We start from the raw sequence: 71,761 nt of genomic DNA on the forward strand, positions 1-71,761 counted from the left end.
GTGACATAAGGGCGGACCTCGTCCCAATTTCCTTATGCAATGGCCCAATGGGCTTGTTCGGCTGCTTTATTAGACTGTCCGTTTGGGAGTGCTACACCCCGGTGCTTCGGACTCTATGCTTGAGCTCTGCAGTGAAGCTTGTACTGCGGTCAGTGACTATATGACTTCAGGGGGGTGCATGCATGTCACAGCACAACTTGGTGGATGAAGAATTTGGCGACTTCAGTGTGCAGCCCGCTTGAGAAGAGTGGCAGTCTCTGCGCAGTGCGTCATTTAATCTGTGGCTACGAAAATCCTCTTATTTTAAGTTTGTGACGTAATCTGTTGGAATAGTCTCAATGTTGCAGTGAAGGGCTTCTCGGAGTCCGGCGGGTCTTATCAGCGGCGTTTTGCGTCGCTATCGAATGTAAGGCGGGGCCAGTACCGATTTTTCTAACTGTGCAGCCGGTGAAACGCTTGTCTGCAACACAGCTTTCGTAATTCAGGCCTTATCCTGCCGCTCGACCCCGAGCGAAACTCGAAGAAAATGACTGCGGCGTTCTGAAATCGCTGTCATGGACGAGCATTGCATGTGCTTACTGTACGTGCTTCGCCGAGGTCAACGTTTATAGATGTGTCCAGAGGGCGAGTCGTATACGCTTCTAAAAAATTCTTCACGAATGCGTGCGGGAATTGCAGGATATATTTTTTTTTTTTTTGCGTTCCGGGGTTGAAAGTTTTGTTTACGACGGCGATGTTTTGGAGAATGAATGAAGACAATTTTCGCTTGAAGGCCCTTCTCTTGTCGACGTTACCACTTTCGCGGTAGTTGATCGTTACGCGCTATACGGGGTCGGTGTGCTGCTGGGCGGCTAGGTCGCCCTCGGTCACGATAACGAAAAACTTGCTGTCTTCACTGGGAGAGGTTTTTCGCACTTGATCTCACCCCCAGTGCTCCCTGCGCATGCGCCTCGTTGCTATATCAACGGAGGCACGTCGCTAAACGGGAAGGGGCGGCACTCCGCTCGAAGCCGAATATCCAATCGCGATTTTAAAAATTCCAAAGTGGAGCGCCATGGCGCATTTTTCTCAGCCAAGCGAGGAACAGCTGATCTTACGATTCGTCTCGTATTTCGATACCCGCAGGCTGTATAGATAGGCTAATCGGCGCTAGCATGGGCTTTCATCGCGATGGTCGCTTGGTAGCGCTGACGCCCTTGGTATACCATTGGTATACCATCTACTCAGGGGCTGAGTAGATCTTCTCTTCTTCCTACAGGACACGACTGGCTTACGCGATTATTTTCTCGCGGCCGTTTTGGTTTTGGTGGAATACGCCACCCAAGCCCAGCGTTTCATCAAAATGAGCAAACACGGGAGGGTTTCGCAGGCGTTCTTGAAGCTGACGTATTACATCCTGTTGAGTGCCTTTCCAGCAGAAAAGGGTGCTGCGTTTCGTCAAGTGCTCAAGTGGCTCTGCTATGTGGGCGAAGTTTCTGACGAAGCGCCTGTAGTACGCGCAGAGATCGAGGCGACTCTTACAACGCCTTTCTTTGGGCGTCGGGAAGTTCGCAATAGCTTAAGTTTTGCCGGGTCAGGCGGGAGTACCTCGTCGGCGTTAAGACTTGGTTTAAGAACTTCTTGCGTGAAGCGGCACTTTTAAAGCCTCAACGTTAACCCTGGGGTTCGGATGGCCTCCAGTAGCGAATCTAATCCGGCAAGGCGATCGTTGAAGCTTTGTGCGAAGATGACAGCGTCGTCGAGGTAGACAAAGCAGGAGTGCCACTTTAAGCAGCTTAGTGCAGTGTCCATAACTCTTTGAACCGTTGCTGGTGCCGTGAACTGCCCAAACGACACCTCCTCACTGTCTCTCTCGTTCACGTCAGTTTGCCAGTATCCGGTTTTAAGATCCATAGACGAGAAGTTCTTTGCATGGCAATGGTAATCGTGAGTGCCGTCGATTCCTGAAGGTAGATACATCTTTTCTAGTTTTTTTGTTCAGCCGTCTTAGCCAACGCAGAAGCTTAATGTGCCGTTTCCTTTCATTACGAGTACATAGAGGACAGAGAGACCTCTCGATGGCTTCTCGACCATATCTTCAATCTTGGGTCCGGATGGCTTCCGGATCGTGAAGCAACGCCATCTTCGGCGTTGCTTCACAATACCATTACACCTTACATTCCACCCCGCCATATATCCATTTGCGCGCTGGGTAACATTAAAAACGTAGTTTACATCACGCACGCAGTATTACATAAATCCAAAAAAATTAAACCTTCGCCTTGTATTACATATTTACAGCGCTTGCACAGTAATTGTTATTCACGCAAGCTGTTAACTGATTTCGTTCAAATGCTGAGGGAAAATAGAAAGACACGGAGTCGTCAACCGGGCCGCCTCTACGTCAGCTTCAACGTAAACCCCAATTTCAGCTAAGAGTGCACTACATCACAGTGCAATTTTTTGAACCACCTTTCGCGGTTTGTCTGATGTTTACGTTACTAAAGGTTGCGTCTGTGCATGTTGCACCTGCACGTGTTTTGCAGAGAAGCCACGGATAGAACGGGACCTGTACATGGAAACCATGCAAGCCGTCAGACCTGCTGCGCTGCCTTCACTGCGAAGACTACCTGTAAAGCCGATGCTACTGAGCTGCGAGCACACCCTCTGCTACGGCTGCCTCCAGCAGATGCTCTGGGAGAACCGCGGCTGCCCCCATTGTGATGGCGCGTTGGAGGGAGCAGCACCGATGCCCGCATTGTTCACGCAGCTGGTCGAGGAGCTCCCGGTACTAGTGTGCTGCTGTCTGTCCATTCGCTGGCATGTGTATGAGTGCGGATTGTTCACTGCGTCGAAACGATTCACAAGCCCTACGGCACCTTCCGCCGCACCATGTCGCCTCCAGGAGCTGAGTGGCCTCTGCATTGTGCCGTAGGGTTCAACGTTGCTGGGTCATGAAACATTCAGTTCAATGTTGTTGCACTGAAAGTTTCATGACCCAAGGACAGAAGGATATTGCGTTTTCCATTGAGTGCAGCACGGGAACATTTCGGTGGTATGTGGAGCTGTTATATTAAACGTGGCCTGTGGCTCCTTTCCGCACCAAAACCGACCTAAAAAGCGCTAGACCGTGCTTGTTAATGAGCAGCATTCTTTAACCAGAAACCCAACATCCAGGACGGTGCAACCCCTTTATACACATTTAACACATTTATTTGTACTAATAGCGTAAGCGGTGATCATCCGTGGAACGAAATAATGAAAAACCAGGAAACGAGGGTGCACAAAATATTTCACAAAAGTGATCTGACGTATTTAAATATGCATCGTGCGCATCTCCTCCAAAAACGAAGACTAAAACAAGAAAGCCCGAAAAGAACGTTGCTAATACGAATAAAAAGATATGCAGAAATTCAGAGAATTGTGTTATAATAAGTAGCATTGTTATGTCGCTTGTGTAGAGTGGGAGTTCTTTATAGCCACATTTTTTTTGTTTTTTTTTCCTAAATTTTGTCCCACCAGTTAATGTCAATTTAAGCTATTACAACGATGAAAGGTGGAAAGGTGGAACTTCCGCGAAATCTGCATTTTTGTGGAAATTCACGGCGTTACACGGTCCTGGCTGTAACGGTACTCGGCGAAGAATGCTTGTCATTAAAATAGCGGAAACGAGCAAACCGTGTAACGCCCTGCACAAACCTGAAACGTAGGGAGGAGCGAAGCATGCAGTGTATAAGTGTATTCTTGGCGCCTTAGCGTTTTTGCCCACGGAGATGGCACCATTGGGAGGTAGAGGTATACAGCTTTGCCGTAAAAGTCTCGTTCCTTTGAAGCACGCAGCATTCTAGCGCGATGTGTTGGAAACCGAGTGTCCCGGGTTTTAGTACCGTGACTACATGACACGATGACAGGGGACGCCCACAGCGCGAGCCCCTAAGGGCTTCGCCCCTAAAACGAAGGCTGAACTAGAAATGCTCGGAAATAAACTTGGGAACGCGAATAAAACAGCGAAAAGAGAAAAACCATGTATAACGCCTTGCATCTGCGGAACAAATACTTGACGAAACAAGGGCACCTGATTGACAAGTTTACATCATTGGCGCATCGGTGGCCCAATAAAACAAAAAAGGGGCCAAGAGAAACGCCAAAAAAGTGGGCGTTGTTGGACATTTTTGACATGTGAAATTTGGCAGCTAAAAGGTGTTTTATAGGCGCAGGATAGAAGCTTTTGGGAGGTCAAAAGGGGACGCTGTCCTGTTTGAAAATGTTCATGACGATAATGTATGACGGCTGACTTCTTAGGGTCACCAAGAATCAACCTCACGCTGTTTTATGCACAGTGCTTCACGGCCAATAGCGGTTCTGCAATGTGTATTCCGCTTACTTCAAATGTCACTGCTTCCGTGACTCACTCGGTTCACTGGGCTTGCATGATGCACATTCCCAATGATGCATTTTAAAGCGAAGCTTCTTTCTATGCTCGGTGATTGCGCGCTCGATGTCGGACCAAAAAGCATATATAGCAGGAAAGCCAATTTTACACAATGGGTTTCATCAAAGCGATGATGATGATAAGCGAAGTCGCATCGAGCAACTCAAGGAAAAATAATAGAGCGGTTCCACTATACGGGGGCAGCAGTCCAGTGTGGAGCAGTGGTTCAGCGAATTGAGGCTGCGGCACACTCACGACTAGCTTCAGTACGAGCCTGGCGTTGATAACGAAAGTAGTCGAGAGGGCGTCGTAGCCCCTCAAACGGCCTATACATAAATTAAACAGGGCATCATTACATCCTTTGCTTGTGACCGACTTCCAGCCTTTTTACTACTCCCAAAGAGCATCAGCTAAGTGCGCAGCCTTAGGCCACTACGCGGACGTCAGTGCAAGCCGTTTATAAAGGGGCACTATAGACTGAGTTTTCATTAACTCTGGATAATTGGTGTGCTAATTCGTGTTTTTTTTCTTCATTATTTCATATTATTTTGTACTTATTTGCGGCCTAGCGACGGCAGCCCCCGTGGCAACGGCGCAGCGGAAAGGTCTGATAAACGTGCGCCTGATAAACGCGATAAGGTCTGATAAACGCGAGAGCAACAGGTTCGATCGTGGCCAGGGGAAGCGGTGATCTTTTCGAAGCCTTGGTTTTAGCGGCGTGACGACGACAAGCCAGGCCCCTAAAGTGCTCCGCACTTAAAATCCGCTTCTCGTGGTTTGTAAACGAGCCTGGGTCCCTCGCGTTGTGCAGCCGACGTCTATCCGATTGGCCTTTCCGACACGCGTTCGAAACGGTTCGTATTTTGGAGCTTGACTTCGACTCATGTTACGTGGGAGAAAGCCTCGCGTTTTGCCCATCGTTATCGGTGGACGAAAGTAGCTTTGAATTTTATTTATTACTCCTTGACCACCTGACGGCCTGCCTTGCAATATGCAAAATGTGTCCGTAGGTGTGCAAGCATCACCTGAGCACCACCTACATATCAAGCGCGAACTTGACTTACAAAAAGTTCCGTAAAAAACTCCCACCTCCCCTCGTGGGAACCCCTGTGTAGATGCGACGCATAGGGGGTTCACGTTGCAGCGTTGGACAGCGGAGGAACGGCGCCGGAACGATGGAGCGGAGCGGCGCAGGCACCGCATAACGGTGAGAGGACGCGCCGGCGCCAGTGCGCCTGCCGCGGCTATGACGCAACACAATCCAACACAATCCACTTTAATCCAATCTATGCCATACCAAGCCAATCCAATCGAATCCAATCCAATGCCCCTCGCGAGAGAGCGTTCGCTATCGGAGAGGAGAGGGGGTGAGCGGCGGAGAGCGCAGCTCGCGCGGCGAGGAGAATGGGGGAGGGGCGGACGCCAACGACGACGACGCCGGATGCAGGGACAAGGCGGGTGAATGAGATGCCTTCGCATCTAAAATGTACTCTCCGTTAATATGACGACGCGCTTGTTTAGTGCTCTACCATATATTGCACGCGTCCTTTTAGGTGCGGAGTACCTTAGGACCGCACAATGTCCGTCCGCGTCCGTGCGCATAGCATTCACAATCGCAAAAAAATCACACAGGCATCGGCAGGATTCGAGCCTGCGTCTGGTAGACCAAACAGAGTTAGTGTCAGTCGTCTTACCCATTGGGCTACGCCCGAGAGACAAACGGCTGACTCCCTCGCCTGTAACGGTGCGGAGTACCTTAGGACCTCCCAATGTCCATCCGCGTCCATCCGTGCGCACACCACCATCAAGCGAAAATCAAGCGAAATTCGATTTGAGCCCTGAGTTGCAGTTTCATTTAGGGAATGCTCAAGGTGGAACTTACGGCTCAAATCGAATGACGGTCGGGGCGCAACTTGGATGTCATTTCGAGTCCCCGTACTCCGCACCCTTACATCTCAGATGCTGCCATTTTTTTGGAGTGTAATTACCTCATAGTCAATGACTACGTCTCGTGCGTCTAACTTAAACATGTTTTTTCCTTGGTATGCATGCTCATGGAGGGGTCCTGGCAAAGTATATTGAGCGTTCTCAGACCGGTAATTTTCCGTGGCGCGGTTTTTTCTTGCGTTCCTGTCTCGCCAAATGTCGCCTTGAAACATATGCGAATATTTCAGAAGTGAAATAGTAACGAACCTTTCCTGCGCTTTCTTGGGTTTTCCAGGTCAGGTGTCCTAATTACGAGAGCGGGTGCAGCGACGTGCTGAACCGGTGCACGTTCAAAGCTCACATGTGAGGTGCGCATACCGCGAGGTCGAGTGCGACCACCAGGGCTGCCCGGAGTGCATGCTCCAAAAGGAAGCAGCGCGCCACAAGCTCAAGTGCCGCTACCGCCCCGTGCAGTGCCAACGAGGGTGCGCGCAGATGATGCCGGCCTGTGAGCGCAAGAAGCACAAGTGCGTGGAGGCCCTTAAGGGACTCGTCAAGGGTAAGGGCCACATGTCATTAGTACATGTTTGAACCAAGACGTGTAGCTATTGCCGTTTCACGTTGTAGAATGCAATAAGTCAGTTTGGCTTGGTAAGGGCTAGCAATAAGCACGAAAGTCGATGTGCCCGCAACTCACCAAACCGGTGAAGTTCTTCTAAACTGTACTCATGCGTTGTTCGGAAGAGCAGTTTTGAGATCCTTTGTAAACAAGAAAGCTGTGCAATCGACCGTTGGCCTTCTCCGGATATGTCTTCGCACTTTCGGGAACTACCTGACCTTACGTCACACATCAGCGATGAGAACAGAGCGAGCATAAAATTGAATATGAAGAGCAAACAGTCACAGTATACGTAGCGACAGGGGGATGGGGTCACTACGTGCGCAATTCCAGGATCCCTTTACTTAAATACACCGGATTCTTTAAAACATATTTAAACCGACATCCGGCGATTGCAGAACATGAACACATCCCCGGCTGCCTACATATATGGGTGACAAATGAAGCTTGACAAATTCTCTCTTTATTACTCTTACATCTACCTTAGCTGGCCAAATGCCGGAAAAGGCAATCGTTGAAATCCTCTCTGCCCCCTTGCCTTGTCTAAATCCTAAGCCATCAGCATTTTTCCATAAGCCATTTCACTACGGACACCACCAAAACCACTACTCTCATTTGACCACTGCTATGACACAAATACTACCACAACTTCCCATTCTGCTATCACTTCTACTACTCCTAATACTAATTATACTAGAGCTACTTAAGATTCCTTACTGTGTTAGATAAAAAGTTCAAGGACCGGTTCCAGGCGCTGTTGCCCTCTACTACTGCATTTGCAGAAATTGAGTTTTAATAATGGTTGAAATTTCATGCAGAAGAGCTGTCCTGGCGCGAGAGGCTGTTACGGACCAAACAGCAGGAATTGAATTAAAGTCGCTACGGGCCAAGCATCCGAATTTATCGTACTTATAAGTGCGATAAATTCGGATGCTTCGGATACACATAGCAGATCCCACCGGTGCACTGTGCACGGGCAAAGTTTTCAGTAGGGACTTTGCGCTAGCGGAATAATTTAGTTTGGTGCGTGAGTGTCCGCTCGCACTTCCCTGTGGTTGGCTTCGCCCTTATACGCAGGCCTACATTTTATTTTAGAGTCTTGTTTAGAGAGTCATGTTTCACGACATATCGTTTTACATTTTCAAGCGATAGGCCCATTGAGCGTATACTTCTACAGGCTGGCACCTCCGTGTTTCGCCTGGTGGCCTCGTGCTATGGTCATGACATGTTACCATGCTTGTTCTAAAGGAGATTTGGGTTACTTTACTACGAGTTTATAAAAGGATTTGCCCAAGCATTACCCTTCCGGCCTTCCGGCACGCTCCTCCTCAAAAAGCGCTCGTCGGATGCCAAGCATGTTGTTTCACAGCACCTAAACCGAAACTGGTTTGAATTCTAATCTTGGACATCGTTCAATCATGTAGCACTTCGTATGACGTCACAGCTCTAGTTAGCACTACCGCCGCGCATGGTAGGTTTAAAGACGATAGTCTTTTTTGGGCTACTTAAACCCAGAAATTTCTCGAGAGCAGAAGCTCCGCCCCTCCGGCCCTCCAATTAGAGCGGCGAGCCGGCGGAAAACGCCGGCAGTGCGGAAGCGGCAAACACAAACTCGTGACGTGTTTGGATGTTGTTTATTTACAAAATCACCAGGGGGTGTCGATTGCGCGAGGTCCTCTGCTGGCTGCTCGGTTGCGTTTCGCACAATTTAAAATTGATTTTAAATGTTCTAGGCTGTTTTCGCCGCTGATATTTTGCAGATGATGTATGTGTGTTCACACCAATCTATCTCCGAAGTTATCTCGCCTTCGAAATTTTGTTTCAGTACCCCTTTAAATTTTTACTCTGGCATACGTCGGACGAAACTTCAATTTCATTTGCAGGCTGCTACGCGGGAGGTAACTCAAAACACTGGCATAAAATTCTGTCGCACAGAATTTTAATTTTCTATTTTGGGTTCGTAGGACATAACTGAACACATTGGCTGAAAGTTTTGTCGGTTGTAAATTTAATTTCAAATTTTTTGGCCCGTAGGACGTAACTCTACATAATATCCTAAAGTTCCGTAGCACATAACTTTAGTTTTCAATTTTACTTTCCGTCGGACGTAACTCTACACACTGCGGTTTTTCTAACCTTGCGGACACCTAGTGTATTTTACGATGCATGGATGCGCTTAGGGAACAATCAATCAAGTAATCGCTCATTCGCTTGCCCAAAACATTCAAATGGCCGTTATCGCATGCAGATAATAATAATAATAACAATCGCAATCATTATCATCTAGTGAGGCGCTAAAATATATTTGCCATGGGCGCCGTCCTATCTAGTTACGCCACTGGAAGCAGCGGGCATGTTGTTGCAAATCGGGTTTGAACCTCCCGCGCCACTGTCACGTGGTTTGGATTAGCGGCGAACGAAACAGCGTTTGGGGATGGTGGGGAGGGGGCTTCTTGTGCGGCCATGGAGGTGTGCAGCGATGCGTGAAACCAGAGTGAGAGGGAAGCAGTGGGAGAGATGACGTCATAGCCGCGTGTGACACGCCTCCTCCTCACCCGGCGCGCTCACCTCTGTTTTCTTTCTGCAATTTGCGTAGCAATTTGTGCAAATGCAAATTGTGTAGCGTAATCGAGAAACAGCGAAGATGGAATTTTGGGGTAGGAACTTCCGTGCGATTTCTTATTTGCAGACCTCAGCGACCAGTTCGAGCAGTACAAGCGCCGCAAGAACTAGAACTAGTGGTGGAGGCCTGGGGTTCGAAATTTCCGTACGAAATTTTTGCTCGGACAAAGGGCGAAGACTGTTTTTGAAGGTATTTCCAGTAAAAATTTCTGTGGAGACGAGTCTGATATTACATATCTTCAATTCTGATGCGAGTCTGACGATGCACTGTGTGCACAGATTGTTTTCAGTCTGGTACCTCTTCAAAATCAGTCGTTACTTCTTGACACACTCGACAATAAAAGTGGCGTCCCCAGATCCACGTAACTTGGTACTGTCAGTAGAGTACCTATTTGCTGAAAAACCGGTAGAAAAATTAGCATCAGCTGCCGATCTTAAAAGCCAAATTCCCGATTGGCTGCACGTAGCACGAAACTAAATTCTTACTGAAATTTCCAAATTATGGCAACAGCCTAACAGTATACCCAGCGATGATGACACCAGCAATAAAAAGTTAATTGCCGATTCACGCATTCCCGCGTGACCACAAATGGCGGCTTCAAAAACCCCCCTAAGGCGTTTTCCCTGTAAAAACTCGGCCACCTTCGCAATCCAGATGCGACGACTGAAGAAACAGCGAAGCTGGTGGTCTTCACTAGCTTTAACTTGGTTTTTCTTACACCCGCCTATATTATCGGTAGACCGGGCACTGATGCCGCCGTGCACTGGCCGTTTATCTCTCGACTAGGAGAACACCGGTACGTCAGAGCTTACGTCACCACTAGGCGCAACCAATTCCCGACGCGCGCCTCCCCACCGGAACATCTGCATTGCGACACGCACTCCCCACACCGGCTCGTCGGCTCCTTACCTCCTCGCCACTTCTTGGCCTAGCTTTCTCCCCTGCCGAGTTTTGGGTGCGCCGAGTTTTGGGCGACGCCTGGCACGGATGTTGATCGATGTTGAGTTGTGCGTGACTGCCGCGGCTGGTGCTGTGTTTGCGCGGCAAAATCCAGCTTATTAAGGTTCATTTCCTGTGTGTGTGTGTTTGAGATACGGTAGGTCTCTCACTTTATGCAATCCGCAGCTCAAATTCAGGCACCGGTTACATAGACAACGAACTGACTAAAAAATTGCAACGCTGGCCTTGGCTTGATACTGCGTTAATGCATTTCTAGCACTTGAGAAAGTAGCAAGGCTACTTAGAGTGCTGTGCTTCCGAATAAAAGGGTTGCAACGTCACGTCTTCATACAATCCGTCTGCAACTCGTCTGCCTGGTGAAGCCTGGTCTATTACGTCTGCACCAACTCACTAAATAAAGAAAAAGCTTTTCACTTTGCTATCACACTGTAGTGCTAAAAGATAAGGTGCGTCATTTTAAAGGAGAATAGGGCACGGCTCCAATGGATTGATTCACAGATCTGATGGCACTTGTATTGCATGAAATGGTTCTTGCATTTGAAATGGCAGTGAGGCTAACCACCGAAAGGGAGAACGTGATCACCATTTGCTTCAAGAAAAGAGCGAAACGCATGTGTGGATTAGTAAAGAGAGCCACAACAGTTCAGCAGGGAATTTCCTCGTAGGTTATCATAATTGGGCAAACTAAAGGGGCCATGCAAACAACTTTGTTGTATTCGAAGGATTTCCTGTTTTATAGTGCCCCCAGCGCTTGTCCGGGAGCAAATGATGAGAAATTCAATGATAAATTATCAATTTCGGTTAAAATATCGATTACCCCACCAAATCGTGTTTTCATGATGTCTGCAATGACATGATAAGAACAGGTCTTCGACTTAAACTTGATGTGCTGCGGAGCCTCATTTACTGTTAGTCAACCTAGACGGCGCCACCATACCGCAGCGGGCCGTTTCCTGCCTTTGCTTTGTTTTTGACAGTAATTTGTACCCGGCTTGTTTTCGTCCAGGTAGAAAATAATCGTTTCGTGAAACATGGTGTTCGCTCGACAAATATGGTTATGCAAGACACCGTCGCAAGCCAATCGGCCGGTGTCGTCAGAGACAACCCCAAAGCCCCGCAGTGCTGTGCATCTAAACAAAGCATAGTGTGCACAGTACCAACAGCAGTATGCATTGGTACTTCTATGTTTACGTTGCTTTCACAACTTCCACTCTTTGTCCCTCCCACCATTCTTACTGGTAAAAAAGAATGTGCTCTAAATTTAAGCGTGAATAGCTCATTAGGAAAGCTTACAAGTTCTGCCTAATTTGCGTTTGCTTTTTCCGGCCTCCGCCAATCACAGAGATAACTGGTGTGACATCATAGGTTCTGTTGCGGGAAATGAGCTAGCGGGTCACACGGCCATTCCCTTTTTTCCTAATTATGTAGCTTATTTGACCGAAGTTGACGTTAAAAGTGGGGTCAGTATGATTCTAATGAGGCAATCTTTTGAATGGGCCAAAGTTGTGTTTTGTCTGCATGGCCCCTTTAGGAAGCGATTTGCCCCAAATTCCCCCCTCAACCATGTAGTATCAAGGAGCAAATATAAGACTTTTATTTAAAACATTGATTGGAAAGATTATGTGATCACAGAAAAATTATACCACTGTCGGCATTGTGCAATTTCAATTAAGATCAGTTCAGTGGCAGAAAAGACCAAACAAAACGACATACTTATTAACAATTGAGCACTTACGCAAAAAATGGCTTTTCCAAACTCTACGCTAAACAAAAGTGGATGCTCATTGGCAAACCTTGTCAAACTTTTCTGAACTATCAAGCCAGGTTCCCACTGGCAAACAGTGAAGGCTGACTGAGACAGCACGCACAGATGCCACTTTCTATCAGAGTGGTGCACGAATGGGTCAGTACTGTGCACTGAACAAGTGAGGCAGGATTAGGCGAGCACATCGGCAACCGTGAGGTGGCGCACGATGGCAAGCCAGCAGTCCTTGTTGAGCGCATCCACCTGGGTGGTCTTTGCCGGGTGGCATTCCACAGAGTGCCGAACGATGCCCGTGATGAGGAGATAGTTGTCACGCAAGTAGCGCTCGGCTGCAGATATGGCCAACAATGCTTCTGGCTCCGTTTTTCCCGTGACTTTCTTCAGGAGCTTGCGGAGGCACGGCCTCCCCGAGAAACACTCAAACCCCTCTGCACACTGCCTGTCCAGGCTGGGTGAGACGACAAAGTCCACCGCTCGGTTCAGGGCACCCTGGTTCCTGCGCACCGCCTCGAAGAAGGGGAAACTCGCCGCATCGCAAAGCAAGTTGGTCGCGAGCCAAAACTTCACAATGGTCTTGTTCTGCTGCATTCCCCGCGAGAACTCTTCCACAAACTCGAAATACAGACTGGTCATGGTGCTGAAAGAGAACTTGGTGGCTGTCTTGTTGTGGGCCAGCAAGTAGGAGAGTGACGTCGCCGTCTCAAACTCACGAACTTCGTCAATGCCCACCAGCATCTTGGTGATGCCCGTGTTTTCTGCGAGGGCGTGCAAGATTTCTCCGACAAACTTGCCGTTGTCTTTGTCGATTCCCAGGTCTAAGCAATCAATGGTTCGGTTTGCCTTGAGCATTTCACAAAGGGCTCGGCCTTTTCTTCCAGGGTCTCCCTCAATGCGGACCCCAAGTGTACGGACACATTTGCTGGAGGCCAGGGCGTCAAAAAGCTGCTCGAGACCGGCCAGAGAGAGGCCACGGATGTCAGGCAGGCGGAACTCTTCAATAGCAGCTAAAGACGAGGTCAGGGCGGCTGTCAAGCCTGGCAGGTCAGGCTCTGTCCAGGGTAGCTCCACGCGGCTGTAGCAGTCGTCCTGAGTAAGCTGCCTCGCCAGGGCGTCACTGCAAAAACAGAAATCAACAAAATATGTAGGTCTGTGATTAGCCATGGAGATCAACAGCTCAATGTGATTCATTTCCACAATTTCATACATTTATAGCACTTGGCACCACAGACTTCAGATTTGGTAGTGCATCGTGCTAGGAAATCCCTGTCTGTTCACAACCGTAACTGCTCGGTCAGATAATAAATTTTCAAATTTCATGCCCCTTCACGGAGAGAAATGGCTGCCTTTTTTATTTGCAACTGTTCTTCAATGACTCCATGAAGAGGCCATGAAGAGAAAATAGAAGTTTGGTTCATTTAAAAAAAGTCTTTGTCCCGATAACAGTTATACCGAATTTAATAAACTGATAACCGAAAGAGAAAACAGACCAAGCTGTCAACACCGCGGCCACTTTCTGGCGACATCTCTCACGTCACAGAACCTTGTTCCTGCACTCAGCAGCCGCCAACCCAAAGCCACCACCAAGAAACATGACAGGGCGATTGTAGTAAAGCCTCTAGTTGTGTTTGATTGGAACACTCGAATGTTAACGTACAGACTGACAACCATGTTTTTAGCTTTGCCCTCCATCACGTTACTGAAGTCATGTAGCACGAAATTTCAAAAGTTTATCAGTATTTGTTGCGTTTTTTCGGTTAAAAACGTTTCTCATGGCTGCAGTAGAGCTCAATTACTTACCAAGGGCTAATTTTTGCAAAGTGAACAATGCTGTACAGTCAAACACAGATATATCGAGCTCCAAGGGGATCGCAAAATAGTCCGATATATTGATAATTCGAAATAGAAAATATGCGTCTCTGAAGGTTATCTCATAACTCTGCACATCACTGAGAACTTTCAGAGATTGTGACAAGTGGTCGCTTACCGATTTGTTCCTCAAACCGCAGTGCAACAACCACCGCACATTATTTTAAAAAAGTCTGAGATTCACTTGCTCATTCGGCATCATAAAGTTCACCAGACTGTCTTTAAGCTTAGGAATGCCGTTCAAATGAGAAAAACCAGCATTGAACACTGTGCCACAACAGAGGCGAATCTTAACACTGACGCAAGCACGGCTGCAGTAGGTGGTTGGGAACGTCATCAAGGCCACTAGTAACGTCTGCTTCTTATGCATCAGTGATGTCCGCCACAGCCTGCAGATTGCTATCAGCACTTACGAACTCGTGTGCTGTTGTGTCATTCAAAATGGGGCATGGGAACGCTGACAGCTCTTAAAACTCATTCTCGAGGCACTCAGCACTGTCATCTTCAATATCTGAAAACTTCCTGTCTGGAGCCGCACAACAAAGCCGCTTAGCACATGACACGCCCCGGCTGGGCTGCTGCGAAGAATTTCGAATACCTCCGCAACCAACATTTTTTCACCGGCTGGTACCCGTCGAATGATGCCCGCTTTTGTTGCTAAATCCAAATGCTTCCGTGGTTTTCGTGACCATGGCCTCGAAACTTGTACCACGGACAAAATAAACCTGCCCATGTCACATCGGGCACCCTGTATGAGCCACCACTGACAACTGCTCAAGCACGTAGAAAAAAAAAAAAAAAAATGACAGAAACCGAGCGCTTTTGGTCGGTTTCCTCTCCTTCTTTATTGCCTTTTCCGTAGAGTTTCATACAATAATAACTAGAGGGTAAACTGACGCTAGTGTTGACGCGAACCCCAAGACGGCGCTTACGCTTTGATGATGATGGGTAGTTCTGGAACCGGATTGCGTAGGATCGAAACGGGCCTAAGGTTGCGCAAATTGTTTTTTTTTTTTTCAACGAAACTCTCATTGTGCGGTTCACTGTTTACAAATTACATGGCAAACAAAAAGTTTACAACCAAAAACAGGTTTTATTCGAAATAAAATGGTGCATTTAAATAGAAAGCGAACACAGAGTCGAGGAGGTTTACGGAGTACGTTTGCCATTTGCCGCAAATTACAGCGGGACACGGACTCCTTTAAAAGACTACTTGTAGAAGTTTCAGAGCTTGTAGTTTTTAATATTAAGAAAAGTTTTCCACTCCTAAAAAAAGAAACCTATTACTTTTTGGAGAAGTTATTCTAGCCTGAATTAGGGACATTCATTAGGCAGCATTCCTATCAGCTGCCAGTATGCTGGTCGACGCCGTAGGAGCCGGCATTGCCACACGAGGTGTGGCTGTTCCAAGCGATTTGCAACCGTCATCAGCTTCGAAAATACATTTTTCTGCCAAATGAGCCGTGCCGCAACTCCAAATTCGCAGACAACTTTGCCGCACGCAGCGCCGTCATTTGTGTTTTTGTGCCCGCTGTGCTGGCAACGAATTGATAACGCATCCAATTTGCAACTCTGGTTGCAAAGCATTCCACTCAGGGCGGCGTCACTGTGCGCGCGGCACACAGTTCAAAGAGAAACGTATTTTTGAACGCTTCTTCCAATACCCCGCGTAGGCAAGCAAATGGGTTCATGTAAGCCCAAAGTGAAAACGAAACTGCCTGCACGATTCAATCCATAGCAACTTCAACAAGCCATCGAGTGCCAATCCGAACCCATAACTACCCTTCATGCCCATTGCGGTGGACAATCGCAGTGCCAGATTCCCCTGTAGTTGTTATTGCATGAAACTCCATGGCCTTTTCCGCCCAATCACTCCCCGCGTTCTCGCTTCAACGCGGCTGCCCCCCATTCCATGGTATAAGCGTGCCAGCAGCAGGTGTTGAAGACCATCGAAGCAATGCAACACCGCCGCCTTCACACCGAGCACAACAGCGCCCGCGAGAAGTCATCACATCCATGCCGTCGGGAGAAGCGCACTAGCAGTGCAGCATTCGATATATCGAACGTGCCCGTGATCAGGACTTCGATACACACGTATAACCGAGCTATACTTTTGCACGGGATTTCCAAGGGTATGTTCACACTGTTTGGTATAGACAATTTAATGTATCTGCATTCACTATATCCGAGTCCGACTGTGTTTTGTTTTCAGAGCCACTTCAATTCCTTGCGTATTAGGAACCTTTGGAGTGATTCCCAGAGAGGAAAAAGTCCTGTCTTGCGTTGAGGGTGGCCTTCAGTTTGGACCCCTTTACAGACCTGCCAACCCCATACTGCTCCAAGTACTACAGAAGATGCCAAGAAAAACTGAAATTGCATACAAAAATACTAAAATACCATTGTATTCCTCAGAAACTCGCTTGTATAAAATACATAGCAGACATATCACAAAAGACGCACAAAATGTTCTAAGAATTAAATCTTGGAAGTGGTGGGCTGGGCTAGCACAGAGGCCGTTGCTGTCTTGGCACATCTGGGCACATCTTGCAACAATCAAATGCTCAACTGTCTTTTCGGACATGGAGGCACGGAACTGTGTGTGAGCCTTTCTGACTTTGCTGAAAGCTCTTTCACACTCTGCATTGCTATGCGGGAGTTTCAAGACCCCCAACATAACGTTCGCAAGTTTACCATACTTCAAAGTGCCATCCACTTCTGGCAGATCGGAGACCGCACGCCACTGCTCGTCGATCCGCTCCTGCTTTGTTACTTCAGCGGGTAGTTCTTCCAGCTGAAGATGGGTAAACTGCCTCAATGTCGTCCAGAGCAGGATTGACACCTTGCCCCTCCTGAACTGGTACAAGCAATGGGAAGCGGTTGACTAGATATTTGATATCAGCAAACCTGGCATGTTCAATGGAAGCAAGCCATGCCACTTCTGCACTCTTCAACAGGTCACACTTCAGTGGAAATTTCAAGATCATGTACCTACTCTGTATCCGGCACGAAGAATCTTCTGATTCATGTAAAAAACTCCTCCCCCACTTCTTTCTTCAGGCTTTACAAGCTCTGCATGGTATGGCTGCCAATTACTAGGTCTTCATCATCTTTTTGGGTGGTTGAAGACTTGTACTCAACGTCGGTCAGCACAGAAAAAAAAACGCATACAACGCACCACACGAAGTACATGGGGAAACAAAGAAAAGCAAGCACATTTCGAATAGTCTTCGTCTTTGGCTCTGGATACAAGCCGTTACAGTGTTGCCAGCATGACTGTGAAATGGCGAGATGCAGCCATTTACGGATTGTACGGACCAACAGGACCAACTTTGCTAAGTTTTTGGCACGAAACATAAAAAATCGTAAAAATAGAGTTGTCATTACGACACTCGTAAAAATGTGCTGAAAATCGGGCACTTTACGATAAAATCGTAAAACTTGGCAGGTCTGCCTTTATCATGTTTCGCAAGTAGCTTGCTCAGCGCCCTGCTTGATCGGTCAATCTCCGAATCCCTTGTCACTCACGGCTCCTTTTTAAGGAAAAAATAAGTATTGATGCTGGTGGCAAGAGAGGCAAGCTGGCACCACTGCCAACAATAGACAAAAGCATCGTCTGATCCAGTCATGGGCACATTACCGAAAAAAAGTAACAGTGCTACAGTTACTTCCAAGTACAAATTCCAGATCGAATATTATAGTTACAGGAGACTTCAACTTGCCGGGTATAAACTGGTCTGACTTATCCCATGATGGCAAACAGTCCAAAAGTGCTGACTTACTGCTCACGACCGCGTTCAACTTTTCTTTACACCAACTAGTTTCCGACGCTACTAGGGTTGTTGACTCGTCCTCATCACTCCTTGATTTGGCCTTTGTTAGTAGCTCTCTTCAAGGCTCATCCGTTAGATTTGAAAACGGGATTTCCAATCACAAGTTGCTTGCTTTGTCATGTCCTGTCTCGGGTGCACGTTCTTTTACTAAGCTGTCAGAAATTCTTGTCAGAGACTACACTCATGCGGACGCCAATGCTGTCTTAAAATATTTGGAATCGCGCTTCGTTAGTTTTAGCCTAATCACGGATGTTAAACAAATGTGGTCAGACTTTAAAGAAATTGTTTTCTTTTGTGAGCGAGAGTATGTACCATTAAAAAGAAAACGCATTAATAGAGAACACCCTTGGTTCTCGCGAGAATTGATTCATTTAAAACGAAAAATTAAGCGACGTCGCAAACGTGGTAACACAAGCGACCTACAAAGCCTTATTTCTAATCTGAAGGAAAAAAACGCGATTAGCAAAAGAGCATTTCTTTTCCATTACTCTGAAGTCATTCATGAACAACCAACCCCAAAAGTTTTGGTGCTATCTCTCAAAAGATAAACAACGCATTTCAGAGATAAACGTTTCAGGCGAAAGTATTGTTGACGCGGCTACCATTTCTAACAAATTTAATGCCTTTTTCCAATCCGTGTTCACGCGGACAGCACGGTGCGCTGCCATCATATGTTTTTTATTGTCCTATGCCTGAAGTAAAAATAACAGAGGATGGTGTTCTTAGCCTTTTGCATAAACTAGACGTGAAAAAAATCAGCTGGCCCCGATCAACTGTCTAATACTTTTTTAAGTAGATATGCTGCATAGGTAGCTAAATATCTATATCAAATTTACGTTATGTCCTTACGCACTTCGACTATTCCCGATGACTGGCGCTCGGCAAAAATTATTCCCGTGCATAAATCTGGCTCTCCTCTAGAAATTAACAACTACAGGCCAGTTTCCTTAACGAGCACTTGTTGTAAACTATTTGAGCATATTATCTATAAGGCCATCATTACTTACCTAGAATACAACCATTTGCTTTATTCTAAACAGTATGGTTTTAGATCTGGTTTATCAACCGTTACCCAACTATCGGAAATAACAGACGATTTAATTAGTACACTTAATAAAAATGGTCAAACCGACGCTATAGGGACCGGGCAGCTGGACGGGTGGCGCCACCACTCGGTGCTCCCCTCGTCAGTGGAATGAGCCGGTGCATTGGACTACACAGCCTCCCGTTGTTTTTGTCGTGTTTGCTTCGGTGCTTTGAATGTTTTGGTGGTGTTGTGAGCGTATATGTACGGTGAAACAAAGTCTAGACAGATATGTTGGGTTCTTAGATGCAGTAATGACTACGTAAACTTGCCGGACACTTCTAGAGTTGGGTATCGGCTGCAATGGCATGAGCGCTTTTTGCAGCGATCTGCGGTAGGCTACACCCGTTCTGAGTACGAACAAAACTGTTAGTAGTATTATTTTCTCTTAAATGCACTAACGGCTACGCAAACTTATTGGATGCTTGTAAGGTTGGGAATGGGCTATATTGACACGAGCGCTTTTTGCAGCGCTCTGCGCCTGGCTCCGCGCGATCCGAGTAGGAATAAAACTATTAGCAATATTATTATTCATTTCTACCACTTTAAATAATCTTCACTGGTTTCAATGACTACAGTTTCCACGCCAACCTTAGCGCTGGGATACCTCGATACGTGTGCTTTAAATAGAAAGGCACCTGCATACGAGATGGATTACCGTGTAGCCGTAGAAATGTTGCTGTAGTTTACACTTCCTGTAACCGTGAGCTTTGTGCCTTCGGTTTTGGTGAAGAGACACACTGACAGCATGGGAGCCTGAAAGTCGAAGTTGAAATCCCACATTTGTGGTGGTCATTTTATCAAGAGCCAAAGTTATTCACCAACTCAACAGCCCAAGCTACAAACCATCCACCATCCCTCCTCCCCTTCCCGTTTTACCACCTGCGTAGAATAAAGGCTGGCACCGATAGTTATGTGGCAGCGTTAACATCAGCCAGTGTTTTTTAATGCTTAACTCTTTCGCTACTGCGCCTATCAAAATCGATCAATTTGATCGATACTTTTGGGAGCGCCTTTTCATTGCGTTTCAGGCGTTTCTCGAACAAGTAAAGCCGTTCAGAGTTAGAGCAGAAAATGGCCTTTCAAAATCAGTTTTGTTTTCATTTTTGCAACGGAAACGTGATTTTTGACACGCTTTTGAATCACTTGGGTGTGGAAAAGGGGCGTGGTCATCGCGCGTCACGGCTACCAACGAACAATGCGTGCAACTCGTAATTACTCTGCACCAGCGCTTGTTTTTTGCTATCAGGGTGTGAATGGGGAACTAGCAAACGATTTTCAATCGTCAGGTTCGCGCTCTGACAGTAATAATCCCAGAAATCGGCTGAAAATGTCAAGCAGTGCCTGGTCGCAAAGCTACTTTATGATTTTAGGCAGTTTTATTGCCTTTGCGCAAGTTGTTCTAAGTACTGTGGTAGTTCTACTTACCCCAAGACCATTCGTAAACAGTTTACAACAGTTTCGGTTTCGTTTCTGCACCACGAGATTCATATTTAGCGCTACTACGCAGTTACCCAACTTCAAGGCTACCTGCCATGGCGCCTGAAGCGTCCGCGACTGATCCTCGAACAAAGCACGGCGCTCCTGATTTCCCCCCACCCTAACCCGATTTCTGCTATAAGAACTTTGATGCAAGTCAAAAGGTCACACCCAGTTGCCAGATATCTGTTCCGCCGAGTACAGCGCTTCAAACCGGCCTTATACTGCCAGCTGTTCGCCTTCCAGTTTCGTTTCCATGCGAGGGTATATCCGGGTGTCTAATGTTGCTGCTTAGTTGAACTGTCTATTCGGATGGAGTCTCTGATAAGTTTTTGTACTGTTTCATTTGAAAAATGTTAGGTGGCGCTGCAAAAGAGGAGGCTCGTTGTGCTGATCTTTTTCAGCGCGCACCTGCTACTCGGCCAAAGATTGCAGGGCACGATTCTAGCTCATCGTACCTCATTTTTGCGAGCAAAGCTACAATTGCGAGTAAGAAGATGATAATAAAGCTCAGCTTTATGGTTTGAGAGATAATTGACCGTGAACGACAACAAGCATCAACCACGGCGTTCCGTTTTCAACGTCACGCATGTTTTTTTCCGCATCGCGTGCTTGTCCCAAATATTGTGCTCGCTGTAAACGCAAAGTCAGCCATTGACAAGATGTTTTTACGTTATGTGGGGGCAAATTGGTGCCTCTGATAACGTCAAACCGCCAGATTTGTTCTAGGGAACCACCCGAAATTGCACATTTTGAATAAGGGGTTGGGCTTCACCGCATGACACGAGCACCGTGCGTGCTAACATTTTTTTTTTATATCTGAAAAACTGTTCCGCGCAAGTCGACATTTTTTTAGGGTGTGTTTTTGAAATGTTTCCCTACAAAATGTATATTCTAATTTTTTTCTATTACCGGTGGTTTGATATACACAACTCCTTTTTTATCATTTTTTTTTGACAACTTGACAAAAATTTTGATTTTGATATTTTTTTTTACAACTATGATATATGAAAACCTTTAAAAAACTGGTGTTATTGGAAAGGCCGTTAAATAATCTGCATTTTGTGCTCCTGCAATTAGTGCCTAACCAATTTTTTAGCAGGAAAAAAAAATGTTTTCTTGGACCCCTAAAAATTGGTCAATTTTCTGCGGTAGCGAAAGAGTTAAGTATTCTTTACAGAGTACCTAAAAAATCGTGTAATGCCTGGTTAAGACACCAAAAACGCGCGATTAGTTGCCTCAAATATGGGTGCATCAGCCCGAGTCCTACAGCACAGACACATTTCCGACACGCTGGACAAAGTTTAGATTTGGAGAGGGGGGCATGGAAGTTCAAAATTCAACAGCGAAATCATCTAGCCCTCCGTCTATTGATTATGATGGTTGAACGCAAAGCTGTCTTTCTGCGAAATCGAATGGGAAATGTTCAAAGTCAAAGACGCTGCGATCAAAAAGACCAAACTGCGTGCTGGTCAAATTCGACGCTCAACTAGTCAAAGTTTAAATCCAGAAGGCAACCAAGGAAACCCATACGATAGAGCTTTGCGATAAACCCTCATCGTCATTAGACGAAGGTGTGCATGATTTTGCAAGCGTTGGTGGCAGCTTGTAAACCGACCGCAGCATTCAGTTGTGAAGCTGAGTACAGGTTTCGGACACCCTCCTGTGTTGCGTCCTTCAGCCAAGCAGGAATTGGTTTTTGAAAAACCATTTACCAACTAGCCAGCAACCATTGCAATTCTTGTAAAGCAATGCTTCTCCACGACAAGCAATAACGTTCTAATATCATGCAGTATTTATTCTATCAACGATTCCCGATGACTGTAGTAAGAGCATTTCTGTGAAATTAAACACGTTTCAGCCGTAGGTAATGAAGTTACGGAAGCGTTGTCCATCGCAATTTCTGTTTTGAGGTAAATCTTAGAAGACACCCCCAACTTTGTCTTTCGCTTGTGCACAACGTCGACGCCGTTTCGTTGTAAACTGCCCAAGGCCAGCGCCACAGCATTCCTAGATCGGCTGCACACACCGGCTTTGTATTTAGCTGCAGTATTCTCCTGGATACGCGAAACTACATGCAGGCATCAAAAAATTGCATGAAGCAACGAACTTTCACTTCCAGTTTGACTTCCAGCTTGGCGCACTGAGCGTCGTCTGCTCTTTGTAAATACTGAGTATGGGCGTAAATCACACACATGGCATGCCTCGTAAACGTCACATCCACGCACAAGGTTTACCGATCTGAAAAATGCACGTGGGGTTACGTACACTTTGCAAGCCGCACCGCATAAAAACGACAGAAAGCCATGCACAGTTACGCTGCGCTGACCGCCACCGGCATTCCACTGACGAGCGGTTTGCCACGGGCGGCGCTGTTCGCTGCAGCGACGGTGGTGCCATACAACGGCCGCCCGGTCCCTACATTACTAGATTTGTCAAAGGCGTTCGATGTCGTCCCCCATCCCGATCTGATTACAAAACTACTCGCAATTGGCATTGAACGAAAAGTAGTCGCACGGATAGAATGTTACTTAAGAAATAGAACACAGTGTGTCGCCATTAATGAGTGTATCTCCGAAGAGTTGGACGTGTACTCTGGAGTTCCACAGGGCTCTGTACTGGGCCCTCTCCTTTTTTTAGTATATATAAATGATATTTATCTTACTGTTGAACCCCCTATCCATATTAAATTATTTGCGGACGACTGCGTGGTATACACAGCTATTAATACTCGAGATGACCAAACTAAATTAAACAATGCTTTGCACTCAATTGAGACATGGTGTACAAAGTGGGGTTTAAGAATAAATGCTACTAAGACAACTTCTATTACATTCAGCAACAAAAAGAGGCCCCTCGGCTTTACTTATTCTTTAGGTAATGCTACCATCAACAAATCTGATAAGGTTAAATATCTAGGCATCACACTTACAAGTAACCTTAGTTGGGAAACGCACATTGATAACGTTTGTCAGGGTACACTTAAAAAATTGGCATTTTTGAAAAGAAAGTTGCGCAATACCCCTCCTGCTGTGAAATTAAATGCTTACAAAGCACTAGTACGACCTAAGTTGGAGTATGCAGATGTCATTTAGAGCCCTTACCAACAATACTTGACAAATAAAATTGAAAGAGTAGAGAATTTAGCTTTGCGCTTCATTTATTGTTTATTCGCGTCACTCCAGCGTAACCACTTTACGTAATAGGGCAAACCTCCAAAAACTCTAGCAGCGTAGGGTCATATCTAGCTTAAAATTTCTTTATCAGCTTTACTACGGTCACTTCAAATTGTTGCGGGAAAACTACATCAAAGAGTCTTTCAAACATTCAGCGAGAACTCATCACGGTAAGACTATTAGGCAACCGATTAGTTACATTAATTAGCATAAATTGCATAAACGCCTCATTAATCAGCCAGGAACTTTTACAAAAGCTCCGCCGCAGACCACGCTGCACCTGCCGGCGGATCGCGTAAACAGCCATGGCGCACCTGTGATGTTCTACCCGACAGGGGCTTCTTCCTCTGGCCAGCTACGCAGCTCGAGAACCAGTCGAGCTATGCTGCACACTCTTAACCCATTTGCTGCCCCGTGCATGCGTACAGCTTGCGCGCAGACTTTCTCCTAAGCTGCTGACCGGCCGGCTGCAACGTTACTGCAATGGCCGCACTCTCCTCGGTTCCAGTTTCAAAATCGCCGATTTTTGCTGACTACTTGAGGCGTCTACGTGCGTATTTCAGCTGTTGTATTTACATGCTTTCTTTTTAAGAAAATACGAAAATAGGGTTTTCAAGAGGTCGAAATTTTGAGTGCAGTTGGTCTTTAATACTTTGCAATGGGAGAGATGCACCTCTATAATGCAATTATGTCCCCGACACCTTGATTAAAAAAGAACAGCTGTGGTTCATTTGGTGGAGTAAACATAACTTCAGTGGAAATTTCTAGCATGTAAGCTATACTTACAGGATGTAAGCTATATATCTAGCACGTAAGCTATACCTATACCTACACCTGCTCATGCTGTTCAATGCTGATCCAGGGAACAGTTTTGTGACTGCTGATGACCGACAAAAAGCTGGTTTGGTTTGATGCCGGTTCCTAAATAGACCTTTTTCCAGTAGTGCTCTGCGCATGCGCTCCTCTCACTCCCAATGGCCGATCCCCCATTACTGGTGGGCAAAATGTAAACAAAACGACGCCATGTTGTATTAGCCAGTTGCGAACACTGATCCAGCTACATGCTGCTCCGTTTTCTGAACCCTGAAAGTGGCTGACAGATAGGCGCCACGGCTACTATCGCTAAATTTCTCTGCCAAGAAAACCATGCGTTGCCCCACAGATGGCTTCTTCAGCTGAGCAGGGCAGGCGGAAAAAAAGGGGGGCGTGCTGTTCGATATTCCCGCAAGTGTGGTTCGGGCGGCCACCGCTAGAGGGCTACGCTACTGGAAAAAGGTCCATTCTGCCAGAGTTAGCATGAGGACTGCCCTGCCTGAGGCATTTCCTCAATAACATCACTGCTAGCTTTCTTTATTGGGAGCTCCTAACACTCGCCAATATTTGTGACCTTTTGTTGCTGAAAACAATATCCTTTGAGGCCGCAACAGCATGGGCTAGTTATCAAAACTTGGTTGTTCAAATGAATTGGGAATGTATGGCCCCTTCGTGGTCGCTATCGAAGCGTGTAATGCTATTTTTTGTTTCTGCTCTACCACTCTGCTTTGGGGCTCACACATTTTGTAAAACATGGCAATAAACTGTCAAAAATTTGTTCGTTTTACACATTTACACTTCCAAGTTTCCATACCTGAAACTCTGGCGCCACCTGACGTCAATGAAGACAAGCTTCTTTAGTGTTTTGTTGGTATGTAGCGCCTTGCAGAGCGCCGAAATTCCATCTCCCGGCAGAATTTCACTCGAAAGATGGAGCGATTCAAGGGTGGTGTTCGCTTTCAGCGCGGCTGCCAAGAGGTGCAGGGAAGATCCGAAGACTAAAACTTGCCCAAGGTACAGAAGACGAAGACCAGTGTTCTCTTGTAGCAGCAAAGCCAAAGCATGTCCACACTCTCGATTAATGCGGCATTCACTGACCCGCAGCTCTTCCAACGTAGTGTTGTGCAGAAGCGCGGTGAAAACTGGCTCCGGAGAGCAGACGCCTTCCGCTATGTTAACACCGAGCTTTTTCAGGGTTGTGTTGTTCTCGAGCTCCTTCGCCAGGATGGACATCTGCGCCCTGCTTGCAATTGGGGCGACAGTGAGCTCCTTCAGGGCCGTCGACGAGTGTAAGAGCCGAGCCAGCGAAACCATGCTCAACGGTCGGCCGCGCCAGTCGTGGTACGAGGAAATCGCGAGCGACTCGCAGTTGAAAAGGTACCGCAACGCTTTGTTGACAAGGCGCGGCACTTTGGCGTTGGAGATTTGAAACCTTTTGATGGAGCCCGCATTCCGTCGCAACAGCTTTGCCAGCTCGGCGGCGAACTTGGGTTTGATCTTGTTAAAGTCAAGCTTCAGGCTCTCGAGTCCGCCGACGGCATCGAGGTCTTCCAGCTCGTAGCAGTTTAGTTGTTTGCCGGACCACGGCATAGCGTTGCTTTCAAGTTCGAGGCCGCGTACAATGCGGCGGGAGTCGCTACCCGTGGCAGGGCGCAGACGGATGGGGAAAGGCGTCTCTTTGTTACCGCATCCTGGATGATCGCCGTAGCCGACCTTGAGCTCGTCGATGCACGGGTGATGCTGAAGAAGCCACGAGGCCAGGAACGAAACATCGGCAGCAGCGGTTGCTGGGTTCTTCTCGATGTCCCCCTCGCCGTGCGGCATGGAGCGAAGTTGGAGCTTTCCCGGCCGGCGCTCGACAAGCTCGAACGCCAGCCCGTGCATCGCGCGGTTCCACGGGGTCAGTTCCGTGCATAGCCAGCACCTCCGTTCGGGGCCGCTGCAAGGGCGGTCAAAATCCAGTTGGCCTTTCCAGGTGTCTGCGGTAACTGCGCTGCGAGCTGAGACGGGGCCGACGGGGCGCTCGTCACTCGCGGTATCCGACCATTCCGACGAGTCACTTTCCAAGTCAAAAAGCGCGGCCATCTTCACCCACCGCGAAGTGATCAGCGCACGTGCGCGGGAGCAGTCTTGACGTTCACAACACCTCGCTTCGCAGAGTAGTACTTAGCTTAGGCTCAAAGCATGAGCGTCAACCGGGTGCTGCACGCAGTGTTTTCTTGGTACAGTACTTCGGCCTCACCATTCAGTCTGACAAACTAAGTTAAACAACCATGCTGACAACTTCGTCTGTGCAGTTGCGGACAATGCGGAGATTGCGCGCCTTTGTTGTGCCTTTGTTTTTATCTGGTGCTGGCTCCTCCTGGCTAGTCTAGTGGCTCAGTGCATAGCTCAGTGTTTTTTTTTTTTCTTAGGCAAGCGCTCATGTCCCGCTCGGAGCACTGTAGCACAAGACAGATCCATTTTTTTACATCCATTATTTGGCGCTGTTAGAAGAGAAGAAAGAACTGGATAACATAGAACTCCATGGCAAAGCCAACAGGAGCCGTGGCCGGAGTCGGCTGGTCGAACTCTTCAATGCCGCTAGAGTGAACTTCTAGTTCACTCTAATGCCGCCAAATTCACGGACCTTCGCCAAGATGATGTGCTGCAAAACGTGGCTAGTGACGAGTACTTCATCGATGATGGATTCGGTTAACACTGCTTCGGAAGGAAAGCAGTGTTAATCTGGCATGAATTTTTGTGCACGGATACCTGTTTACAACACCTTTATTGTACAAACGTTGCGGTATTACGTTCACCCAGGAGTCAATTTTGCGAATGGACTAACAGGAGAAGTAAAAAATAAATTCAGGATGCAGACCTCTTGGCTGTCGACATTGATGTCTGACCACCCTGGAATAAATTCGCATGTAAATAAGCTTATTGCCACCAACAGTCGTACTGCCGTATTATCACTTGTAATAATTTTATAGGTTTGTTGGTGCATGTGAGCTAATACAATAAGTGTCTGTTAGTACCAGCATTGCCTTAAGGCACAAAGGGGTTTACACTTTTGATCAAAGCTTGTAAACTAGCTAGGCGCAGTATGGTGGCAGTGGCGCATTCAAACAAAGCAATCAAATATGGCAGCGCATTGTATTATTTATTGCCATAGTTTACATGCAGTTAAATTTCTACCTGGCCGAACAAATTACTAGCGCATAATAGTCTAATATCAGAGAACAACGACGTTTGTTAGTCCACCTGTTGGAATATCACTGCACAACAAAATTGTAATAGAAAAAGCTGAGGCCAAAAATTCATGGTCCAGCCACAGTTCAGCTGCGAGTGCTGTTTGGACATCATTCCCATTACGATGTTAGTTCAAAACAGCTTTCATCATTGCACAACACACGAATCCAGCAGGGACTTGACGTGTTGCTCCACAATGAGATGGGACTTTGACTACATTAAGAAGAATACGATGGGGGCCAGGAGTTGGTACAAGGGTCGATTGATTGCAACTTGGCCTTCCACTGAGGCATTTCGAATTTGGTTTGCAACTGGACGCAACAAAAGCAAGACGTGTTTGCTGTAATATGACGACTTGAGAAACTTCCCGCAACAGTGGGATGTCACTGTTTGGAGGCAATGGCATTGCAGACTACTTCAAAAAACAATAGAATTCCAACAATGAGACAGCGCTCACACTGTGCTCTGGCCGAAAGTATGAGATCAACAGGAAGAACTGAGTGGCAACACATAATTTGTGCGGGCGAATTCACCAGACACCCCACCAAATCATTGGCCAGTGTCCACCAGACACATCTGTCATAATCATATGGGCACCCACCCACTCTGCCGTCCCGGGCAACGAAATCATCCACGTGTTGGCCTGAGAGTTATTCCGCCAGGTGCCAGGAAGTACGCAGGATAAGCCAACCGTGTTGATCACGTTTCACAAAATAACTAAACGCGTCATCTATCCAGTAATGCATAAACATATACGAAAGAGGAGAAACGGCAGCTTTAAGGAGTCCAGACAAATACTTGTCTCCCATTCCACCGAATGCCATATATTGCACCCCTCCGTATATTTCCCGCAATGCCACTTCTGCGAAGCCCCAGGACGTACGCTCTTTCATATGGTAGGGGCCTGCACCCACATGCCACTGCATTCGCAAAAGCCCTCCCTTTCTCCAAAGAATACCAACAAACTCCTATCCTGATCGCACCCTTCTTCACTCCACCTATCCCACCATATATTCGGCCACCGGTAATTTCTGTCCTTACCCAGCACCTTATACCATCAAGCTTGGGAGTGCGGAAAAACCCCAGGCCGACCCCCCCAACCCTTCCCTTTCTTACGAGCAGTGGCTGCCTGCCTGAAAAGTCCAGACCCTGGGACCCAGCGCATACTGGTGAAGAGGGCCTGGACTGCCAGCCAAGGGCAGCGCGTCCCGGACTAAGGACGCCCCTCACCGGGTGGGTGCCCTAACAGCAGCAACAGCGCTCGGGAAATGAACATTTATTCCTCCTCCTTTTTTCCTTCTTACGAACTTCAGGATAGAGCTCTGACCAGCTCCATCCAACTTCAGTGATCAGTGCCAACTGATGTTGAGGGCTGTTGAGGCTGGGAAAGCTCAAAGAGTCTTGGACTGAGGACTCCTCCCCATTGCTTTTCGCAATAAACACGTTTACTGTCTCTCTCTCTCTCTCTCATATTATTGGAGGCAACTTTGTGCTTGAGAGACCAAGATGTCATATTGTTGTGTCGCAGGTGGTGTACCAATGACAAGGGCCCGGCACTGGAGCGGGCGCGATGTACGCCGGCACACCAGACCATGGCACGAGCAAGGAGTGCGAGACTGACCCGCTTGAGCCCAACAATCGGCTTAACCAACAAGCGGCTGTTTATGGCCGATAATCCACAATGACACGCCTACACACGTGCTTGGCTAACTCCAATCACGTACGTTGTTCAACATCTATTACACACTGTCCAACACAGCGGCACACCTAGTGCACATACGCTCTGAAGTAGGGCGCCACTGACCTACACATTATCCCCCCCCCCCCCCCCCCCCCGTCAACATGAAAGTCAGCACAACAAGTCTCATTGTCCACACAAAAGCACTGGCTCACTTGCGCACAGTCTCATGGCCCACACAAAAAAGGTTCCCTCATGCACGAGCAGTGGAAGCAGTGGAGGTAAGACTACATCTTCTACATGCTGGCATTACTACATGTTGGCAGTGATGAGAACACGGAACACTGACCTACACCACACATATTCATCGCCACACTTTCACTTGCTACAGGCTGGATAAGACCAAACAACTGTGTCGTTTCAACGCCCCCCTACGGCCAATACAGAAGACGAGAATTCTCACTACTGCGATAAAGCATGCCAGAAATGGGGCGACGCTCGAGGCACTCTAAGCAAAGTTTAACGAAGTGCATCACAAGTTGAAAGCTACCAAAAACGAGTTTACCGCGGAGCCACAGAAGTTCAATGACATCGAAAACGAAGAATTAAGCTTGCATCAAGGCACACATGAAACGACAACCAGTGTTCTTGCCGAGAACCCCAGCAGAGAAGCTTGTGAATTTAACTCTTGAACTGCAACAGGGCTTCGTTCCAACTGTTCGTATTTCAGTGTACAGAGGACGCTCATTCATGTGGTGCTTATATTGTAGACTACATTTACCAAGTCCGGCAGAAGCTACTGCAATCTGCACAAGGTCCTCAAGGAACTTTAAAAGAAGGATACATACTTGTCTATGGGAAAGCTTCTGGCTTGGCTAGGTATTCATGTTCTGAACAATGTGGAAATGAGTTTCCAGGATGCTGCATGAATTCTAATTCGTCAGCACAGGTCTATGTGCAGTCAGTCATTTTCATTCCTAAAACAGCTCCTGAAGTACGGGTCAGAGTTCCCAAGACTATATGGGAATTCGAGAATGATAGTAATGATTGCACTGAAGTGTGGAAATGGAACTTGACTGGTTAGTGTGCAGACAGCACTACATAACTTGGACTGGTGCTTGGAAGATGCTGCAAATTGCACAAAGGAAGGCAATACTAACTCTAACACAGGGCAGTCATGAGTAATTAAGTACTGCAGCTATTGTTCAAAGAACAGGAACAGCTACCAAATGGTTCAGCTCTTCTGGCCTTACAGGAATGAAGCTGGCATTCAGAGCCACTACAGGGCCACCTTTGAAGAGGACCTAAGAGGGCCTAATTCAACAGAAGTTTCGGTTTAAGAGAAATGATGTCCCTTGAATAAATTTGCTGGAACGTCTTTTGTGAGAGGGACTTCCTCCGCCTATGATAATCAAAGTAGGTTAATCGGGAAGAGAATTCCCACTTGGTCCAACAGCTAAGAATGGAGTGGGAGGTGTTCTGCAGTTAAAATAAGGGACAGTCATATCAGGAGCTGAGTACTGCACCACCAAGCAGCTTACAAACAAGTACCAGTGGGTGCTGGCCCTTAATAGATCCATGCTTTTCGTTCCCATGAAAACTTTCTTCACACATCCACCAAGCTGTGAGAAACATTTACCGTATTTTCCAGCGAATAACCCGCACCAAAAATGAGAAAATTTCAGGGGTGAAGTAGAGGTGCGAATTATATGCGAGGCATTTCCTTTGGTGAAGCTTCACCGCAATGCACGTTGGGCTGTGATGCCACTACAGCAGTAATAGCGACTAAGCCACTGTTATCCCATTGACAGTGGTTATTTCGCACACACTGCTCAACAATATCCCAACCTGAAAAAAATGTACGCGGCAAATCACCTAGTTACGTAATCAGCTAGGTAAGTTTTTTTGCATAAACAAATGTGTAATGTTGCTTGAGTAGTAGATTTGGTCCATTCTCTTATGTCTAAAATATGCTGGCAATATGCGGGGATATATTTTTTTTATACGTCGAAGTAAAGTCGTAAAGTGGGGGTGCGGGTTATATGCAGGGGCGGGTTATACACACGAAAATACGGTACCATTGGAGAGGAGGACGCTGAAGATCAGCTCAACCGGCTGGTTGCTCTTGCTGCTCTGCAGTTTTTCTGTTTTTTGTCTCGCACCACCGTTTGCTATATTAAATGTTTCTTCTCTCTCTCCCGTACCTATTTGCTGTGGTTGAAGTCCTTTCCGGTGCCTCCTTTAGGAGCACCCAGCGACTTCACAAGGTCGAACGCCTCGTGTCAAACAGCAAAGCTGCGTGCAGCCCCTGAAGCTCAGCAGGGTGCCGTCATCGCTCGCGCTTTCTGCTCCCGTAATGGATGGAACCAACCAGGGTCTGCCCACTCCAAGTGGACCCCATCAAGCTACTTCCGCAGTTAATTCACACGAATGCGCTACCGATGCTAACCTGGAAAGCCGGTCAACTCTTAAAGCGTGCTACTGACCAAAAGACAGCTGACTGGAATATTTTGTCTCACGCTACTGACATTGAAGTAAATCAAGGAGACTTTACGCTTGCCACAAGAAAACGCAATTACAGTTGAACCCCTTTATAAGAGACACGTACCGGGGAGCAGTTTCTGTCTCTTATACGAGATGTCTCTTATAAGCAGGGAACCATGTTTTCACTTACTAATCAGACCCTAGTTCAATGTGGGCACCGTATGACTAAAACAAGCTCAAAAGAATGCTACAGCATGTTGCAAAAGATTTATTATAATTTATGTTTGTCCCCCAGAATTTATGAAACTTTGTTTGCTCCATGACTGTATTTACACTGTTTTTTCCAACCGATTCTACAAGCTTTTTTCCTTTCCTTGTTTGTGGAAGATGAATCGTAGATGTTGAGTTCACAAGCCCGATGAATAGCCAGAGTGCACAGCTTCTTCCGCTGTGTGCTCAGGCTATTCATTACGCTTGCAGGACTCAACATCTGCAGTGCTTCTTGATTGGGAGCTACGCGAGTGGGAGAGCCCGCATGTGCGATCGCGCTCCATCAAATGGATGGCAGTAAGCTTCAACCACTTCTGTCAGTTGCATTACCATTGGCAGGGCTTCTCATTGTCATTTCATAGCTGACTGAACCACTTTGTGTTTGCTGAAGTTATACTAAATAGCGACTGCAGGCGTCTGTCATCCACCTGTTTCCACAATGGAAGCAACTGCAATTAGTGACTGGTGGCACTGCATCTGAAGTTAAAATGTCTGTTACAAGCGAGATTATTGATTAAAGTTCAAGGATGCTTTGTCCCTTATAACCAATCTTCTACATCCAATGTCTGTTATAAAAGAGGTCGATTTAATGGGAAAGATAGGGCAGCCGACCATGTGGGTGAATAGTGTCTCTTATACCCATTTGTCTCTTACATCAGTGTCTCTTATAACGAGGTTCAACTGTAAACGGCCGGGATTCCAATTGCCTTTGAACCAATTGAAGGGTATACAATTTGTGGAGAGCCAACCCCAAGGTAATGGTGTCAGAAGTCGTGGCAATGGCACAAGAAACAGTTTAAACCATCACCTAACCAAGGGTGATAGCCTTATTGTGACAGTGTCGTCCCTAGCGGCAGCGAACGGACTTGTACTTGTCTCCACCCTTGCTGGTATGCTATTCGAGGAGCGCATACCACGGTCGTACAAAGCAACATACGGGAATATCCAAGGTGTGCCCCTTGACTACACTGATGAGGCACTAGAGAACTACGTTAGCGATGGGCATGATCCCTGCTCGTCGGCAGGTCACCAAGTCATCTCTGAGAACAGCCGACGCTGTCATCTTGGAGTTCAATTAAGCCTGGTTCCTCTCTACCAGCTCGGGTGTTTCTTGGTTCCAACAGCTTCTCCGCAGAAGAGTACACTGGATCTGCAACACAGTGCTTCAAGTGCCAGAAACATGGCAAAATATGCTGTGGGGACCACCCCCACAAAAACTGCACCTCACCAACTAACCCTGATGCGCAAACTGTGGCGGCCCACCTCCCGCATCATATGGAGCTTGCCCGAAGAAAAAGACAGCTAATCTTGCATGCAGGGTCGAGCAAGTTACTAGGGAAAGCTCCTTTCCAACGCGAGCTACCATCAAACCCAGATGTTGTGTTTTCACCTGTGATTGTGCATTCAAACGACCCTCCACTTCAGGGCAAAACTCCCACAAGCAAGTCCGATGCACAACTCGCACGGGATCAACCAACGACCACAACTACGCATGCTGCACCTGATGGCTGCTCACAGGACGCAGGCTCCCCCTCAACTCGACGTCCCCGCAGGGAACATGGACAGATGGAAGTTCAGGCTGCGCAGCCCGAAATTACTGGCATTCTCATCCCCATCATGCTCTCCGCAGCAATCAGGGTACTGCTGTGCACCAACCCCTCGTATAACGGTATCCCTGAGATAGAAGCAGTCTTGTCTGTGGAACCTTTTGTGGCCTCCACATCACCAGCTATGCGGCAGCGTCCCAGAGCACAACAAACTTGATTACATCGGATGGCCTCCATATTGTCACACTGGACCTTAACAGCCTAGTAGTGAGGCTGACTTAAGAAGTACTTGGTATTTATACCACGCCACAGGTATAGATGCTCTCTTTAAAGGCCATTACTAAAAGGCCCTAGTGCTTTCCTGCTTGGGTATCAGCCCGCTCTAGGAGTTCCTGCAATTTTTTTAGCTAGCTAACACGATGTTGGCTGCAGTTTTTGTGATGGGCACAACTGGTGAGCACGTCGGAATCGTGGAATGCTACCCTAGTAAAGCTTTCTCATTAAAATAGCTCGCTCAAGCCGCACTGACCCGAACTCGGATATCCATCACCGTGGCCACGGGAAAGTTCTTCCCGACAACCAGCCCAGACGGAATCTCCAAGCGGAGTAACGCGGAGCCAAATGGGATATCAGTCATCGCAGCCAAGAGAGTCCAAACTCCTGATCCGACCAACATCAACAAGATCTCCCAGCCGAGTCCTCGCGAACAGGGTCCGCACATCTGAATGTGTACATGTGGCTCGATGGGAAAGAGGGTGCCGGTGGGAGGCCAGCGAGGGTCCGTCCTCGTTCGCCAGTCATGGTGTTATGGGTACAGTGTGGGACGTGACGCACAACCACCGAGGAAGCTAGCCCACGTGTGACCCCGCCGCTGACCAAGACTGCCGGCAAAGGCCAACCCCGTGGCAAACAAGGCATGGGGACCCCACATGTTTTAGACAAAAAAGAAAAAAACACACCTAAGATTCCAGGTATTTTACCCCCCCAAAAAAACCGGCCAATGATGGCCGGTTTTAAGTACGAACCGGCAACCGGCCTGCTGTATAAAAAAACCGGTCGGGCCGGTCAAAAACAGGGCAGAAGGCAACCCTACGCACATTCCCGGGGACTATGACAGCGTACATTCTCTCGACAACCAATCACCTGCCTCAGCAAAGACGGCAGTCCCAATTGTGTTGGTGACATTTTTGGCCAAGGAGGGGGTAAGCTGAGCAGCTTTTGATGCACACTACTGCCGCTGCTAGATTGAGCAGCTTTTGATGCACACTACTGCCGCTGCTAGATTGCACTTTGACTATGGCCAAAATGTATTCTGTTGGAAAGACTGAAGCCAGCACACAAAAAAAGTAGCTGAGCACATGCCAAATAAAGCAACCGAATTCCTACACAGTTTAGCCTTGATTCACGGTCTATGATGCACCGTTACATGGGATGTGCATTACGGCAGCTGCTTGCTAGTAGCAATCACATTAAAAGCTATGTATGTTGCAAGTTCAGTGGCTACGTTGTGAAACACCAAGTGCAAGTCATGCTCGTGTGACCAGCTCAACTCGTTGTTTTTAACCTGGAAGCAGTAAACGGCTGATTGTGCAAAAAGCCAGGGTGGGACAGAAAACCGGTGCCTGGCGTGCACATCTCGCCTCCGCCCTTTCTGGTGCACTGCTCTCGGCAGTCTGAACGCAGCTTGATAGAAGAGCGGTCGACGAGTTTACAGCTTTCCATCGCGTATGCATGCACCAACATGGCAGGTTCAGTGACATCAGCGCAAGCCACAAGCTTGGCAATGGAACAAAATAAACACATGTTAAGGTACAACCTGCTAGGCAACCCACGTGGAAGGCAGAGTTGCACCTGTGGCTGTGAGCGCGGTGTTCCACAGATAATCAAGCGCGCACCGCTGACTGGGCAGAGCACTGAACAGCCCCAATTGATTGCATTGCCAAACTCCAAGGAGCGGAGGCTAATGCTCTCACATTCAGAACTCGTAAAAAGTGCCTAGGTGACCTCAAATTTGTTGCACCCATACGTCACAGTGACGGGAAAAAAAAAAAAAAAAAAAACTCGCGTTTATCCAGCTAACGCATGGATGAACCGTTTCCGTTTTGTTTGGTAACAAGTGCATTATCCTGGGAGACCCCCAGATCTTCAGCGTTGGATATGGGAACCCGAGCACCGCTCCCTTCTTGGATTTCTGCGTGAAATGGGTGCAATGCTGTAGCTTTAAAACTCCCTGTTATGCCGTAGGGCAATCTCTCGCAATTAAAAAAAAAAAGAAACTTCTCACACTGGACAAATTTAGCTTAGCAAGTCTTATTCTCACTCTCTCTCTCTGTTTATGAGGATGACGTAGGTCTAGCTTTATGCATGGTTAAGTAGCGCGGTAAGGACGGGACAAAAGTAGAGACCACACAGGACTAGCGCTAGCGCAAGACTGGGACTAGTAGTGTGGTCTCTACTTTTGCCCCGTCCTTACCGCGCTACTTAACCATGTTTCACAGTTCGAACCACCTAGCCCACATTTACGCGTTGACTAGCTTTATGCAGTCCATACTTAAAATTGAGGCATCTCAAAGACAAGCTTTGGTTACATAGAGAACGACCTGATTGAAAAATTGCAATGCTTAACTTCACGAAGGAGTGCTGACCTAGACTTCATATTGCGCGAACGCGTTTCTTGCACTTGAGAATGGCCAGAAATTCAAGGCCACTTAGAGAGCTGTGCTTTCGAATAAAGGGGTTGCAACGTCACGTCTTCATGCAATCTTCACCTGCCTGGTGAAGCCTGATCTATTACGTCTACGCCTGTACCAACTCACAAAATGAAGATGCAGTTTTTCACTTTGCAGTCACACTGCAAGGCTGAGAGACAAGGTGCGCCATTTCAAAGAAGAATGGGCCATGGCTCCATTTGACCAATTCACAGATCTGAAGGCACTTGTACTGCATGAAATGGCTCCTGCATTTGAAATGGCAGTGAGGCTAACCACAGAAAGGGAGAACGTGATCCCCATTCGCTTCAAGAATGCAGCGATACGTATTTTTTAAAGGATTTTTCTCATAGTCATTAGGACTGGGCAAACTCTTTAAAAGTAATTTGCCCCAACTGCTTACTTCAACCACATATCAAGGAGCAGATATACGACCACTTATATTGAGAACGTTGAGTAGGAAGATTGTGTGATCACAGAAACTTCATATCACTTTGGGCATTGTGCATTTGAAATTAAGATCAGTTCAGTGGCAGAAATACAGAACTTTGTCAAACTTTTCTGAACTATAAAGCCAGGTTCCCACTGGCAAACAGTGAAGACTGAATGAGACAGCACGCACAGATGCCACTTTCTATCACAGTGGTGCACGAATGGGTCAGTACTGTGCACTGAACAAGTGAGGCAGGATTAGGCGAGCACGTCGGCAACCGTGAGGTGGCGCACGATGGCAAGCCAGCAGTCCTTGTTGAGCGCATCCACCTGGGTGGTCTTTGCCGGGTGGCATTCCACAGAGTGCCGAACGATGCCCGTGATGAGGAGATAGTTGTCGCGCAAGTAGCGCTCGGCTGCAGATATGGCCAACAATGCTTCTGGCTCCGTTTTTCCCGTGACTTTCTTCAGGAGCTTGCGGAGGCAAGGCCTCTTCGAGAAGCACTCAAACCCCTCTGCACACTGCTTGTCCAGGCTGGGTGAGACGACAAAGTCCACCGCTCGGTTCAGGGCACCCTGGTTCCTGCGCACCGCCTCGAAGAAGGGGAAACTCGCAGCATCGCAAAGCAAGTTGGTCGCGAGCCCAAACTCCCCAATGGTCTTGTTCTGCTGCATTCCCCGTGAGAACTCTTCAACAAACTTGAAATACAGACTGGTCCTGGTGCTGAAAGAGAACTTGATGGCTGTCTTGTTGTGGGCCAGCAAGTAGGAGAGTGACGTCGCCGTCTCAAACTCACGAACTTCATCAATTCCCACCAGCATCTTGGTGATGCCCGTGTTTTCTGCGAGGGCGTGCAAGATTTCCCCGACAAACTTGCCGTTGTCTCGGTCAATGGCCACGTCAAGATACTCGATGGTTCGGTTTGCCTTGAGCATTTCGCAAAGGGCTTGGCCTTTTTTTCCAGGGTCTCCCTTAATGCGGACCCCCAGTGTACGGACGCATTTGCTGGAGGCCAGGGCGTCAAAAAGCTGCTCGAGACTGGCCAGAGAGAGGCTGCGGATGTCAGGCAGGCGGAACTCTTCAATAGCAGCTAAAGACGAGATCAGGGCGGCTGTCAAGCCCGGCAGGTCAGGCTCGGTCCAAGGTAGCTCCACGCGGCTGTAGCAGTCGTTCCGAGTAAGCTGTCTCGCCAGGGCGTAACTGGAAAAAACAGAAATCAACAAAATATGTAGGTCTGTGATTAGCCGTGGACATCAACAGCTCAATGTGCTTTTAATGATTCATTTCCAGAATTTCGTACATTTATAGCGCTCGGCATCACAGACTTCAGATTTCGTAGTGCATCGTGCAAGGAAATCCCTGTCTGCTCACAACCGTAACTGCTTGGCCAGATGATACAAGTTTCATGCGCTTTCACGAAGAGAAATGGCTGCCTTTTTTATTTGCAACTGTTCTTCAATGACTCCATGAAGGGGCCTTGAAGAGAAAATACAAGTTTGGTTCATTTAAAAAAAGTCTTTGTCCCAATAACAGTGACACCAGACTTCCTGCAAACTTTAAACTGATAACCAAAAGAAAAAAGAAAACAGACCAAGCTGTCAACACCGCAGCCACTTTCTGGCGACATCTCCGACGTCACAGAACCTTGTTCCTGCACTTAGCAGCCGCCAACCTAAAGCCACCACCAAAAAACATGACAGGGCAATTGTAGTAAAGCCTCTAGTTGTGTTTGATTGGAACACTCGAATGGTAACGTACACACTGACAACCATGTTTTTAGCATCGCCCTCCATCACGTCACTGCTGAAGTCACGTAGCACGAAATTTTAAAAGATTATCAGTATTTGTTGCGTTTTCTCGGTTAAAAACGTTTCTCATGGCTGCAGTAGAGCTCAAAGAGTTACCAAGGGCTAGTTTTTGCAAAGTGAAAAGTGAACAATGCTGTACAGTCAAACACAGATATATCGAACTCCAAGGGGATCGCAAAATAGTCCGATATATCGATAATACAAAATATAAAATATGCGTGTCTGAAGGTTATCTCATAACTGCACACCACTGAGATCTTTCAGAATTGTGAGAAGTGGACGCTCGCTTGCCGATTTGTTGCTCACAGCACAGAAAATTCAAACCACAGCGCAACAACCACTGCACATTATTTTAAAAAAGACTGAGGCGTCACGAAGTTCACCAGACTGTCTTTAAGCTTAGGAATGCCGTTCAAATGAGAAAAGCCAGCGTTGAACACTGTGCCACAACAGAGGAGAATCTGAACACTGACGCAAGCACGGCTGCAGTAGGTGTTTGGGAGCGTCGTCAGGGCCACTAGTAACATCTGCTTCCTTGCAATCAGTGATGTCCGCCACAGCCTGCAGATTGCTATCAGCACTTACGAACTCATGTGCTGTTGTAAATGGGGCATGGAAACGATGAACGCTCTTAAAACTCACTCTCGAGGCACTCAACGCTGTCATCTTCAGTATCTGAAAACTTCCCGTCTGGAGCCGCACAACAAAGCCGCTTTGCACATGACACGCCCCGGCTGGGCTGCTGTGAAGAATTTCGAATACCTCCGCAACCAACATTTTTTCACCGGCTGGTACCCGTCGAATGATGCCCGCTTTTGTTGCTAAATCCAAATGCTTCCGTGGTTTTCGTGACCATGGCCTCGAAACTTGTACCACGGACAAAATAAACCAGCCCATGTCACATCGGGCACCCTGTATGAGCCACCACTGACAACTGCTCAAGCACGTAGAAAAAAAAAAAATGCCAGAAACCGAGCGCTTTTGGTCGGTTTCCTCTCCTTCTTTATTGCCTTTTCCGTAGAGTTTCATACAGTAATAACTAGAGGGTAAACTGACGCTAATGTGGACGCGAACCCCAAGACGGCACTTACACTTTGATGATGATGGGCAGTTCTGGAACCGGATTGCGTAGGATCGAAACGGGCCTAAGGTTGCGCAAATTGTGTTTTTTTTTTTCAACGAAACTCTCATTGTGCGGTTCACTGTTTACAAATTACATGGCAAACAAAAAAGTTGGCAACCAAAAACAGGTTTTATTCGAAATAAAATGGTGCATTTAAATAGAAAGCAAACACAGAGTCGAGGAGGTTTTCGGAGTACGTTTGCCATTTGCCGCAAATTACAGCGGGACGCGGACTCCTTTAAAAGACTACTTGTAGAAGTTTCGGAGCTTACAGTTTTTAATATTAAGAAAAGTTTTCTGCTCTTAAAAAAAGAAATCTATTATTTTTTGGAGAAGTTATTCTAGCCTGAATTAGGGACATTCCTTAGGCAGCGTTCCTATCAGCTGCCGGTACTGCTGGTTGATGCCGTAGGAGCCGGTGTTGGCACAAGAGGTGTGGCTGTTCCAAGCAATTTGCAGTCGTTATCAGCTCCGAAAATACATTTCTCTGCTGAATGAGCTGCACCGCAACTGCAAATTCGCAGACAACTTTGCCGCACACAGCGCCATCATTTTGTGTTTTCATGCCCACTGTGCTGGCAACGAATTGATAACGCATCCAATTGGCAACTCTGGTTGTAAAACATTCCACTCAGGGCGGCGTCACTGTGCGCGTGGCACGCAGTTCAAGGAGAAACATATTTTTGAACGCTTCTTCCACCACCCCTTGTAGGCAAGCAAATGCATTCATGTAAGCCCAAAGTGAAACCCAAAGTGAAAATGAAACTGCCTGCATGATTCAATCCATAGCAACTTCGACAAGCCATCAAGTGCCAATCCGAATCCAGAACTACCCTTCACGCCCATTGCGGTGGACAATCGCAGAGCCAGATTCCTGTCTAGTTGTTATTGTATGAAACTCTATGGCCGTTTCCACCCAATCACTTCCCGCGTTCTCGCTTCCATGCGGCTGCCCCCCATGCCACGGTGCAAGCGTGCCAGCAGCAGGTGTTGAAGACCATCGAAGCAATGCGACGCCGCCGCCTTCACACCGAGCACAACATCGCCCGCGAGAAGTCATCACATCCATGCCGTCGGGAGAAGCGCACTAGCAGTGCAGCATTCGATATATCGAACGTGCCCGCGATCAGGACTTCGATACACACGTATAACCGAGCTATACTTTTGCACGGGATTTCAAAGGGTATGTTCTCACTGTTTGGTATAGACGAATTGATGTATCCGCGTTCACTATATCCGAGTTCGACTGCGTTTTGCTTTCAGAGCCACCCCAATTCCGTGCGTATTAGGAGCCTTTGGAGCGATTCCCAGAGAATGAAAAGTCCTGTCTTGCGTTGAAGGTGGCCTTCAGTTTGGACCCCTTCATCATGTTTGACAAGTAGCTTGCTCAGCGCCCTGCCTGATCAGTCAATCTCGGAATCCCTTGTCACTCAACTCCTTTTTTAGGAAAAAGTAAGTGTTGGTGCTGGTGACAAGGAAGGCAAGCTGGCACCACTGGCAATAAAAGACAAAAGCATTTTCTGATCAGTGCTTGTATAAGTCAGTCCGAGTCTTCAATGTGCACTGTGACAAGACATACGAAAAAAATTTCTCAGGGAACGCAAGTCTGCTTATGTGCCTTGAAGGTGAAAGCATTATGGCTTTCCCTGGTGATACTTATTAGAGCTCTTTACTGCTACGTCGTGTTTGCGTCTCTTCCCTTTCCTTTCTTCATCTTTTAGTGCCCATCACTTGGACAGCCAGACTGGGAGCACTTCGTTCCACAGCTTCCCCAGAATCAGAGTTCTCCATGACTCGGGGGCACGTGTTCTGCTCACGTGACGTCCCCTTCAACTGTCACATGACATCAGCGAAGCACACACTAGCCTTACTCTTGATCCCCCGCCGGCAACGTGCTAAGGCAGCGGGGTGGCAACTCACTTGGTTCTTACCCTGAAGACATGGACTCAATTCCCACACAAACTCAAATGTGCTTTTTATTTACTCTTTACCGTGGTGGCCCCAACTGCATGAGCACGAGACTCAAGAGCTACTTTCCCACACTGAACTGAACTTCTTTACCTTGCCAGTAGGAATGGCAAGGTAAAGAATGGAGATTAGGGACGGACACGTAAACATGGAAACACTGCATACAGCACAGGACACGACGGTCTTTAACACAGCTGACGGGCACATTGGGCTTGTTTGACACCACACTGGCCAACTAGCATAAGCAACACTACATGAGCCTGCTTGGAATTCCTACCCAACGCTTGAAGAAAAGATTGCTATCAATCGTAACAAGTACAGCAGGCACAAGTCCGGTCGGAAGGGAACTGAGTGCAAACAGCGGTTCTTGAATGGTATCCCTGTGCCATCTAGGAGGACAGATGGCAACCAACGGCCCTGTTCTGCAGGCAGTGGCAGCCTCAGTTAACATAGTAACTTTAGTTTTTGGTACTTGCCCATAGGACGTTATTGACGACGCCGTAAAACATACGAGGCAGGGAGTATTAAAATTCTGTCTTGAGTAGTTTGATTTCTTAGTGAATAAAGCATCGTTTGCTGACACACAACTGAGTGTACTATAAAACACCAAATCTTTTAAATAAAACAAATATTTTGTTGTCATGGCTCCTTTGAACTGCGCAAACAATCCTTCTCTGCTGAAATCAATACACTAACCTGGCAATCAACTTAACTATTAGCACAAGTTAAAAGTTCACATAGGGCATGACTTCAATCAGCAGCTGATACACAATGTAGACACAAAAGCGTATGGTTGCCAAAGTCATGTTAGGCTTATCCATTATTAATACTTAGCAGTGGGAGAGATGCACCTCTATGATGCTATGTCCCCCGACACCTTGATTACAAAAAAACAGCTGCGGTTTATTTGGTGGAGTAAACATAATAACACCAACTTTTACGGAAATTTCTAGGATTTAAGCTACATCTACATAGGGAAGCTTGAAACAGTAGTTACTGAACCACCAACTGCTTGCGCTGTTTAATGATGATCCAGGGACCAGTTTTCGACTGCTGGTGACTGACAAAAAACTGGTTTGATTTGACGCCGGCTCAAATTCTGCCAGAGTTGGCATGAGGACTGCCCTGTCCGAGGCATTTTCTCAATAACATCAGTGCTAGCTTTCTTCATTTAGAGCTTCTAACACTCGCCAATATTTGTGACCTCTTGTTGCCGAAAACACCATCCTTCAAGGCCGCAACAGCACAGGCTAGTTACCAAAACTTGGTTTTTCCTTAGTGGTCGCTATCAAAGCGTGTAATGCTATTTGCTTCTGCTCTACCGCTGTGCTTCGGGGCTCACGCATTTTGCAAAACATGGCAATAAACTGAGAGAAATTTGTTACGGTGCCAAGTTTGCATACCTGAAACTCTGGCGCCGCTTGACGTCAATGAAGACAAGCTTCTTCAGTGTTTTGTTGGTACGCAGCGCCTTGCAGAGCGCCACAATTCCATCTGCTGGCAGAAGAATTTCACTCGAAAGATGGAGCGATTCAAGGGTGGTGTTCACTTTGAGTGCGACCGCCAAAAGGTGCAGGGAAGATCTGGAGATTTCAACGTCCCCAAGGTGCAGAAGACGAAGGCCAGTGTTCTCTTGCAGCAGCAAAGCCAAAGCATGTCCACACGCTCGACTAATGCGGCATTCACTGACCCGCAGCTCTTTCAACGTAGTGTTGTGCAGAAGCGCGGTGAACACTGGCTCCGGAGAGCAGACGGCTTCCGCTATGTTAACACTGAGCTTTTTCAGGGTTGTGTTGGTTTCAAGCTCCTTCGCCAGGGCAGACATCTGCCCCCTGCTTGCAATTTGGGCGACAGTGAGCTCCTTCAGGGCCGTCGACGAGTGTAAGAGCCGAGCCAGCGAAACCATGCTCACCGGTCTGTCGCGCCACTCGTCGTACTCGTAGGAAATCGCGAGCGACTCGCAGCTGAACAGATACCGCAGCGCTTTGTTGACAAGGCGCGGCATTTTGGCGTTGGAGATGTGAAACCTTTTGATGGAGCCCGCATTGTGTCGCAACAACTTCGCCAGCTCGGCGGCAACCTTGGGTTTGATCTTGTAAAACTCGAGCTTCAGGCTCTCGAGTCCGCCGACGGCATCGAGGTCTTCCAGCTCGTAGCAGTGCCGTTGTTTGCTAGACCAGGACATACCGCTGCCTTCAAGTTCGAGGCCGCGTACAATGCGGCGGGAGTCGCTCCCCATGGTAGGGCGCAGACGGATGGAGAACGGCGTCTCTTTGTCACCGCGTCCTGGATGATCGTCGTAGTTCACCTTGAGCTCGTCAATGCACGGGTGGTGCTGAAAAAGCCACGAGACCAGGAACGAGGCCTCGGCAGCAGCGGTCGCTCGGTCCTTCTCGACGTACCCCTCGCCGTGCGGCATGGAGCGAAGTTGGAGCTTGCCCGGCCTGCGCTCGACCATCTCGAACGCCAGCCCGTGCATCGCGCGGTTCCACGGGGTCAGTTCCGTGCATAACCAGCACCTCCGCTCGGGGCCGCTGCAAGGGCGGTCAAAATCCAGTTGGCCTTCCCAGGTGTCTGCGGTAACTGCGCTGCGAGCTGATACGGGGCCGACGGGGCGCTCGTCGCTCGAAGAGTCCGACGAGTTACTGTCGAAGCCAAAAAGCGCGGTCATCTTCAACGCGCGAAGCATGGCCATCTTCAACTTAGCTTCGGTTCAAAGCATGAGCGTAAACAGGGTGCTGCACGCAGCGTTTTCTGGGTACGGTACCTCGGCCTCAACGTTCAGTCTAGCAGCACAAGTTACGCATGGAAAGTTACAACACCACTCCGTTTCTGCGGTTTGCGCATATTGCGCGCCTTTGTTTTGATCTGCTGCTGGCACTGCTGGCTCCACCTGGCTAGTTTAGTTGGTTCAGTCAGTTTAGTGGCTCAGTGCCAACGTTTTTAGATTAGGTCAGTTTGCAAACTGCGCCTCGAGAGGCGGCACCATTTTGTCGCCATTCCGAGGGGTCGCACCATTTTGTCGCCATTCCGAGGGCGACGCCAAGAAGGTGCATGCAGTGATCACCTGTGGGTGTTTGGGGACTTGAGGGGCATCCCAGTGGCAGTGTGTGTGGTATACCTGGCAGTGAACACCAAGCACCGTGATGAAAACGTGCAGTCGCTGGAGTGCGTTCGCAGGGATGCCCGCCAGTGGGCAACGGACAGGGAACTCATCATCCTTGGTGACTTCAACGGGCACCTCAGTGAATTAGACGGCCACACTGACTTTAACGGGAGGCTGGTGTTAGGGTTGGCCGAGGACATGCAGCTCAGCATTCTTAACCTTGATCAGCGGTGTGTGGGCCAAGTCACCTGGTGTGCACGAGGAAGCGCCACCACCATCGATTATGCACTCATCTCACACGGTCTGGACAGTGCCTGTAGGATGTGCACGGTAGATGAGGAGGGCTTAAGGAGTGTGGGGAGCGACCATAACCGCCTGTGCCTGCAGTTTGGGGCTGCAGGGTTCCGGAAAAGAAACCCACAGCGGAAGGACAGAGGCAAGTACCTGCCCAGCGCTGCAGTGGGGAAGGTCTGTGAAGATTTTGAGGTTAGCCCACACAGGCATGCAGCTACATCTTACGAAGACTTTGTACAGGCCTTAAGGGAGGTCATTGAGCGCCACATGGTGCAGGACAGAAGGTCGGACGAGGCCAGGAAGAACCCATGGTGGGATGAGGAGGTGGAGACGGCATGGAAAGAGCGCCGTAGAGCAAACCGAGCTCACCGGCTTGCCATCAAGACTGGGTGTGCCGAGGCGGTCCCAGCTATGTGGGCTCAATACATTGAGCTGAAACGCAAGGTGCAGGCATTGGTGCAGGCGAAGTTGGCCGAGCACAACATGAGCCTCTTTCGGTCACTACACTCGGATGGCAAATCCACCGCCCAGAGGTTCTGGAGGTATGTCACGTCGTTGGACAGGCCAGCCCCCCCTCCGTGCCAGCTTCGGGATGTGGCATCTGGACGCTCTATCCTCAACCTGAAGGAGCACCTCACCGAGCACTTCACTCGTGTATTTCAGGACCCCGATCCTCCGGCTGACCTGTGTGGTGGGCAGAAAGAGGACATACCACCTGACGCGACCTCGGCCAGGTCAAGGGAGGAGAGCACACATTATGCCTTCTCAGGGTTGTCGGTGGACCGGGCCTTAGCACAGCTGCGGGCTCGAACAGCCATGGGCCTAGACAGTCTGCCAGCCCGGCTGCTAAAAAATCTCGGGCCTGTTGCCAGAGAGCAGTTGGCAGACCTGTTCACAGGCATCATTGAGGGAGCTCCAATCCCAGAGGACTGGCGTTTGGGCAGGATCACCCTTGTCCCGAAACAGGGTGGCAACCCTGCACACCTGGGCGACCATCGGCCACTCACCGTCACTAGTGTTGTGTACCGCCTGTTCGCGAGCATCCTTAAGGACTGGCTGAGCGGGTGGGTCGAGGCGCACAACCTCCTGACAGAGTTGCAGAACGGATTTCGTCGGGGGCGCAGACTGGACGACAACTTGTCTGTGCTCACTCAGTGTACAGAAATAGCCAGGAAGGAAGGACGCTCCCTGTTGTGTTGCTTCTTAGATGTGGAGAAAGCATACGACTCGGTACCCCATGCCCTTCTCTTCAAGCGGCTGGCACGTATGGGTATCCCAGGGGCCATACTGGACACCATACAACGCCTGTACGAGGGAAATTCAGTGGTGGTGAAGTTTGGTGGCGTGCAGTCTGCACGGATCCCAGTGGCCAAGGGACTCCGGCAGGGGTGTCCACTTTCACCACTGCTGTACATATTGTATGCAGCTGACATTGAGCGGGAGCTGCTAAAATCAGGCTTAGGCTTTGGCCTAAGATTTAGCACCAGGGGCATAGATGACAGCTGCAGACTTCCGGGTCTGGCCTTCGCAGATGACTTGGTCGTTATGGCAGAAAGCTCATCAGAGCTCCAAGTGCTGCTGGACATCTGCCATGCCGAGGTCACAAAGCTGGGCCTACGGTTCAACACCAAGAAGACTGCAGTTGTCCGCCTTGCTGGTGGTCAAAACGCAAACAGTATGCTCTCACTGGCCGGAAAACCCCTTGCCACTCAAGCAGCATACAAGTACCTGGGTGTGTGGCTGGGAATGGACGAGAACCTGTACAGTGAGCAGGAGGAGAAGCTCCGGCAATCAGCACTGAGAGCCCAAGGGATCCTCAGACGCCGGGTGCTGTGGGGCTGCAACCGCTTCACTATGGTACGCGAGTTGTGGAAGCTCGTCCATGTACCAGCCCTGACGTTTGCCAACGCTGTGGTCTGCCTGTCATCGGACACTAGGGAATGGCTGGAGCGACGCCAGCGTGAGGTGGGCCGCACGGCAGTCGGCTGTCATGGCACCGTAGCCAACGAAGCTGTGCAGGGCGATGTGGGGTGGTCCTCGTTTGAAGCGAGGGAAGCTTCCAGCAAGCTTGTCTATAAGGGCCGCCTGCTTTTTATGAGCCGTGAACGCTGGGCGCGCCGAGTCTTCGAGTACCTGTCGGCGACGTGCCTGCGCACCAAGTGGACGCGTCGAATGTACAGGCTGGAACAAAAGTATGGACTCTCCCGAAAGCCTGTCGAGGCGAACTCGGCAACCTTGTGGACACGAGAAGTGCGGCTGCGAGTTTGTGCGGCAGAAGAGGAGGAGTGGCGCCGCAGCTGCTCCGAAAAATCTTCTTTGGCCCTCTACAGATCCCACAAACGTGCGATCAGCTCGGTCCGGCTGTATGACAACAGCCTGGGCAGCACGCTCCTTTTTGAGGCTCGAGCGGGGGCACTTCGTACGCGAGTTCGACAGAAGAGGCTGGACGATTCAGTGGAGGATGTCCTGTGTCGTGCGTGTGAGCATGAGGAGGAAACGATGGAACATGTGGTCCTCCAGTGTGATCAGCTTGGACCAGACCGCAAGGGCGTGGGGAGCGATGGCAACACTCCTCTGCATGTTGCTCTTGGGTTTGAGGAGGGTGGCTCAGTGGACATGCGCGCTGTGGCGCGGACAAAGTGCCGCCTTGAAATGTGGAAGAGGGCGACCCTTGGCGCACAGTAGTATGGGTCGTAGTGTGGCGTAGGACTAGGACGGTGGGTTCGGGTTCTTCGGCCACTGGGCCTTCACGGGCCCTGAGCTCTTGTATATAGAGTGCGTGCGTAGTGTTATTTTTTTTTGTTTTGTTTTTGGTTAGGGTCGAGACCTCTCACCCGCCCGCTGCAAAGGGTACAACCGCAATATCATCATCATCATCATCATCATCTAGTTTGGGGAGCGAGGCTCGCCCCGGCCATGTGTTTTCGCTGTGCTGTTGGTGCTCGCCTGTTCGTCACGTCTGTATTAAGGTATTAGCTCTGTGCTGTCATCGTGCATACATATTTTAGTGGATCTCTGAAGTGTCGGTGCGGTTTGTTGACGTGCTGCGCGCCGGGCTGCCGTTCGGGGTATGCTTCGGAAGCGGCAAAGTCCGTGCAGCGGCATTTCTTCAAAGTGCCGAAGGGTCCTGACGGATTGAAGGCGTGGGAAAGCGCGATTCCGTGGAAAAACTTCAAGGTTACGCCATAAACATACGTTTGTGACATTCATTGTGAGCCTTCAGACATCGTCAACTGTTACTGATTAGGCAGTTTTAGCATATCGTTACCGTGTTTGCGTTACCGTTTACCGTGTTACCGGAAGCCGCTGGCGAAGGTGAAGCCTGTGCCGGTAAGTTACCGTTCGCGGTAACTCTCGCGCTGCGCAGTCGACTCCCGCAAACACGGTAAACGGTAACGTAAACACGGTAACGATATGCTAAAACTGCCTACTGACACGTCGTGAACGGTCAAACTGTAAGGATACCGTAAGGCAGGTGGACTCGGAGGGACGGCGCGGCGCCCCGTATTTTCCCTGACATCCCTGAGCATCTGTCGGCACCAAAGACGTCAACGTCATGCCGAAAACCACCCAAATGGGTGACAGTAGTTCCGACCTATGTTCCGTCCTGCCAAAATCACGGGCCTTTGCGCGATGAAACTGGCGTAATTAAGTGGCAGTATGAGTGGTGTAGAAAGCGCCGAAGTCAGCACGTACGTTGGGAACTGATCTGTGGTTCGCGGTTATGCAGGAATTCAGCAAATGTCCGACATTTCAATCGTAGAATATGAAGGCTTCGCCTACCCAGGTTATCTTCTACAAGCTCGAAGATTCTGGGTGTGATTGAGAAGGCTGCAGTAGTCGGGCAAAACTTGTCGGTTGAAGTTAATTCAAGAGGTTTGCTTGTCCCGCCGTGTAGCTACAGCGATAAAAATGGGAATACTCAGCCCCAGCTGGCAAGGTGGAAGAATGTAGCATCATCCCATTTGTTCCAAGATCAGCCCTTGGAACAAATTACTTGTTTCCAGACGTTTCATCCGCAACAACTGCCGTGAAAGGGCATGCAGTGTGTGTGGCACAACATATATATTCACGGTGCTGTCAGATCAGATCCCTAGCCGGCGCGGTGGCTAAGGCGCCGTGCTGCTGGACGCAAGGACTCGGGCTCGATTCCCAGCCGCTATTCTGATAGAGGCGGAAAGCGAGAACACCCGTGTGTTCGGGATTTCAGCGCATGTTAAAGATCCCCTACGTGGTCAAAATTAATCCGGAGCCCTCCACTACGGCGCGTCTCATCGCCTGTGAAGCGTCGGCGCGTTAAACCTCTTATAAATCAATCTGACTAGTCAAATCTTAGAAGTGTTGCCTATCTGTAGATTGCAAAAAGAAACGAGCAGGAAAAATCAACGCAGAAGATAGCATAAGCGATGGCTCAACGGAAAAACTACCAGGCTAAACGCTTTAAAAAATCGGCACATCAGGGCTACAAGATAAATGAAGGCTAAACGCTTTAAAAAATCGGCATATCAGGGCTACAAGACGATAAATGAAAGTTTCTGTGACCCTAACAGATAGTCCATCAGATTTACAAACCAACAAAAAAGAATAGCAGTACGACAAGCATTCTCATCAGAGAACAACGTTTATTTCTTTTAAGAAACCACATTTATACCTGTCAAAGAAATGAAAAAAAAAAACATTGGTTTAATAATTGCTTCAATTTTCTTTTTTAACAGCCAAGCTGTTTAACAAATCGTAAGTTTTCGTGTCCGCACTTAAAATACCAAGAATTTGCTGAGCGCGTGAGCGCGCACGTCAGCACTTGGTTTCCAATCGGCTCACTTGATCAGTTTTGTTGTGGTTGTAAATATGTTCTTGTGAAAACGTACCTACTGCATTTGCTTCCACAGCATAAATAAAAATGTCGAGGCGTCTTTTCTTGATTCCAAGTAGATGGCCGACTACTGTACGCTTTCCCGCAGTTACAGTAGCGTAAGACGCGTTCGGGTATGCTATAAAGACAAGCGGATTGTGCAGTGTTTGCCTAGCCTTTTTTTTTCTTAAGTACAGCTTGTTTCTCGTTATAATGTCGATAAAAATGTGAAGCTCTTGTCACTAGTAGAGCGAAGTTGGACTTCGCATGTCAAAAGAAGAACATTAACGGTGTGCGGTGGTCGTTCACCGGCGCCTTTCCGAGCAAGGAGTAGCAGACGACGCGCCGAGACCGATCTCAACGCTACCGCAGCGCCACCGCCTGGTCGGCGACAGACCCGGCCCGCGCCGCTGTGCTTGGAAGGCCGCGCTCTTTGCCAACTGACCTAATCTAAAAACGGCTGTCCCTATCCGCACGCCTCGCGCGGATTATTTTTAAAACTGTCCGCACGCCTCGCGCGGATAACTTTCAAAACTGTCCGCACGCCTCGCGCGGATAACTTTCAAAACTGTCCGCACGCCTCGCGCGGATAACTTTTAAAATTGTCCGCACGCCTCGAGCCCGAATGCAGCGCCGTGTGCCAAGTTTCTTTTTCTGAAGATGATTGTGTGCATCGGGGCGTAGAGCTCGACGTACTGCCACATTCGGCTTGTGATTGCGGTGACGGCGTAGTACATGGTAAATGCGCGAATGAGGTGTTGTCCAGTGCAGGGTGTGTTCTCTGTGCTATCGCCCTTCATGTCGGCGCATTCGGCGGCAAAGTGCGATGCTTGCACGGGCAGCGACATGGATCAGCGGGAAGCTTAAAGGGGCCATGCAGAAACGCAGGTTTGGTTCATTCGAAAGGTTACCTCGTTAGATACATACTGACACCATTCTTAACGTAACACGAGGGTACGTAGAATAATGCTCACAGCACAAAATAAAAACAACTCATGGAAAAGGAGAAGAAAGAAGTGCTGTTTGCTGTCATTTAATCTGCCCGTTTTTTCTATTGTGAGCATTATGGTCTACCAACTAGCTCGCCACCTGATGTCCTAGCTATGCTTGATGTGGTGAGGTGCCAAAGACCCTTCCAAAACACTGCGTACGAAAAATCAGTCTTAAAGTGGACTTCATGCCAAAAAATTTGGTTTGACATTACAACTGCTCCATTTTAAAGCACTCGCTTGCATGGAAACTGCTGTTGTATGAAGCGAGTCTGGTGCATTTCAACAACACACAGCATTGCCACATTCTTTCTGAGTAGCGGCACATTAGGTGTCTTCGATTTTACTGCACTCGCTGCACTCATTCAGGTAGTGCAGCACTCGTCTCTTCGATTTTCGAGTGCAGCGCGCGGCGCCTGCACTTTTCTCTTCGATTTACCAACGGTGCGGAGAGTGCAGGATGAGTTCACGCTTTCCCTGCACCTCCCAGGGAGGAGGTGCAGAAGCAGACGACAAAAGTGCAGGACCGGTTCTGCAGTGGCGGCGCCTGCGCTGAACTGGCTGAACTCATCCCGAACTCATGCAGAAAGTGCAGGCCAAATCGAAGAGACCTATTGTATGCTCTGCGGTTATGAGCGCGTTGAAACATTGTAAATGTGGTATTCATGCCTAGAGAGAGAGAGAGAGAAAAACTACTAGCTAGGCAGCCCTAGTCCAGGCTGGCTGGCTGTCTCTTAATCTTCATTAGGAGACGGCCAGTCCGCAAATCTCCCAGAGTCCCTCACTAACCCAAAGGCAGTGGGCTGCCAGAAGTTCTTGCATCGACTTCTCGTCTGTTATCTGATCCGCATTCAGCCAGTCTTCCCAGGAAGTGATGTGGTAGCTTAGGCAGGTATGGTGGATGGCACTCTCAGTAAAGGGGTCATACTGATGGGGTGCGAAGGGCAGTTGGGTGTAGGGCAAGTGGGGCAGGAGGATCCCATTTATATAGTGGACACAGGGCGGGCAAGAAGGAAAGGGGTTATGAATTTTCCCAGGGCAGGGTGGGGTGCGGGCTGGAGAACACTGCCTACTGGCACTAGCACATGCGCAATATGTGGCCTTAGATATACAAAGCTTCTCAACAAAATTGTACACAACTCAAGGTCTGCTATGATGCCAAAGAGGGCACTGGCAAGCATTTCATCACACGAGTGCTGGGTGTGTCACATTTTTCTTTGTAGTTGTTCCAGCTACGCTGTTTTTTTCTCTTGTGCAGAACCAACACACTGCCACTGTTGTGCACTTTGTCACATAATGTGATATGTGTTGACCCCTAGCCAAAAATTTTCCATTTGTGCATCATGTGTAGGTCAAAACTTTTCTGTTCAATGTACTCTATATGGTAATGGAGGAGCTAGAGCCAAAAGGAAACACTTCAATGATAATTCCAACCTGTGCCACCAGTGTATACATTCTCTTGAGAAGGGAGATTATATCATAGTCATCACAGTGTGCCTTTGAGAGTTCTTTCCAGAGAGGATGTATCTATTAATCTTTTGTATTATTCGTGCATGAAACGGCACACATATTAAAATAATAGTTATTCACAATGTTCGTTTCTTCCTACGAGACTGAACTGGACATATCTCTTTAGACCATAGGCAGTGCAAGTGTCTCAAGATATGTACTCTCTCATGCTGTGGTGTTTATCAATTTCTTTTTCTTGGGTTGGTGTTCTTCCCTTTTTTTGCACCGTTTACTTTGTATTTACTTTGTATTTTGATTCAGAGTTTACATTAATGATTTTCTTTTCAAATGTACTTTTTACGCACTGGACTCTGCTAGCAGCATTTCCTTGTTTCTCGTTTTTAACATTTCATGTTTGTCTTCTCCCTGCTGTACCCCTAATGTCCAGCATTCACCACTCATTGTAGTCTGGCATTGCAAGCCCATGTGGCGTAGCAAGCCTTGTCACTAGCAGGGCTGACCTCACCAGTTCTCATCACAGAGCCCCCTCTATCTCTCTTGGTGACCATGGCGTACATCAGATGACGCATATCTTAAAGTGTCTTTCGCATTTTGAATACGCACAAGTTCCAACTTCTGAAAGATTACATACACACAATAAGCTATTTGTATAGTTGCTCAAATTGGAAATTTAATGTCAGTAGTCCTTTAAGGGCAAAGGGTAAGCCAAATTTCTTAAAAAAGTGACTTTTTTTGTCTTTGCTATTAGGGAACTTCACCTCCTTATGCACATTTTCCAAGGTTGTATTTCTGGCTAAAAAACAGTTTTTCCGTGAGCAAGTAGAAAGTGACCATGTCCGATTTTAGAATGTGCTCCGTGTTTGTCATTTTTTCCATCAAGAACCTCCAAGCTCCAGATCAAAACACTAGTCTGGAATGAGCTGTATAAAGAAGTTGCTTGGAAGCTGATGTTTCATCCAAGGCAATCCAAAGATGCTGTGCATCATGTTTTTACCACATTTGTGCTTCAAAGCCACGCACCAAAAAATGTCTTTGTTGGGCTTCACCCTCTCAGGATTGCAACATTGGGTGCTGGTCTTTCATTCAGTGATGGTAGCATTGCAAGAGCCAGCATTCGAAATAATTCGGAATGTACCCTGTGCGCAACAGCACCAACAAGTGGCTAAAAGAGGTTGACTCTGTTCGCAAAGATACTTTGTGAACAGAGCTGCACAACAGCCGACTAAATAGGCAAGGCAGGACAGACGACTGGCTGAAAAGCGAAAACATGATTTTGACGGTGATTATGAAGCTGGTGCTTACTAAATAAACGACTTGAGTGGTGTTTGTGGCAAATAAGTGGTTTTTCGCCCCATTTCTTATTTTTTAACTCAATTATCTCAAAACTGTTTTTCACGTAGGTACCATTATTTCCTATATCTTCCAGGAGAACCGGCCGATTCTGTTTTCCTGTCGTCTACATGTTGTGACATCTACTGTACCAGAATTGAAAATATGCACCCACTGGTTTTCTTGTTACAAAATTTTTAATATGTAAAGTAAGCCAAAATTTAGATACTGGCGGAAAGAAATTCGTAAACATTGCAATTTTAGTGTGATTTTAGTAATTCTGGTACAGTTAAAACAGCTCCAAATTTGAAAGAAAATCATGTACGCATTATGTAGATGCCTTTAGTAGATGCCGATAAAAGTGTACCTCGAAATGGCCAAAAATGCATGGGTAGTATAGGGCTTACCCTGTGACCTTAAATCGCCTTTATTTTTCACAGGGGCAAGAAAGATGAGAACAGGGCTGCTTTCGACATAGGTGGCTTAGTAGCACCCACTCTTCACTCAGCACAAAGGAAAAATTAAACACAAAGTTTTGTTTCAGGCTGTTATAAAAGGACTATTACCTTGTTCATAATTTTGTAATGAGAAGGAAAATAGGTGACATCAGTGCCAGAGAAAGGTACTCGGAAATTGTTTTCATTCATGTCAAGTACAATTAGAATGCAGTAGTTTTTAGTGGTATTATGCAAAAGGAGAGGTAGTAATGTGGAGTGATATGTGATTGTTAAGCGCATGATTGTTGCATTTTATTGAGTGCAGGAATCACCACAGTTGAAACACCTTACATTATACAATTTCAATGTCGAGGCAGTGCTGTTGCACAACTCGCCATGCTTGCGATGTCAGCTTGTGAAATGAGCAGCTTAGCCTTAGTAAAACTTTACTGAAGGAAATGCTGAAGATAAACTAATCTCTGAAATCCGCTTTCACGCGCTAACTTTTTTCTGCAAGAAGTTGAGCGCAATAAGGTTTTTTAACAGCCTCATGTCGTTTTCAAAATTTTTTTGTGGATCATGCTCCTCACCTTCTCTTCCACAGATGTTAACTCCGGGTGGCTGCTGTTAGCCTGAACTGTAGTTTATGGCCTAGTTGTTAGATGAAGCTGTGCATACATTTAGACAGTGTTTTTTGGATGGAATCGGTGCAAACGAAACGAAGAGAGGAGAAGAAACATAAGGACGGCCGCTGGCCTAACAACTGATGTTACACATGCTGGATTTATCACGTAGCCATAGCTTTAGTCATGAAAACATTCTGGCTTTTGCGTGCATGACAAACTGCCCCCTGCACTATAACTAACCTGAAGTTGATATTGGAAAGTGTTCGGTATCTTTCAGCAAGCTACTTGATCGAAAATGGTACACTGGAACCTGCCAGAGGCAGCGAGTCCATACATAGTTTCAGTGAGCCTGCCAGTGCAGAAGGAGCTAACATGGGGCCAAATGTGAAGAATATGCAAGATTTTTCAAGTGACAAATATTCAGTCTCATCTATATGCATTAAGTTGACTTAATTCCTGAGCCGTACACTGGGTCTTTACAGTGACATTTTACCTGTTGTCCACGGGTAGTCGCAAGATTCTCCACACCACAGGAATACATGCGAGCAAGAAATTTCAGATTGCCTCTTGGGGAGTACGCAGAGAGTCCAGGACTGATAATTGAAAGCCCTGCCGTTGTCACATAACGACTTCTGTTGAGCACTATTTGGCTTCCAAGTTTTTTCTACTCCTCCTACCCATTTTTTTCTTTCTTCACAGGTTGCCTTTTAGTGTAAAAACAGGGAGACCTAAAAGAGATTGAGAACAAAGTGAGCAAAAGGGTAGAAATGGCGGTAAAGGAAAGGGCAGTGAACAGTAATGATAGCGGGGAACGGTGGAGTATATGCAGTGCTATCAGCAGTCCCTCACGCAGGCCAACAATCAATAGACTACCTTCACTGCACACACCGCCAAGAATGGCCTTGGTCCCACAGTGAAGGATCAGCACCCTCCCCAGCCATAGGTCGGCTGGTCTAGACTGCATTTGTGTGGGAGAATTTTCCCCCTGCTGGAAACGGTACAAGGCAGGGAGCAGATGTAGCAGGACATTAGAGGGCAGAGATTTTTGAGCTACAGAAGGCAACAAGACCTGATGACAGTTACTTGGCAAGGATTCACAGAAGGCCTTCGAAGGGAAAGTGTGGTCGGCAAAGTGGTTACAAACATTCAGGCTGTGCTCTTGCAGCTACTGTATAGAGATCTTGAACTGCGGCTGTGGATACGCTGGCAGACTCAAAGCATCATCCTGTTACTTCAAGTGCTTCACTGTGTTGATTGAACTAGCATACACGTTATCTTGTGTTGTACAGTACTTACAGCATTGATAGCACAGCGTACATCTTAGAGAATGAGTACAGGTGACTTCACGTCTGGATGGGTGAGGCTTGCAAAGGTGATTCACCCTCCTCTCAGTGGAATGGCGGCCTCTGTGTGCAACACAAAGTGGGCCTGAGAAATAGTAGCAATGGCTGTAAACACCACAAGGGAAGGCGTGAGGAGGCTTGCCATGAAAATGAATATAGCACCAAGGCCACTCGCAACTGGAGGAACATCGCTCTTTTTTGCTCTCATTTTTACAGAGTCCATGATAATGCTGAGCTGGGTGTGTTCCTGCACAAGGCATGCGGACACCAAAGCACTGCAACAGTGCGGATGGCTTATCTGTTAAAACCGTCATCTTGTGCCGTTACTGGGTGTAAATAGTCCAGGTAGGGCAGTCGCAGCTGCAGGAGGTGCACTTCTATGCAGACATGATACAAGTTTATTTTATTTGAAATATTTCATGTTTTATAGTGCCCCCAGTGCTTGTACGGAAGCAAGTGATGCTTTGTTTGCCGCAAAATAATCAAATTAAGTTAAAATTTTGATCCTCCCACCAAATTGTGAGTTTTAATGACGTCTGCAACGGCAACATAAGAGTGGGTCTTCAAGCTAAACTTGGTGTGAAGCGGAGACTTGCTTACTAAACCTAGATAGTGCCAGCATACCGTAGCGGGCCGTTTTCTGCCTTTGCTTTGTTGCTTTGTTTTTGACCATATTTGTACCTGGCTTGTTTTTGTTAAGGGAGAAAATAATCGTTCCGTGACACATGGTGCTCGCTCGACAAATATGGCCCGTAATACGGCGTTGCTTACACCAATTGGCCAATGTTTTCTGAGACAACCCCGAAGAGCCGCAGTGCAGTGCAGCTAAAACAAGCACACTGCGTGCAGTACCAATAGCAGTATGCATCGGTACTTATACGTTTACATGTGCTTTCATAACTTGCACCGTTTATCCCACCATTCTTATTGCTATAAAAAGAATGTGCCCCAAATTTAAGTGCAAACAGCTTGTTACCCAAACTTATAAGCTCTGCCTAATTTGTGTTTGCTTTTGCCGAGCTCAGCCAATCCCAGTGCTGGCGTGCATGACATCATGGGTTCTGCTGCGTGAAATGAGCTTGTGGGTCACACGGCCGTTCGCTTTTTTATAATTATTTAGCTTATTTCAGTGACGTTTACGTTAAGAATGGTGTCAGTATGTATCTAACGAGGTAACCTTTCGAATGAACCAAACCTGCGTTTCTGCATGGCCCCTTTAAGCTTCCCGCTGATCCATGTCGCTGCCCGTGCAAGCATCGCACTTTGCCGCCGAATGCGCCGACATGAAGGGCGATAGCACAGAGAACACACCCTGCACTGGACCACACCTCATTCGCGCATTTACCATGTACTACGCCGTCACCGCAATCACAAGCCGAATGTGGCAGTACGTCGAGCTCTACGCCCCGATGCACACAATCATCTTCACCTCACGGTATTCGCCATATCACAGCACGCCATTTGTTCGTGTGGTGATGATCTCTGGCACATTGTTGCATGTTATTGCTGATGGCAATGCGACTTGTAGGAGAGGAAGTGCAGAACGAGCGATGGTAAACTTCGTCCTCGATTCTTCAGGAGATGGATCGGTGTCGTCGTGGTCGCCGTTTCTCGTCGCCGGCGAGGGCTTGGCACGCCGGCTTCACCCGTGAGCTGGCTCAGGACAGCACGCAACGTGAAGCTGAGCGTAAGCAGACCAACGCTGCACTTGGATTAAGTAACCGGCCACAACAACGTAACTCGCGGGTAGCATCCAAGTTGAGAGCGGAAGAAACTGGAGCGTCCATAATAACTCAAAGAAAAAGAAACTTGGCACACGGCGCTGCATTCGGGCTCGAGGCGTGCGGACAATTTTAAAAGTTATCCGCGCGAGGCGTGCGGACAGTTTTGAAAGTTATCCGCGCGAGGCGTGCGGACAGTTTTAAGAATAATCCGCGCGAGGCGTGCGGATAGGGACAGCCTCTAAAAACGTTGCTCAGTGCATAGCTTAGTGTTTTTTTTTTTCTTCGGCAAGCGCTCCTGTCCCACTCGGTGAACAAGACAGATCCTTTTTTTTATATCCTTTATAGAAGGAAGAAGTGGTATCGCTTTAATCGCGATTCGCTTGTTGAAGAGAACGGCAGAATTATCATCATCGTATAAAACTCTCGGGCGAAGCCATGGAGGCATGGAGGAAAAAAAAGTTTTTTTCCTTTTCTTTTTCTTCCTCCATGGGCGAAGCCAACAGCAGCCGTGGCCGGAGTCGGCTGGTCGAAGAGACGAGAGGGAATTAAAATTTTGATATTCCCCGCTAAATCGTGTGTTTAATGACATCACAGGAACCGACCGTTCTGCAGCCGATTGCGAAGCCTTGTTTATTCTTAGTAGACTGTTAGTGAACTTGATGGCGCCACCATACCGCGGCAAGCCATTTTCTGCTTTTGGTTTGTTTTTGACCGTATTTTAACCTGGCTTGTTTTTGTTCATGGAGGAAATAATCGTTTTGTGAAACATAGTGGTCGCTCGACATATATGGTCACGTAAGACACCGTTGCTTGCGTCGTCTGAGTCAACCCCAAAAGTACCGTATAAACCGGATTATAGGTCGACCCGGTATATAGGTCGACCCCCTACCTTGAGGTGGGAAAAGTTGACAAAAAAAATAATTTGGCACAGAAGCGCACTGACAATGTCTATATTTATTTTCGACGCCCGTCTGTCACTGCCACTCACTATGCCTGCCGAAGTCACTCGTCCGAGCTCTCAGAGTCGTCCGAGGATGACTGCTTCGCACTGTCATCTTCCATGCCATCAGGCGCGTTGCTGATGGAGCACTTCCTCAACGCTCGTGTAACCATGTCGTCGGGCAGCGACTGCGCATGGTCGCAACCGGCCCGTATAGGTCTTTTTCAGTGATGCCAACCCTAGGGATTTATCCCTAGATCTAGGGGTTTTTTGTCTCTTTTAAAGATTTGGCGTCTTTTTGTGAAATCTAGGGATTTTTTAGAGTCTGTTGAAATGAAATGCTATGCAGCTTAGTGACTGGTGTTGCTGAGTAACCACGCGTTTTCAACAATAAGTGACTGCAAAGAATGTAATTTTTTGCTAATTTCTATTTTTCATTTCTAACTTTCCTTCGCTATTTCTATTTTTTTCATTTAAAACAGCATTGGTGTTGTGCAAGCCGAGAGAGGGCGACTGTGGTTCTGTAACGCGAGGTTCTCGCAGTAACAACCTCTGAGGTGTGCTGTCGAAGAAACTTGTCCGAACTTGTCGTCGCGAGTGACAACTTGTCTTCGCAAGTGAAGTGCAACTGTGGAGTGCTGTACACTGAGGTGTGAGGTGTGCTGTACACTCGAAGGAATTTTTCCGAACTTGTCTTCACGAGTGACTACTTGGCTTCGCGAGTGAAAGTGCAATTGTGACTTACAGTGCACGGAAAAACGCGCGAAATTCATCTCCGCCGCGCACCTTCACTGTCTGCTCGAAGAAGCGAATTCACATCACTCCACAGAAAATGTAGAAAAAAGAGCTGCAGTTGCTGCTAGTAAGCTGTATCTTAACTCTAATAAGATTCAGATCAAACGAAGCGAAGAGCAAGCTGCGTTTAGACTAATAAAGGTGAATGCCAATTTGCGAAAATAAAAACAAAAATGCAATCTGGGGATTTTGTCTGCTATCTAGGGATTTTTGAGGGGTCATTCTAGGGATAAAGCGTTGCCTCAGGTTGGCATCACTGGTCTTTTTGTTGTCGCCGGCTATCTACTCATTGTACAGTTCGCGGAGCCGGTCCGCGCATGGCCTCCGGAGCGATCGTGAGCGAAGTTCCCGGACGAAGTCTGCCGCTTTGTTCTCCAACTCGGGGTGCACCGCTTGACGTCCACAGAACGATCGGTTTCGGGGGTTGCACGCGCACAGCTTAGCTTTCTGGCTCCGCCAGTACCGCACACCTTTCTCTGAAACGTCTAACTGGCGTTACGCCGCCATAGTCCCATTCTGCTCGGTGACTCAATCGCCGTCAGCTTAAACGCCGCGGTGAACTGGCGTCGACTGCCCCCACTCATGTCGGAACAGAGACGTACAGAAATGTACGCACGCACGCGTAATAGACGAGTAAAAGACGAAAAACTAGAGAAAAGCGAAATCAAATAAAGGCCTGATAGAGCGAGAGAGCAGTCCGACACGAATGGCGATTGGCGATGGACTACGCTTGCACATTGTTTCCAGACAACGATTTACATTCTGCCAATGACCGCTATATAAGACGAGGGGTGACTTTTGTGCGGATTTTTTTGGAAAAAAACTCGACTTATATTCCGGTTTATACGGTATATTATCTCTATGACCCCAAAGCCCTGTAGTGCTGTGCAGCTAAACAAGCATAGTGCGTGCAGTACCAACAGCAGTACACATCGCTACTTCTATGCTTACATGTGCTTTCGTAACATCCACTGTTCGCCCTAACATTCTTACTGCTATAAAAAGAATGTGCCCTAAATGTGGGCGCAAATAGCTTTGTGTTTGCTTTTGCCGGCCTCCGCCAATCGCAGAGCTGGCTCGCATGACATCATAGTGTGACAATAGGTTCTGTCACCCCGTAACAATAGGTTCTGTTGCGGGAAACAAGCTAGTGGGTCGCATGGCCATTCACTTTTTTCCTAATTATAATGCTTATTTGAGCGAGGTTTACGGTAAAAGCGTTGTCAGTATGATTCTAACGAGGCAATCTTTTGAATGAATCAAATGTGTTGTCTTCATGGCCCCTTTAAGGCACAAAGGGGATTACACTGTTGATCAGAACTTGTAAACTGGTTAGGTGCGGTATGGTGGCAGTGGCGCATTCAAACAAGGCAATCAAATATGGCAGCGCATTATATTATTTATTGCCATAGTTTACGCACGGTTCATTTCTACCTGGCTGAACAAATTACTAGTGCATAACAGTCTAATCTCAGAGAACAACAAAGTTAGTCCACCTCCAAAAAGTTATTGGAATACCACTCCACAACGAAACTGCAATAAAAAATGCTCGGGCCAAACATTCATGGTCCAGCCACAGTTCAGCTTTGAGAGCAAGCTGTTTGGACATCATTCCCATTACGATGTTAGTTCGAAACGGCTATCATCATTACACAACATCCGACAGGCACTTAGTGTGTTGCTCCACTACGAGATGGACATTGACAACATTAAGGAGAATACGATGGGGGCCAGGAGTTGGTACAAGGGTCGATTAATTGCAACTTGGCCTTCCGCTGAGGCATTTTGAATTCGGTTTGCAACTAGATGCAACAAAAGCAAGACGTGTTTGCTCTAATTCGACAACTTCAGAAACTTCCAGCAACACTAGGATGTCACTGTTTGGAGACAATGGCATGGCAGACCACTCCAAAAAACAACAGAATTCCAACGAGACAGCGCTCACTCTGTGCTCTGGCCGAAAGCATGGGATGAACCAGAAGAACTAATTGACAACACACCACGTACAGTTAATGGAAACCTCACGTGCGGGAGAATTCACCAGACAACCCACCATATCATTGGCCAGTATCCACCAGACAGATCCGTCGTAACCATAGGGGGGGGGGCTCACTCTGCCCTCCTGGGCAACAAAATCGCCCTCCTGTTGGCCCAAGAGTTATCCCACCAGGACCCATTAAAGGGACCCTGCAACACTCTTCGTGCAGTGCAAGTAAACCTGCGCGACATTTAGGTTAGACCTCCAGGAACACCCGAGCCAAATATTACATGTGCACGTGAAGCGGTAAGCGCGCAAATTGCCGTGAAAGACACGGAAAAACCAACCAATCTCTCTTCAATTCTCCTCATTATGCACCCCTGGCATGGCCTCTGCGACGTCAATCGGGCCATGGCTGTCCTGGCTGTCCTATTGGCTGTCGCTAGTCAACTTCGCGCCTAAATTCTGGCATTTCCTGTGACGATCAGACATCGTCGGCGCTGTGTATGAACCTCTTCTATGTCTGAACCTGCCCGCATGCTTTTGGTGTTTCTTTTGTTTTGAGTGCGTGCGGAGTTTGAGTGACGAACTAAATATTCCACTTTCAACGAGCCCACTCGACAACAAACGTTTATTGCTCCAAAAACGCCCTACCAGCCTGAGCGCTTGCTTGTGAGCAGGCCACCATGCCTGCTTTTTTGCGGCACCAGACCGGAAATAGACCCGTCCACGTTGCGGGGAAAAGGACGAAACTCACCGGCCTATGACATATCGAAGGCCGCCGAACAGAACGCTGCGCGCCGCCCCCCTTTCCGGGAGAGACCGCGCAGCTTTCGTCGCGTTGTCTGCGGTTGAGTTGAGAGGGAACATTTATGTGCGATTTTTCATCGCGCGTAGTTTCGGTGATAGTGAACGGATTTTCACAATTCTTGCGGGAGGAGATTGCTGAGGCAATAGACTTTACCACAAAACACATTCTGAGTAGTCGATAGTAAGTGTTGCAGGGTCCCTTTAAGGGAGCAGGAAAGCCAACCCTGTTGATCACGTGTCACGAAATAACTCAACACTGCAAGTCAGAACGCGTCATTTATCCAGCACCACATGGACACCTAACGAAAGAGGAGGAACGGCAGCGGCATGCACTCCGACAAAGAAATACCTTTCCCCGTCCCACTAAATAACATATATTGCACCCCTCCGCATATTCCCCGCAATGCCGCTTCTGCAAAGCCCCTGGGACGCTCTTTCATATGGTAGGGGGCTGTGCTCATGCCCCACTACATTTGCAAAATCCCCCCCTTTCTTACAAATTCTGGGAGTCGTGACCAGCTCAGACTTCAGTTATCAGCACCACCTGGTGTTGAGGGCTGTTGAAACTGGGAAAGCTAAGGGGTCTTGGACTGAGGACTCCTTCCCATTGCTTTTCGCAATAAACATGTTTACTCTCTCTCTCTCACTCGCTCATATTATTGGAGGCAACTTTGTTCTTGGGAGATTAAGACGTCAGATTCATTGCCACACTTTTACTTGCTACGTGCTGGATGAGACCAAACAACCGTGCCGTTTCAACACCCCCCTCCGGCCAATGCAGAAGACGAGAATTCTCACTACTGCGATAAAGTATGCCAGAAATGGGGTGAAGCTGGAGGCGCTTTTGAGGTGCATCAGAACTTGAAAGATGCCAAATACGAGTCTACCGAGGAGCTCTAGAGGTTCAGTGGCATCGAAAACGAAGAAGCCTACATTAAGCATCTCGAGGCACTCTGATGAAATGTCAATCTGTGCTCTTGCCGAGAACCCCAGCAGAGAAGTTTGTGAATGCTTATTTTAACTCTTGGGTGGCATCAGGGCTTCGCTACAACATACATTTGCAGTGTACAGGGGACGCTCATTCGTGTGATGCTTATATTGTAGACTGCGTTTAGCAACTCCTGCAGAAGCTACTCAAATCTGCACAAGGTCTTCAAAGAACATTAGGAGAAGGATACATACATGACTTCGTCAATGATGTTATTCTTCACACTCGTTCAGCCTTTATCTCTGGTAAACAATGGCACAAAGCCAACCTTCAGGGTTAGGGCATCTTCACTTGCGCGTTAAACTCATTTTACCAAGGTGAGTGCGAGTGCGAGTGCTTGTGTGGGGTGTGCGCTGCTGGGTTGTGCACGGCGGCAGATGGCATGCTTCGAATGCTCCCACCTACAGCATCCCACCTAGGTGGGTGGTGTTCACTTCATACATATCGTACCTGCCAGGTTTCCCAAATTTTCCGGAAGGCTCCCGAATTTTCATGGTTTGTACGATTGTACGACCGAAACAAAATCTCCCGAAAGCGCACCCGTCTTTGGCCAAATCTTTTTCCCAGTCTGGCCAAAATGTGCCGGAGGTATACCTGACAATCCAACCCGATACCAATTGGCATCACTATCAGTGAAGAGCTTAAAAAACGTAGTCGGCCATGCGAAGTCGGTGAACCTTTATTCCTTTATTAATTCCGTGTTCCCCATAAAAAAAAAACAAAAAAAAAATTCGGGCAACGAAACCCGCTCCAGCCAAGCTATGGCAGGTTAACAGCCAATAAAAAATAAATAAAAAGGAGCGATGGCCCAAAAATATTGTTTTTTGTAGAAACCAAAAAACAATATAGAACCTGTAGAACAATATAGAACAATGTAGAACCTATTAGTCCCATTGTTAGTTTAATGTTTATATAAACGCAGCGCCGCCGCCACTTTCATTTACGCATGAGCACGGCTGTTCTGGACGGCCGTTTTGAAGATTTAGCAAGTCTCCAGTGGTGTAGCTTGTTGTTAGTTTATACGAAAAAACGGAACAGTTCAGTTCCTGCTATTTTGTATTGCGCTTGCAGTACTATTTACAGGACTTTCTGAAAAGGGCGGCGTCAGCTACGTCGAACATTTAAGTGGTGTAGCTTGTTGGTAGTTTGGACGAGGAAACAGTTCATTTTCTAATATGTTGTAAGTGAATAAAAAATGTGTGTAAAGTTACCCATTCTGTTGTTGCTGCTGGGTTGTGCACGGCGGCAGATGGCATGCTTCGAATGCATCTGCACCCCCACCCCCCCGGTCAGATCTCCCTAATGCCATCCTGCTGGAAAACCTGGCAGGTATGCACATATGCAACACGAATCTCTAAACTGGGTGCTACGCCCACGATGCTTAAAACCTTATTGCATACTACATTACGAAAATAATTTAAGGTGGCAATTTGACATGCGCAGAAAACTGTTCCCATGGAGAGGCCAAGCAGCACCGATGCCACACAGGTCAATACCTTATGCCTCGAGGTGCTGTGGTGACAATTAAATGTTACCAAGGCACTGTGCGTCATTTGTACTGCCTCGGGGGTCTCATTCAATGCTTGAGAATCAAGAAACCACAGCACCACCCAACATCAACTGTTTCATTGTCCGTTACCAAGCCAGCACACAAAAGCTAGATGCAGCATAGCCTACTTATAGCGAACCAGTTTTTAACGAAATCGTGGCTGTAATGTTTTCGTTTGTTTCCCATTACCGCTTGCATAGATATATTTTATGTTCAGATATAACGCAAAACAGATAACGAACTGATTTCAGTTTACAGATGTTAAAGGAGCCATGAAGAGAAAATACAACTTCGTTTAATTTGAAAGAACTAGGATACAGTATCTCACTCAGCTCCATTGCAGCCCCAAAAGATGCTTTTTTAACGAAAAAAAAGCAAGAAGTATTTAATAACTTTCAAATTTTGCGCCACAGTGACGTGTTATGAGCGAGACTGACGTCATACGGGCCAACAATAAAACATAATTTTCAGTCCGTTAACTGCACGTTAGCATTCAAGTGATGCGGTAAAATGGAACTAGAGGCCCCATTACAGACGTCAGTCATGTGTCGTCGCGGCAGGTCAGTTAGGGGGGCGCCAATTGCACAAACAAGGTTCCGTGACGTCATAGAAAAGTTGCGGGAAATTGGCTAGGGGGTCGCCACGGCTTCACACGTTTTCGTTAATATCTCCGTTATTTTTTCGAAGATTGCGATGATATTGGTATCATTGTTATCGGGACTAAGCAGCCTTTCTAATAAACCCAACTTGTATTTTCTCTTCATGGCTCCTTTAACATACGCAGGCTAGACTGTGCTTTTCTTTCTAGGCTTACACTAGTGCTACAGTGTTCCTAACCATTTCATCATTTTACCAATCCACTTGCATTGCTGTGAAGGAAGCCCTGTTTGTCCATATCTTTATTACAAAGATTTGAAAACAAGTGCAAAATATTACTGGTCTTAAACTTCCTTGATTGTTTTTGCAAAGGCGGCTTTCCTATTCTGGGAGCCCAACCACTCTGAGTTTTCTAAGTTTGCAATCAAATATGGCGAAGGAAGACAGTTTTACACACGTACAAGAAGGACACACTTGTTCAAATAAGTGCTTCAAATGAATAATGCAAGTTGCACCAGTAAACATGTAATGCTTTTTATTCTTTTTTTTGTAATTTTACAAACACTGCTGCCTGAGTTCCCAAGGTGCAGCAGGAGTGTATAGAGAACAAAACACGCGATAAGTGCAATTTTTCTCCAAAATGTCAAGCACCAAGTCTGTGCAGAAACTCGCCCATCCAAGCTCTGCCTGTTTCAAAAATATGCATTTCGAGTTTGCTTTAATTGGTTGCAGCCAATCACGGCTACTTGAAACTGATGGACAAAACTCAGAATACCAGCCAAGGTAACCCCAGTTTGTGGGAAAAAAAAAGGTAAGATTTAAAACAATGAATGCCAATGGAAGAGGCACAATACTTCACTGTAAAGAAGGTGAAATATTTACCACATCACACGGAGCGAGGTTTGGATACTGCGACCCATTCCATTCCGACTATTGCGGTAAGTGTTCTCACTTAGATTCTTCTTTTTTATATACACCCCTGTCAACTCTGAAGCACATAGCATGCATTGTAGACAAACAAACAAACAAACAAACCTTACAGCCACAACGCTGCGCAAAAAAAGCACGGGAACATCGAAACTAGTCCAAAAACTTTGTTGCCGCAGTGCCTTGTGTGGCTGCTGTCAAACTTTGGTCACAGATTGCATTTCAACAGTTTAAACTTTGGATTCATAAGACAAAAAGAAAGGACAGAAATACCATTCTAAACAACATTGCTGCAAAACACACACAGCTAACTTCACATTCCAAGTGTATAGCACTTTTCATTCACCCTCTGTTCCTTTATAGGGCAACAGAATCCCACTTTTTATGCCACACACAATTGCCCTTGAAATGCAATGCATCACATTTTTTTCTTCTTGTGCTGCCATCTACATTTGGTTTTGACACTTTCCATGAAACTAAGTGGGGAGTTGGTACACTACATGGAGTTAGGTGTATGTTGCTTTAAACACTGCGCCTCCAGTTGCAACTGCAGCACAAATTTTCGCCTGATGCAACTTCGCACTTTAGCGATGCTAGACATCGTGGTTTTTCCAGGAAGCAAACTTCATTTATGCCGTAAGGAAGCCTTTCATTAGTGCCCAAAAAGGATAAGTGTAAGGAAAGGCTCACGCACGATTTGCACAATTAATAAGGCGTATTCGTGAGAACTTTAGGCACTTTACGAAAGGTTCTCTTTACGGGATAAATAAGACAACTGGGCGAGGCTAGGGAACAATTTAAGCTTATATTGCACAAATGCTTGTATTGATTTTTATTTTCATAAACCATCAGAAATAACGCATAAAGGAGCATAAGGGAAGTTTTAGTGAGAGCTCTATTCTCTCCTGGCATTTGTGCTAGAGCCGTCTTAACTTCACTTGTCCTTATATTGACGCCGTTCTTCTTGTGTGCATTGGTGTTGGTTGATTGTGTAGATTTGTTCTTGTATTTGCGCTCAAGGACACGGAACACTTTGGGCTCCGGGCACTCTGTTCAGCTCCCCAGACTGTTTCTGTCTTTTCTACACTTTAATTCAGTGCTTTGGGTCTACAATAGGCTTGTGCGAATATTCGAACGAATATTACAGTATTCGAATTCGCTTCGACCCGAATTTAAAATTTCCTATATCTCGCAGTGAATGAATATCCAAACTGTGTTCAAGTATTATCAGAAGTTTCAGTGCCACTGACAACAGGCCTACAGCTCGACTACATGTGGAGCCAAGACAAGCTAAGCCATGTTTAGAGCATTGTCGTAGCCATCCTATGTGCGCACATTCGTCAAGGTAGTCAAGGCTCCTGTTTCATTGTTTCAAATAATGAAACGGTAACCAAACAATTTGTTTGGTTATTTATTGTGTGGCATGCAAGCTGTGCGCAGGTGCTGAAAGCAGTCCGCGCTTGAACTTCAGTGTGCATCAGTTGCTTCAATCAGTCAAGTGACATGGCCAATGCGTCCACAGGTGCCAACCCGATATGGAACTTTGTGAAGGTCCCGCCAGGCCAGGAAGCTCAGCGTCTCAAATGCCACGCTATGAGGAAGACACCAACGGGGGCTACGACGACTCTGGCGATGCATTTAAAGAGGATGTCTTCATGGCATATGAAAAGGAAAGTTGTGTGCGAAAAAAGCATGATGTCTACACACAACAGCCTTCAGTAGCAGACTGTCTCAAGCCGAAGCACAAAAATAGGCCGCCAAAAGCAAAGCAAATTATTGCCAGATTCACAGTGCGCGGGATGCATCCTTACAGTGTTGTTGAGAGGGCTTTGCTGCCGTTATGAATGCTGCTATGCCTGAGAACGTTGTGTTGTCGCGAACAACGCTTTGCAGAGCAATAATTCTGGAGCTCTACGATAAGCAGCCTTCAGGCAATGATTGAAAGTGGAGTAGAGGCAATTTCAATAAGGACAGACAGTTGGACATCGCGTGCTCATGAAAGCTACTTGTCGGTAACATGCCACATCATGGACAGCTCATTTCAACTGCACATGAACCCACTGGCATGTACAGAAATGGCAGACGCTAACGCAGGCGGACACTTGCTGCTCTTTCTGAAAAGCGTAATGGAGGAGTGGGCACTTAGCTATCCAGGTACTGTGCCAGTGTACGTTGTTGCAGATAACAGAAATTTCACAACTATTCGAATTCGCTTCGAAAGTATTCGAACCAAAGGACTATTCGGTTTGAATTCGTTTCGAACTAAGATATTACTATTCGCACAAGCCTAGTCTACAACTTTGTTCACGGCAGTAATTCTTTTTTTCCGAAACGCGCATCTTCTGGCTTTCAAATATGTGTCTCCACATGTGGTTCTTCTTTTTTGGCGGGAGCATAGCTGATTGGAGTTAAGAATAGTCCTCCCCACTGGCTGTGTAAGTGGTTTCCAGAACGCACTTTTTTGGCTCGTGCACGCGGTTCAAGCAAATATAAGCTCGCTTTACCGGCTTAACCGGGCCACCGGGGCAGAAGACGCACTCGAGAGATGCTGCCGCCTGTCGTTGGGGCCATACACTGGGAGGCCTTCTCCAATCATCTATGTTTCGTTGTGCACTTTTTGACTACATTTCCTGTCTCGATGTAACTCAGTGTAACATGTTTATCTTACGCTCTAGATTTTGGTATCATTCATTAAACAAGGACAAGGACTTCCTGGGCCCTTCTTTGCTTCATCGCCGGAACACTGAGCTACCGTAGCAATACTGGACGGGAAACGTCACGAAGTAGTGACAGCATTTGAATTTGAAATAAAATGCAAGAAAACTAATTTCTCGGCCAAAGAATGCAGTCTGTTGATCGACCTGGCAAGAAAATATCGCAACATGCTTGGGAACAAAAAAAATGACAGCGAGTCTGCCCACCGCAAGAAAGTGATGAGGAGTATAACTGGTGGATGAGTACAACAATCAACACGGTGTGCATCCCAAACCCAACAACTGAAGAAGTGTTTGGCCAAATTTAAAGACAAGTTCCACAGAGAGGACGCCTTCGACTTGAGGGAAGATATCCGACACATGCACTCTTGTTCTCCAAGCCAAGCTCTGCAGCCCTGTCGACCATGGTTGTCAACGAAGGGGCAAAGAACAGGCCCCTCATCAATGCCTCCTCCTGCTACATCGTCTCCTGCACACATCACGGTACATGTCTTTCTTCTATTGATAAAGGATGTTGCATAGGCTGAGATGGTATTGTGCATGAATGCTGTAGTGGCTCACGCATCCTGATTCGTGCATCCTTCCACTCCATGGCATCATAGGCAGCACTCTTTTCATTGATGTTCCAGTGTCAGCAAACTTCCATGAAAACACAATTAGGAAGAGACAAAGACAGAGATACTACCCACCATGGCATTGAACCATTCTTCAAAGAGAAGCTGCTATCAGGCCTTTCCAAAGTGCCATCTGTAGCATTGGATGAACCATTAACAAAGTACCACAGAAAGAACAAATAGATGTGCTTGCCAAATACTGGGAATCAACTGAACCCTTCAAAAACTTGATGTCTTCTCGGCCACACCTGTTCTGAAGACCTGGCACTTGCTTCAAGAAAGCCACAGAGGACATACGATAAAAATCTGAATATAGGTATAACTTCTTTTTGAAAAGGAACCACAAAAAGTCGTCCCTCGACTTATATACTGGTCATTGGAGAAAAAACTATGCCAGTCTTGCAACAAGTGGATGGCAAAGTTAAAGCGCCATATTGTTTTTTTGTTTGTTGTATGGTTGTTCTCTTCAGGTGTCAGCATACAGCGGCTACAAGTTATTTCAAATATTACTGCCTCTTGAAAGATACTGAGTGGGAGTCACTGACAGTTTAGTGCAGATCTCATACGCAGAACACGGCAACTTGGCGGCGCAACGGGAGTTCGGCTTGTCAGAGGATAGTGTGCGCTATTGGTGAAGTCAAAAGCAATGTCTCGCATTGTGCAGCAATTCAAGGAAAACGTTATTTCATGGGCGGATTGCAGTGCGTCCCAAACTTGAGTGCAATGTTGCTGAGTTCGTCCGGGAGCTGTGCGCCAGGTCGCTACCAGTGACATCCAAATGTATCCGGGTCAAAGCCATAGAGCTCGCGCATGCCTCCAGACTGTCAAGGGTGCAGTTTAACTCTTTCAGTATGGCGCCATAGGTTATCGGACGCCGGTGTCCGATGATTTCAAATCTCCCGCAAAATCCGAAACCTGCGCTTCACAAACAACTATCGCCATCTGGTGTGTTCATTGGCAACTTCTCTTTCAGTTTTGGTTTCGTTTGTTTATGTGTCACCTGTGCTGGCGGTGTGGCAAGAGAAATTTGAACCGAAGGTAGCGGGGAGTAGGAGGAAATAGGCGTCAGGTTCCCTTCAGAAGCTCCTGCTGTCGATTTTTCTGATCCCAGCAGCAGCGATGGGTCAAGCAACGATGTGGGATATTCAGATTTCAGTTTGGACGACGAAGCTCCGGTTCAGGTGCCTCACACTTCAACAAGTGGTGGCAGGTAAGTTTCGTTGTGACTCCGCGCAGTACTTATAAACAAAACGTGCTTCTTATCTGACGACTGCGGTTTTACTTTTGTGTTTAGGGTCTCAACAACGTATGGCCAGGATATTTTGCCAACTGCACCGCACCGTATCAAGTTTTCACCCTCGAGACAGCCCGGTGCCCATGTTGGAGCAGCGCTGAGGAGTGATGCACGTCGGTTCTCGACAGCGCTGGATTTTTTTTCTTTTGTTTTTCACTACAGAGGTGATCAAGATTTTGTGTGATAACACAAGTAAGTACGCCTGGTTGCATATTTTAGAGCGACAAACATACTCTAGACGTGAAGGCTCCTGTGAGGAGCCGCTAGATTGATGGGCCTTGAAATATTCAAGACATGCGTACAGTATTGATGTATATATGAATCGATAGCTAAGGAAACTAGGAACAGTTTGTACATTTCAGAATTCCTAAAATAATTTTCTGGCTTAGTACAATCGCTTATTCCTCGTTGTGTTTTTACTTTTGTGTGTATTTTGTTTTGTTTATTTGACATATAAACTCTGAATAATTGTATTTATCACGACACTGCTATTATGTATATGAAAAGGTAAACTAATAGCTACAATATCATGTATAACAATACTAAATGTGTCCCATTGTTCAAGAGAAATAAATTTTTT

At 47.3% G+C, this 71,761-nt stretch overlaps 2 protein-coding genes and 1 long non-coding RNA gene across 4 annotated transcripts; 1 reads left to right on the plus strand and 2 right to left on the minus strand.

Moving 5' to 3' along the window:
- The first annotated feature begins 2,375 nt into the window (after positions 1-2,375).
- On the plus strand, positions 2,376-10,232 carry LOC144144439 (uncharacterized). 2 transcript variants are annotated; one of them, XR_013317257.1, is made up of 3 exons: positions 2,376-2,767; positions 6,633-6,896; positions 9,646-10,232. It is a non-coding gene; the product is annotated as an uncharacterized LOC144144439 (long non-coding RNA). Both variants share the same exon structure in this region.
- Positions 10,233-12,110: 1,878 nt separating this feature from the next.
- LOC144145907 (uncharacterized) lies at positions 12,111-26,883 on the minus strand. Its single transcript, XM_077677739.1, has 2 exons — positions 25,367-26,883; positions 12,111-13,418 (listed from the first exon to the last, which is right to left on the minus strand). The coding sequence occupies exons 1-2, from the start codon at positions 26,635-26,637 to the stop codon at positions 12,476-12,478; spliced, it is 2,214 nt and encodes a 737-aa protein (XP_077533865.1). The 5' UTR covers positions 26,638-26,883; the 3' UTR covers positions 12,111-12,475.
- A 10,012-nt stretch (positions 26,884-36,895) lies between these two features.
- LOC144145908 (uncharacterized) lies at positions 36,896-44,709 on the minus strand. Its single transcript, XM_077677740.1, has 2 exons — positions 43,209-44,709; positions 36,896-38,106 (listed from the first exon to the last, which is right to left on the minus strand). Exons 1-2 carry the CDS (start codon positions 44,498-44,500, stop codon positions 37,164-37,166), a joined length of 2,235 nt encoding a protein of 744 aa, XP_077533866.1. The 5' UTR covers positions 44,501-44,709; the 3' UTR covers positions 36,896-37,163.
- Between the last annotated feature and the right edge of the window lie 27,052 nt (positions 44,710-71,761).

This window comes from Haemaphysalis longicornis, unplaced genomic scaffold (assembly GCF_048455015.1).
Source record: "Haemaphysalis longicornis isolate Haplotype H1 unplaced genomic scaffold, Haemaphysalis longicornis Haplotype H1 scaffold_7, whole genome shotgun sequence".
Lineage (NCBI taxonomy): Eukaryota > Metazoa > Arthropoda > Arachnida > Ixodida > Ixodidae > Haemaphysalis > Haemaphysalis longicornis.

Coding starts and splice junctions, on each gene's coding strand:
- LOC144145908 (XM_077677740.1), bottom strand. CDS start 44,500: ATGGCCATGCTTCGCGCGTTGAAGATGACCGCGCTTTTTGGCTTCGAC. Junction 38,107..43,208: donor AAGCGGCGCCAGAGTTTCAG/GTATGCAAACTT, acceptor TGTTTTTTCCAG/TTACGCCCTGGCGAGACAGC.
- LOC144145907 (XM_077677739.1), bottom strand. CDS start 26,637: ATGGCCGCGCTTTTTGACTTGGAAAGTGACTCGTCGGAATGGTCGGAT. Junction 13,419..25,366: donor AGGTGGCGCCAGAGTTTCAG/GTATGGAAACTT, acceptor CTGTTTTTGCAG/TGACGCCCTGGCGAGGCAGC.